The 66608-nt window shown below is 47.9% G+C and overlaps 9 protein-coding genes and 1 pseudogene across 12 annotated transcripts; 3 read left to right on the top strand and 7 right to left on the bottom strand.

Moving 5' to 3' along the window:
- Positions 1–345, bottom strand: part of LOC120648852 — a 997-nt pseudogene extending 652 nt beyond the window's left edge.
- Positions 346–7284: 6939 nt separating this feature from the next.
- LOC120652967 (imidazole glycerol phosphate synthase hisHF, chloroplastic-like) lies at positions 7285–13037 on the bottom strand. The gene is made up of 17 exons (XM_039930938.1): positions 12679–13037; positions 12298–12579; positions 12021–12190; positions 11826–11940; positions 11692–11747; positions 11556–11594; positions 11370–11468; positions 11095–11157; positions 10954–11016; positions 10785–10867; positions 10139–10247; positions 10016–10069; positions 9297–9384; positions 9189–9226; positions 8858–8963; positions 7999–8165; positions 7285–7528 (listed from the first exon to the last, which is right to left on the bottom strand). Exons 1-17 carry the CDS (start codon positions 12842–12844, stop codon positions 7469–7471), a joined length of 1758 nt encoding a protein of 585 aa, XP_039786872.1. The 5' UTR covers positions 12845–13037; the 3' UTR covers positions 7285–7468.
- Positions 13038–15000: 1963 nt separating this feature from the next.
- On the bottom strand, positions 15001–29165 carry LOC120652966 (rho GTPase-activating protein REN1-like). Its single transcript, XM_039930937.1, has 23 exons — positions 28981–29165; positions 28170–28320; positions 27585–27704; positions 27210–27246; positions 26172–26248; positions 25164–25234; positions 24978–25056; positions 24632–24776; positions 20886–20990; positions 20636–20713; positions 20327–20382; positions 20162–20231; positions 19908–19992; positions 19437–19680; positions 19162–19350; positions 18358–18675; positions 18223–18275; positions 17520–17580; positions 17366–17449; positions 16203–16319; positions 15951–16120; positions 15606–15828; positions 15001–15513 (listed from the first exon to the last, which is right to left on the bottom strand). The coding sequence occupies exons 2-23, from the start codon at positions 28188–28190 to the stop codon at positions 15346–15348; spliced, it is 2571 nt and encodes an 856-aa protein (XP_039786871.1). The 5' UTR covers positions 28191–28320; positions 28981–29165; the 3' UTR covers positions 15001–15345.
- Positions 29166–30374: 1209 nt separating this feature from the next.
- Positions 30375–33687, bottom strand: LOC120652964. 2 transcript variants are annotated; one of them, XM_039930934.1, is made up of 6 exons: positions 33501–33687; positions 33162–33390; positions 32953–33026; positions 32382–32461; positions 30983–31134; positions 30375–30747 (listed from the first exon to the last, which is right to left on the bottom strand). In XM_039930934.1, exons 2-6 carry the CDS (start codon positions 33355–33357, stop codon positions 30677–30679), a joined length of 573 nt encoding a protein of 190 aa, XP_039786868.1. In that variant the 5' UTR covers positions 33358–33390; positions 33501–33687; the 3' UTR covers positions 30375–30676. The 2 variants fall into 2 exon arrangements, with proteins under 2 accessions (XP_039786868.1, XP_039786867.1); XM_039930933.1 differs by having other exon boundaries at positions 33472–33622.
- Positions 33688–33755: 68 nt separating this feature from the next.
- On the top strand, positions 33756–34245 carry LOC120652965 (protein ISD11-like). The gene has a single exon (XM_039930935.1). It carries the CDS (start codon positions 33832–33834, stop codon positions 34063–34065), a length of 234 nt encoding a protein of 77 aa, XP_039786869.1. The 5' UTR covers positions 33756–33831; the 3' UTR covers positions 34066–34245.
- A 1883-nt stretch (positions 34246–36128) lies between these two features.
- LOC120652962 lies at positions 36129–37620 on the bottom strand. Its single transcript, XM_039930932.1, has 4 exons — positions 37328–37620; positions 37113–37216; positions 36837–37002; positions 36129–36728 (listed from the first exon to the last, which is right to left on the bottom strand). Exons 1-4 carry the CDS (start codon positions 37502–37504, stop codon positions 36537–36539), a joined length of 639 nt encoding a protein of 212 aa, XP_039786866.1. The 5' UTR covers positions 37505–37620; the 3' UTR covers positions 36129–36536.
- A 2215-nt stretch (positions 37621–39835) lies between these two features.
- On the bottom strand, positions 39836–40735 carry LOC120648196. The gene is made up of 4 exons (XM_039924932.1): positions 40549–40735; positions 40353–40456; positions 40085–40250; positions 39836–39988 (listed from the first exon to the last, which is right to left on the bottom strand). Exons 1-4 carry the CDS (start codon positions 40723–40725, stop codon positions 39836–39838), a joined length of 600 nt encoding a protein of 199 aa, XP_039780866.1. The 5' UTR covers positions 40726–40735.
- Positions 40736–49039: 8304 nt separating this feature from the next.
- Positions 49040–53171, top strand: LOC120652961 (trihelix transcription factor GT-1-like). 3 transcript variants are annotated; one of them, XM_039930929.1, is made up of 7 exons: positions 49101–49760; positions 50407–50445; positions 50558–50689; positions 51140–51343; positions 51910–52137; positions 52603–52827; positions 52907–53156. In XM_039930929.1, the coding sequence occupies exons 1-6, from the start codon at positions 49211–49213 to the stop codon at positions 52803–52805; spliced, it is 1356 nt and encodes a 451-aa protein (XP_039786863.1). In that variant the 5' UTR covers positions 49101–49210; the 3' UTR covers positions 52806–52827; positions 52907–53156. The 3 variants fall into 3 exon arrangements, with proteins under 3 accessions (XP_039786865.1, XP_039786863.1, XP_039786864.1); XM_039930930.1 differs by having other exon boundaries at positions 51146–51343; positions 52603–53171; XM_039930931.1 differs by lacking the exon at positions 51140–51343 and having other exon boundaries at positions 49040–49760; positions 52603–53171.
- A 1053-nt stretch (positions 53172–54224) lies between these two features.
- Positions 54225–57349, bottom strand: LOC120652960. The gene is made up of 5 exons (XM_039930928.1): positions 56523–57349; positions 56297–56400; positions 56008–56176; positions 55659–55892; positions 54225–55574 (listed from the first exon to the last, which is right to left on the bottom strand). The coding sequence occupies exons 1-5, from the start codon at positions 56697–56699 to the stop codon at positions 54609–54611; spliced, it is 1650 nt and encodes a 549-aa protein (XP_039786862.1). The 5' UTR covers positions 56700–57349; the 3' UTR covers positions 54225–54608.
- Positions 57350–62482: 5133 nt separating this feature from the next.
- Positions 62483–65182, top strand: LOC120652959 (uncharacterized protein DDB_G0275933-like). The gene is made up of 3 exons (XM_039930927.1): positions 62483–62706; positions 63780–63927; positions 64800–65182. The coding sequence occupies exons 1-3, from the start codon at positions 62652–62654 to the stop codon at positions 64873–64875; spliced, it is 279 nt and encodes a 92-aa protein (XP_039786861.1). The 5' UTR covers positions 62483–62651; the 3' UTR covers positions 64876–65182.
- The last annotated feature ends 1426 nt before the right edge of the window (positions 65183–66608 follow it).

Raw genomic sequence — 66608 nt, 5'->3', positions numbered from 1 at the left:
CGTGTCCTGCTGCCAGTACCCGCCGGGGATGCTGGTGCCAAGCTGGTAGGTGAGCGTCGTGATCAGCGTGGCCACCACCAGCAGCGTGTTGGCGTCGTTGCCCACCCAGCTGTTGGGCTTGGGCGGCCCGGCGGCCCCGCCAAGCTGCTGCTGGTTCGCGGACTGCCCGTGCGGCGTCGGCAGTGGCGGGTACCCACCGCCGCCGGCTGCGTGTGCGTGGCCCGTCTCCCAGGTCCAGGTTGCCCGGCGCCGCGTTTGGGTGCACGCGAGGCTGTTCCATCGGGGCACGTAGCGAAGTTTCGGCAGATGGATGAGTTGATGGAAGCTGAGCTTGATGGCGTCGGAAACTTTTGGAAGGAGTGGTGGATGAGAGTGCGAGGCAGCCAGAGGGAGTGAGGAGTAGAGAACCGTTCCCGTCCTCCAAGCGCGTTAATGCAGGTCAAGTCAAGTAAAAAAAATGCAGGTCAAGTCAATGCAGGTTGTCCCCGTCCTCCAACCGCGTTATGTGCCACTTGGATCGTCCAGCTATGAGCCTAGTATATGAACTCGATCGCGTAATGTGCCGCGTTATGACTTCTGACGCTCCAGGTAAGTCAATGCGTTAAAATTTGCTCTCCATATACGTGAGGACATGAGAGCGGAGACTAAATACTTCTTACTATTACTAACTAGTAAAGTGGCCCGTGCAAATAGCACGGGTAGCTAGTTTTTATTTTTATTCTTCCATCTCCAGTTCCTTAAAATTTATTCATACATGCATTTATTTTGTTTCAATGGCTACGGTATCTTTTCTCCATCACAGGCTCTATAAATTTATTTTTATAGCTGGCAAGGTACAATCTACTTCTTTATGTTCACCCTCCTCTATGTTCGTCGTCACTCTCAAAATCTTAGTTGTATTAACTTTTTTCTACTCATAGTTTTTAGTAAAATAATGCTATTAAATTGTGCTTCTCCATGGCCATGCCAATGGTTTTTTAGTTGTTAACATGCTTCCTAAATTGCACACTAATGACTTGTTTGGTTGGGCCTCATCTCCTTGTAAAACTTCTTTAGTTTTGATTTTAATGGTGAAACATTTTTTTATGGAGTTGAAACTATTTTTGAAATATTTAGCTCCAAATATGACTGCGTCATATATAATGTCAACATTATTATCACCTGGCTCCAAATATGACTGTGTCAGTGGATTACTGGGATGCTCTTGCGGACCCATCAAGCATCGGAGATTTCGATTGGTCAGAGTATGTAATAAAGAAGCTATTCCAGGCAGTCATCAAGCTAAAAGACTGAGCTTCAGCTTAGCAACAAAGTGTCAAATATTACTGGATGCTCCATTTTCCTGCAGGTAACCATATAATTTCCTTCACATATACCATGTACTAATCAATGCTGATATTGTTTAATTCAATAGCAATAAAATGGTATAACATAATTTCGGAACACCTTTTAGGTGCTTTACCTCGACAGTATTGATATTGGAGTGATCAGTATGGAGCATTCATCATTCCCCACGCATTATACATTTCTCAGCAGAAACAATGAAATCTATGGTGCTTGCTGATAGTTTGTGCAGAACTGGAGACAGTAACGAGTTCGAATTTGGCAAGAGTCAGGTTAGAATTCCATTGGAGGATTCAATCAAACATGCTAGTGAAATGTTGGGAAATAAGTACTACTCCCTCCGTTCCAAAATATAAGTCGTTTTGGCTTTTCTAAATTCATAGTGTTTTCTATGCACCTAGATAAAATATATGTCTAGATACATAGTAAAATATATGAATCTAGAAAAGTCAAAACGACCTATATTTGGAACGGAAGGAGTATATTTGCTAGATTTAATTGTATCCTAAGTACACAATACTTACAGACATAATATAACACAATGATAGTGTTGATATTGTCAGCTTCGCGATGCATCTGGCGTGTGTTACTCATGGGCATATGAATCCTTGAATGCTTGCGGTGGAAAGATTGGCACAACTTTACCAGGTCTATGGGAAACTGCCTGCTCCTTTTCTCGTGCACTCGGAGTTCATATAAAGGTAAATATGAAGCTGAAAAAGTAGTCTAACGATGTAAATTACACAGATCATTGTTAAAATTAAAAATGAAAACAGGCTGCTGGACCGCTGTTTTTCGCGGTAGCTGAATTCGAAGTGACGAGCAGAAGGAGCGAAGCTAACCATGCTACCAGCATGGCATCAGTGCTATCAACTATAATCGAGCCATTCACAAAGGGGTACTGCTACAATGCAGGGTGTGACTGTGACCTCAACATTGGATGGTTAGGTATGATTATGAAAAGTATATTTTTATATTGTCGCCACCCTATATGACTGATATGAATATTTTTGCAATATTGTCATAGTTGGCCTCGTTTCATACATGCAATCCTAAAAACAATGGATCAAATTTATCCGGTCACCATGAGAACAATGAAGACCATCAGATAGAAACAGGTACATTAGAGAATTGCCATTAATATTACAAGTAGCAGAGTAGCATGGTATTCTTTATAGATTTTCCTAAGAAATGTAACAAAAAACTTACAGAATTTGCACACCAATATCTATAAGCATTGATATTGATATTGTTGATTCTAAGGATTACTGGCTACAAGACTGTGACTCGGAATGTACAACTCAATGGGACTGGTAGTGACTCTTCTACAACTATAATTGAACGCGGATCAGAGCATTCTGGTAATGGTACCACACCATTATATCAAGGTAATAAAAGAATGTACATTGTCAAGCGACAGTGCAAACCATTTGAGCAAAATCATCATTGAAAAAATAATAATTATGTTTGCATCGTGATACATAATTCCTTCTGAACACAACTGAATATCGTCCTTCAGGTCTCAGCGGCAAGACTCCCCATACAATTTGACATTACTCCTGCTACCGAACGGACAGCCAAAAGAAACTTGGTTGACCTGGATAAATGCGTCCTGTAAGCTTACTTGAACCAATATGTCTTGCACCTCAACTGTTGGTCTGCAGCTGGACGGAGCAACACAAAATCAGCATCCTCTCCTGGTCCAGCGAAACACGAGACACCTCCTTCGGCTGCTCGAAAAAACGACCTAGAGATTGACAAAGCATTTGAAGTCTAACCATATCATGGGAGAACACCGTACCAAAAAAGACACAATGCAGATTTAGATACTGCAAATAAACTTGCAGTGTAGTAACATTAATCAAAGCAAACCATATGCAAAGAATAATGATTTGACAGCAGTGTTTGTATCCTTATTAGCCAGAAGTAAAATTAGAGCAGTACTAACGAATTGACAGTCTCAAGTAGGAGTCGATACCTGTATGATGATTACACTGAATTCTTTAGTGAACTCCTTTGGCAAATCCCACTATGATCTGCTGCTTTCTCTCCTTTTCTGCAAACACATCCACAACAAAAAGAGAACATTGCTGCTGCCTAGAGCGCATCTGGCCCCGCATAGGAACTTTTGTGCTACTGTGCTTCCGCTTGCTGGAAAATATTAGGCCTCGCATATAGGAACAAACAACATCAAATCAGCACGTATGGTGAACTGGTTGCATTAGCTGCCAATTTTGTGCTACGAAAAAAGCCCGAATCGAAGGCGAGCAGCCAGTCGCGCCCTACCAGGGAGCCTGGGAGGGAGGCCTGCGGTGGCCGCACGCGCTGGTGCCGGCGAGGCCAGTGGTGCCCACTCGCGGCGGGGAGGCCGGCCGGAGACGCCCGCGCTCAGGAATTGGGGAGGCTTCCCTCTGAGATCGAATCGTCGGCGAGCTGGCGAGGGAGGAACCGTCGTGTGAGTTCGCGACGCTGGGCATGAGAAGTGATCCGGACGCGGCGGGGACGGCTGCGTGGAGGCGGCAGCCGCGTGGCGGGGCACGGCGACGACGGCCCGAGTCGTCGCGGCGAGGAGGCCCACGCATTGCTCCGGACGCGACGCGCGATGCGGATGGAGGCGACACGCCGAGTGCGGAGCGCCGCCCTGGTCTCGGCGGCGATGGCGGTACGCCGGCCTTCTCAGCTCTTCGAGGACGGCGGTACCGACCCAAGATGGCGTCGATGACCCGAGACGACAAAGGCGCGATCCCGCGAGGGAGCGCGGGGGCCTGGGCTTCCCCATCGACGAGCTGCTTCCCGTCGATGGGAACCCCACCGTTCTCGCCATCACCGCCGAGCGTGGGGTGGCGCCGTGGCCCCGAGCGCGCGGCGTTCCTGCATCACTGCGCCGCCGATTCAGCGACCGATGTGTTCCCGCACGGTCTGCGAAGGGAGGCTGCGCTCGGGGCAGCGTTGATTTCGCAAGGATCAGACGAAGGGAGTCCCACCACTGCAACTGCAACCGGGTGATGATGATTTCGACCGAGCGGCAACCAAGCATCGGCGGCTCAAAATTTCCCGAGGGACTACGACGGGCTGGGGGGCGCGACGGTGTCGCGACGTACCGTCGCCCTCTAGTTGTATGTATATATATAAATAATATAGGGATAGAGATATAGAGAAGAGATTTCTACCCACAACAACGCCCGTATTAGGAGGCGGCGGCGGCGAGCGATATTGAGTGCTTGTGATGGAAGCTTCCCCTATGGCAGAGATCGATCTTCCCCCTCGGCGGGAGGGCCTGCTGGAGGTCAGCGTCACGTGCCCGAGGATGAGCGGCTACGCCGGCCCAGCGTGGCCGCAGTTCTGCTTCGTGCACGTGAGCTTCCGCGGCAAGGTGGTCTGCTCGCCGATGATGCTCCCGTACGAGTTGGATGAGGAAGACGTCGACGAAGATATCAGCGAGAGGGACATCAGGAGGTATGTCAGGGCTCAGGCCATGGAAGACATCAAGCGGTGGCGGCTGCAGCTTAGGATCCCCGTGGTGTCGGGCTGGCCGCGCGAGTCCCTCGACATCCACGTGGAGCGCGTCGACCAGGACCTGCGCCGGAGGAGGGACGTGGTGGTGACCCGCGGCGGGCCGCACACCTCGGCCTACACCGCCGTGATCGGCAGGGCGCGGGTGCCGCTGCTCGATGCGCTGGTGATCGGGGACGCCGACGACGAGGAGGCGGAGGATCAGAAGAGGAGGCGCCACCGCGAGGTGGAGGAGCGCCCCTCGAGGGTGGAGGGGACGCTGGAGTTCGGCAAGACGGTGCCGCTGCTGGACTGGGAGCTGCCGGCGCCGCAGGACGCGGACGGGAAGCTGCGGTCCGTGGTGCGCGGCTCGGTGGACGTGCGCATGAACTTGAGACGGATAGCCTAGCTAGGGCGCGGCGCAGCCGTATTTGCTGTAGGTTTTGCGATGATGGCGACCTGGATAATAAGATCAGGTTGTTCTCAATGGAGTAATTTTTAGTTAGAGCACCATGTACTTTGTCAGGGGGCCGGGCATGATTCAGCCCCGATCTTAGCATGAGAAACTTCACCGTTCTCCCGTGAAATTTTGTTCCTATGAAGTTCAAGGATTACGTTTGTTAGGTTACATTTGTCAGAAAAACATTTAGTTATTGTTAACATCGTCACTTGGGAAACTATTTTGTGTTCTTGTGATGCGAAGATACTACTTAGTACTTACAGACCTCAATCAAACGAATCCTGATATACTAGACAAACTGTTCCTGTTCTATCTGTGCATGCATTTTGTCATATAATAAAATTAGTTTTTCATAATTATGTTTTGCAACGAAAATCTCTTCCATATAAAATGAGTGTACGGAAGGCTTTTTAGCAATGCAGCCATGCAGGCCACAGGATGACAGGAGATAGGGTGAAATAAACGCAATATATTCATTCCATGGTCATTTAATTCGTGCTATTTCTTTTAATCCACACAAGCTAAGCAACAACTGATTAAGATGTATTTAGACCAACACAGTGCAAAAGGTGGTGATTTATCAAGGTATGCATTCATAATTGCTTGATACATCTTTAAAGGGGACTCTTTAGCTGCATTTTACGAGTTCATATATCACTCTATTATGAACGAATGAAGACCGGATCACATTTCAGTTTTACAAGGGAAAAATGTCAATTCACAACACCTAGATTATCATGCATTATGTGTGCAATGTCAGTAATAGGCACCGATATGGAAAGTTGAGGACCAGCAGAAAATGGATTATGGAACTGCTGCGTCTCTGCAATCAGTGGCTCTGAACTTCCGTCTAAAAGAAGACCATGCACTTACTGACCAAGTCATTGTGATCCAAGCTGATCAGCAAGTGGCGAGGGAGTTAGGACAGATGGCATGATGCGAAGTTCTACGAGAAACAATGGAAGATGAATGAATTTCCAATTCATAGACTCCAAGTTCTTTTGTTTGTCTGTTCTATCAAAAGTCTCAATTCAAGTGTTTCTGTAATAATAGTTTCTGTCCGGCAGTTTTGGGTGCTTTTATGAATTATTCTGTCTTAGTTTAAATTCTGCTCCACAGGTAGTGAAGTGAAGAACCGGATGATAACACATTGTAACTTTGTTGTTTTGTTTTGGAATCAGGGATCTCCCTTTCTGAAGGTATCTGCATTCTCAATGGTAATTTGAAGCCGTCTAGCAGCTTACAAAGGGACACATCTATAAAAGCGCTTGCAAGAATCACCTGAAAGAGGGGAACCCTTATAAGTCACATGGAGCATCTAGAATAAATTACAAAGTTGAGATACTTAAATGATTAGAGAGCAAGCAAATGCTGCTTAATTGGTGGTACTTCTTATGGTGGAAAGATGCATATATACATGCATACAAATATACAAACATACATGATAATTACTCGTGAGGTTATCATTAGATAATTATCTTCTAGATATAATCATGGTATTTGGATCTGATAAGTGAAAGCCACTCATCTATTCTTCTCCTATAAGCGTGAGTGGTTGGAGTTTACAGGGAATAAGGGCAGCTACAACGTGCTTACTAAGGAGGTGCATGGAGAGAACCTCAAAAAAAAAAAAAGAGGTGCAAAGAGACAGAAAAAGGTAGTTAAGGTGAAAAACATCGAATCTGAGGTGCTAGACTAGCACCTTGTGATATGTGTGGCAACTTTGGGCACCTGGGGCATATATTGTTTTATTCTTCTCGGCTGAAGCAGTTAATATTCAAGTTTTTATTTGGATTCTTATCCAATGAGTAATGACCCAGGACGTAACAAACAGATGAATACGAGAATAAGACGCTGAGGCTGACTAGGAGTGACGAGGAGTCGGCACTTCAGAAGAGCCGGACCACGACCTTCCTGCGCAGCGCTCTCTCGCCAGTCGGAGCCTCGGGGGCAGCTTGAACGCACCGGCAAAGTACAGAAACCCAAGCAAAAAAAAACTGCTTAAGCCGTTCAGCATCGCCTTATTAACTTATTACGAAATTGCAGTTTCCCATCAGGGGCCTAGGCACTGCGCCCAACATGTTCCAGAAACAGAACAGAGAGTAGTTGCAACATTCACTACATCAGACAAGATCAGACAGGAATTTTTCAACAATAACAAAGATTTTCCTGCTACACCCTGACCTCGACACCAGCATCCACCAGATGCTCTTTCACGGCTAGTATGGGGACCTGTGATAAGTCAAATCTCTATATCAATTATCAAGCCCAGGAACAGATAATATTGACTTTGTAAGGAATGTGTACGGTAAGTTGATTAATGGGGACTAAGGCACGACTAACAAAAAAAAATTTACTCCAGGACAATGCAACACTGTTCCAAGTAAGGTGGGTAGTCTAGAGATGAAACTCAATAAAAACCATGAAAAAATCAATAAAGTTGTAATAAAAAACAATAACAATATTATTATACAAAGCATAGCTTGATTTCCAAATTAAAGATGGGTAAGAATTCTAACATGTTATGTAATAAAGTTGCTAACTCAGCACGCATGCTGACAAGCAACTGAACTAATGGGTGATCATACAAATTAGAGGAAAAGAATTCCTAAAGCAGCACAGGAAATCATACGTGCAAGTTACAGAAAGACACCTCTCATAGGTTGGCGTTCCAACAGGGAAGGCAAAGTAGGATCCCATACCTCTTTCCGATGGAAAATGCCAGCAGCAAGGGCAGCCGAAGCATTTGTTTTCTCAAAGACTTCGGAAAAATGTTCAACAGCACCAGCACCACTGCTTGCAATGACAGGAATTGTCACAGCATCAGACACCATTTTGACCAAATCTATGTCAAATCCACAGCCCTGGCCTGCAAGGCAAGATGCCATAATGGAATCTTTGCTTTATAAACCCATAAAAGGACAAATTCACATGAAAATTGAAGCAAACTGGCAAACAACAATTTGACCACAAATTTTGAACCTAATAGAACTAAATGGTATGGGTACTATTTTTTTCCACTCTTGATTGATTTACAGTCACATTGCAACACAGATTCCAAGGTCATAGTGCACTTGCTTAACTTAGTCAATAAAATTCACGCCTGCAATTATACAATATAAGTTTATACAGGAGGCATGAGAACAGGGCAACTCCACTTTGATGTTTTACTATAGCTGGTCCAAAGCCTAGATGAAGGAGGGTTGTGGTAGGCTTGGCGAGCTCACGTAAAAACCACACGACTCTTGAGGAGATGAGTGAATAGTAAATTCAGTGAGATATTGATTCTGGATTGGAAAAGCACATGTAACAGAATCATATGCAATGAAAGGGATTGCTAAAATGCACTAAATGAACCGATAATGAAACTGCTAAAAAACAAAAAACATTCAAAATTCTTTAGAACAAATTACAATGACTATCGGTAAAGGGGCTCAATAAAGATATATTGAAGGGCGCCACCTTGTTTTATTCAGATTGCAGAGCACAATAAGCTGAAATCTTTGTAAAAATACCATAGCATATGCGCAAAACTTAACCGCTCAGAATTTGTCAATATACCATCACAATCAATGCAGTTAAGTAGTATTTCTCCAGCACCCAATTCTTCCACAGCTTTTGCTAGTTCATATGCTCCTATAGGTCGGCTATCACGTCCACCACTCACCTGAAACAGAAGCAAATTAACAATTATGCTCCTTTCAATCATAGTTCTTGTAGAACTTGTTTTCTATGAAACGGAGATGTTCAGGTGGAGTTCCTTAGACTGACTTTGCCTCGAAAATAAATCATAGTTACTACTAGTACTAGACCTAAAAGAAAGGTCAAGAAAGAGTACGAAAAGAGCTCAAATTTAAAAGTCTATACAGCTGAGGAAGAAGGAATGACTTACTGTACACTGGTACCATGCGTATTCTTCTCCTGATGGACCTGGAAAGTCACATGAGATGTTAGCATGTTCAAAATATAAATGGCGATTTATAACAAAGATAGAATGTACCTTTACTGGACACCTTCACAGTTTTAAATGGCACATCTTCTGGACTATTGACATATACCCGTCGAGGATCAATACTTACAACTACAGCCTGATAATGAGAAATATACTTTATCACAATGAGCAATTTATAGGTTATATAGTGTTTCTGCTAGAATACTAATAGATATTTACTGTGAGGATGGTTCAGGTGCCATTCACTGGTATATTGGTAGAATTTACTGGATTGGTCAACAATGTATAAGCAACACAATTGATAAAACAGCAGGAACCAGATGTTTGCTGCTGGGACCTTGAATGAGAACAGGTGACCTTTAGTCTTGGATCCACTTTCCAATCTAGTTTGATTGACGTTTACTGACTTTGAATGATAAATGAACTGCAGTTCTTTGAACATTGATAGGCAGCCATTATCGCAATACATGGTGAAATATATAACTCAGTGTTTATATTCCATAGAAATAAGTTGTCCACCAAATAGAAAAATTATGCATGTAACTGACTTTCCAAATTTAGTGACATATGTATGACAGAACAGAAACTTGAATGTGGTACTTTGCAGTGTTACTTCTTCAGGGGGAAAAAAAAGGTAACAACAAGAAGGAAATCTCTACCATATCGTGAAATCTGACTAGTAACCAAAATACCAGATACAAAACTTTTAGTTTATGTTTTTGTAACTGAGCAATAAAACAAAACAAGGTTATGAAAATAAAGAAAACCTGGTTGCCATATACTCTAGAAATCTGCTCCAAGCTGCTTTTCCCTGTCTTTACCTGATACACAGAAATAACTATATAATGGGGAAATAGCTGAACATTGAGAGGGAAAAATAAAATACATACACCGGTTTGTAAAAAGGCTTCAGCAGCATAAACAGCATCACTTCCAATTGAAATTTTGTCTGCACCAGACCTGAAATATTCTGATGCTACCTCCAAGCTTGAATAGTATCTGAGAAGAAAGAAATGTATACAGTTAAAGGGACATATTTTGCCCTTTTCAGTATTGGCTAAAATAACAAATGCTACCCATTGGATGTAAAGAGATTGGAATATTTCTAAAGATATAGCTTTGGATAGGAGCGCTTGGAGACTAGCTATCAATGTGCCTGAACCTTGAACTTATTTCTTTCGGGTTTCATCTCTAGCCTACCCCAACTTGCTTGGGAAAAAAGGCTTGTTGTTGTTGTTGTGTACCCATTGGATGTAAAGAACAAAGGGCAGGAAACATGCAGAGTTGAAAAGAATAGATAAATAAGATGACAAACTGCATCACCACACGAAGATTGGTTGAAAAACTTGGAATTTATGTAACAGGCCTATTCAGATAAGAAAAACAAGTCATTTAGCTATCAATTTGAATATCTGTGACTGCCTTTGCTTTTACATCTTTTTACTCCACATTCTATGGCTTTCTCACCAGGAGATTAGTTTCTGAGCACAAAGTTTCTGGATCCCCATTGCTTAAGAACAGAGCATGAGAAATAACCTTCCGTTTGCATCTGTGAAGTCTCGTATACCTCCACCAACTGTAAGTGGCACAAAAACCTTTTCAGATGCACAACGCAGTACCTACAGAAGATTACATGTCACCACACTAGACAAAAGAGGCGTAAAGACAAAAGATAAAATTAGGAGGTTTCAGATTCTAAACAAACCTCTAGCATTGGCAAATCACCCAATGGAAAGTCACGGAAACCAGTTATATTCAAGAAGCTGACCTAGGGGAAATGTTATTAATGATATAAGATAATAACTTACATCAAATCATAACATTGGAAAAGTATGCAGAAAACTACCTCATCAGCACCATCTATGTAGTATTGACTTGCTAAATCGACTGGCTTGCCAAGGTTTCTTACCTATGAGAATATGATGTAAATATTAAAATATGTTCAAAACAAGCTTTATATCAGCCAAATCATATAAAATTATCTCAGATTTATTCTTTATTTAATATAAATGAACTATGGCCAAAGTATCACCTAGGACTAAAACGAAAGTGCCATTTAGAGCTTGTCCTGATGTTTAAGAAGTTTAACCACGCTTAAGGTCAGTGGATAAAGCATTGTACCTCTTTGCTGCTAGTATGTTCTCTTACATCATACTGATCACCTTTTGTTACCACAAGATCCCCATTATCATTTGACCGAACATCAAGGCATGCTATCACCTAAAATTTTTTAAGAGAATAAGAAGGATGGAAATCTAAACTGTGGTTCACATTGAACTATTCAACAATATGAAATATGAAACTCACTCTCTTTGCAAGTTTTGATGCTTTCCTACGTGCTGGGACCTACATCACAAATATGTGTATGAATTTGATATTTCATAATTAATAATTAAAAAGATCAAATCAAAAGAAATTGACTGCTAGAAACTATAAACATCACCTTTGTTCCTGAAGGATTAGCACTGAGAATTTTTTTTAAAATAGAAAGTCCAGTATCTGCAGAAAAAGATAAGAATGTTTTATACGACCAGTAAGTTAAAACTTTGGAGATCCATATTTAAACTAACTATTTACCTCCGCTCTTTTCTGGGTGAAACTGAACTGCCTGAATGTTTCCCATTGAGATGGATGATATGAAGCTGTCCCCGTAGTTGCATATTGATGAAATCCAGTCTCTGTTAGCATCTGACTAAGCATGTAGAAAGAAAAAACAAGTCACATCTCATGAATCCACCAAAGCCCGAGAATCTAAAAGCTGCTGCTACATACAGGCAGTGCGTGGTAGGAGTGAACGAAGTAAACATGGTGGCCATCAGCTCCCTGCAGCAGCTGTGTGTCCTTGGTGATCTCAAGAGCGTTCCAGCCAATGTGAGGAACTATGAGGCCCTTGGAGGAGTCGAATCGTCTGATCACGCCCGGTATCACACCAAGACCGCTCACTACGACATCAAATGCTAAATTAACTAATGCTCATCCACAGTGCACAGCTTAGCAAACAAGCGGCAGACGAAGTGGGACGGACTGACGGAGAGTGAGAGGAGCTTACCCGGTCCGTTCTCCTCGCTGGAGTCGAAGAGCAGCTGGAGGCCGAGGCAGATGCCTAGGAAGGGGCGGTCCCTTTGGATGTACTCGCGGAGCGCGTCGGCCATGCCAGTGCTATTGAGGACGTCCATGGCGGAGCCGAAGGCGCCGACGCCAGGGAAAACGAGGCGGTCGGCGGCGAGGATGTCCTCCGGGCTCCGCACGTCGCGGATGCCGAAGCCGAGGTGGCGGATGGCGTTGCGCACGCTGCGCACGTTCCCCGCGCCGTAGTCCAGCAGCGTCACCGCTGCGGCGAGGCAATTTTAGCAAAGCGAAACGCAGCCGTGAAGCCATGACTCGAGTTCCGGAAGGGAAAGGGAAGGGGGGCGTGGTCCGCAGCGCTTACTGTTTGCGTCCGAGGACGCACGGACGGAGACGGAGGCTGAGCCGGAGCCGCGGCGCTGGCTGCTCCGCTTCGGGCGGCGGCCCACGGAGCACGGGACGGTGAGGGTGGCGGCGCCGGTGGCCATTGCTCCCAGCGGCTGCGGCAGCGGCGGCGGCGGCGGCTGCATTCGCGCCCTTCTCCGCTAATTAATCGCCGCTAATGCTGCGGAGGAGTAGGCGACGAAGGAGCCGGCGAGAGGCGGCCGCGCCTGGGAGGGGCGTACGGCGGCGCCGGCCGGTCGTGCTCGGAGACGCGTTCACGCTGACGATGTCACGCACTCGCCCGCCCTAGCGTATCTTTCTTTGCGGGCCTCCGCTGCCGCCCAGCGGGCCTAGTAGGCCGGTAGGCCACTTTTAAATAAATAGAATCTGGGCCTCAATTGCCACAAGTCGTTTTTTGCGGTTTTTTCTTTTTTATATTTAAAAAAATTAAAATTTCAAAAATATATGTCCGTTTTGGAAAATTTCAAAAATATACCCTGGTCGCCCTCCCATAGGGCGACAGGCCCAAAGTGTAATTTTTTTTCTCCAAATTTACAACGAAGTCCCTGGAGAAAAAAAAGGGGGCCTGTCGCCCCCCTCGGGCGACCAATGGGCCCGGCCCACGAGCGCGGCAGGGGGGCTTGTCGCCCCCCCCCCCGCGGGCGACAGGGGGGCCTGTCGCCCCCCCCTCGGGCGACCGGGGTATTCCCCCCTATATAACCTCCAACCCTCCCCTTCCCTCCTCATTTGAGTCCGAAAATTCCACCAAAAATCCAGAAAAAAAGAGAGGAGTGAGGAGAAGGAAAGCGGCGACCGTGTCCGTCGACCGTGCGCGGGCCGACGTCGCAGTTCTTCCCAAGTGCAGGTAACGTACATATCTCTTTATAATTAGATCAAGTGTTCCTACATATTTACTAATATCACATACAGGATACGATCTAGCTACTGCGTTCGGCCATACATGTTTAGAGGGACAGCACCAGTTGGCGGACCGTATCTAGGGATGGTACCGGGGCCACAGATACCGGTCTACACAGGTTAGTTTATGTTTCGTATTTCGGTTTCTACATGTCATTACGAAATATACGAGCGTACGCTAACATCCACATTTTTTGCGTAGGATTCCACCCCGATGCGGGCACCGGACCTTCTTCTTCCTCCTTTCGACCAGATAACGAGACCTTCACCTTAGACGACTTCGACAGCTTGTCTACAGAAGAGCCTGCCGCGCAAGGTGACCCCGATGTTATGGGGTATTCACAGCTAGGAGGAGCACCATTTGGGATCTCTTAGCAGCAGACACCGCAGCCCCTTGCGCGTCCTGAGCGACAAGTGAGGTCTCCGGATGTTCTCACCTACTCCGAGGGCCATGTCCGTGCCCAACAGAGGGCTCAGAGGGCCCGACGCCCTATGGGTGGTTAGATATATCTGATGTTTATTTGTAATGAGATAGCTGTGGACCGCTTATTTGTATCCGATGTTTATGATTGTGCTAGTTTACTTGTCATTTGTTTCTTTAGATACTATTGATGTGAACTTGTTATGTTTGGGGGTTCCATAATGCTCGTGAAATAAGAGAAGTTATTGCGATTTTTTCCGTGATTTAATGAAGGAAAAGTTAGGTGCTGTAGGAGTTAGCGGCCGAGATCCTGCCGACAATGAGGACGACTACACGCTCGAATATCGCATTCTATAGATACTATTGATGTGAACTTGTTATGTTCCGGCGATCACGGGTTTCCCAAATATCGTATTCTTTGCCCAGACATATGTGACCAAATAGCAGTGCCCTTCCACCATTTCAAAAAAGATGTGACAACACGGCAACCACTCCAGTTTTTTTCATAAATTTTAAGGCTCAAATGACAAAGAGAATGACGGCTAGGGCTGGTTTTTTTTCTGAATTTTTAGGCTCGAATCACAAAGGGAATGGCGGCATACGGCGGCGGAGGGGGCCCTGTCGCCCCCTCAACGGGCGACAGGCCCCTGTCGCCCCAGGGGGGGCGACAGGCCCCCCCTTTTTTTTCTCCAGGGACTTCGTTGCAAATTTGGAGAAAAAAAATTACACTTTGGGCCTGTCGCCCTATGGGAGGGCGACCGGGATATATTTTTGAAATTTTCCAAAACGGACATATATTTTTAAAATTTTATTTTTTTTTAAATATAAAAAAGAAAAAACCGCGCGTTTTTTGATGGGCCGATCCGAGCGTGTGGTGTGCTCGTGGACAGGCCCGCCCGGTCTACTCTTTTTGGAACTGGAACTAGACACATGCTATCTAGGAGTATATTCTTACAACCCCTCAAAAAAAAATCTATATTCTTACAAAGCTTGATCATAAGTAACTGAGGTGAATAATAGATACCACTCCGAGTACCTCAAGCTAATCGAACTGGCCTACAGCCCGGCAACTGTACTTGGGATGTGGCCCAGAGTATTTGAAGAGAATAGTACATACCAGGTTGACCGTCAGTTACGTTGCTACAGAACTGGTATATATACCAATAACATTATGGTGAAGACACGATTAACCAGCATGATGTCCAGAATATGTTAATCTATAACTAGGTTGTTTGTCCAATCAAAGTTTCTGAAAACATTGCCAGCAATCCTCTTCCGGGAATATATGCAGTAACACAATTTTACTTCTCAGCTGGAATCTCTTTTCGGAGGAGCTGTAGCTGTAGGCCCCTGGGCCTGGGGGCGACCCAGATCTAAGTTTTGCATCTCACTAGCAAGCTGCGCCCTTCTCTCTTTCAAAAAATTGAGTCGGTTAGTCAGCTTGGCTAATGCCGAGGATGCTGCGACCCCAGATTCCTGACAATACAGTGGCAGCATTAAAACTTCAGCTTAATAAATCGTTAATGTAAGCTCACCAAAACACAGAAAGAGGGGGGGTGCTGAATCACCTCTGTTTTATTACTTGAATGCGTATTTGAACCTGGAACCCTGTTCTGCGCAAAGTTCCACCTTGTGGCAAGTGACCCGTCTTGGCCATCCTTGGAAGTCAACATCTTTTGAACCATTTGGTTTGTAGCCCAGAACATGTCAGGTACAGAATTAGACATTAAAGTTGATGGTGCTTTGACTGAGGAGCTAATCTCTGGAGAAAGGGCAGCATTTTGTTCCCCTCTGGAGAAAAGGAGGCCAATTTAGCTGAACATTATATTATGTATGCCTCAACCAAGGATTCTAAAGAGAGGCAAAATATTACAGACAATGCAAAAGTACTATCCTTGGCAATGAAACCTTACTCGACAAGCTTGTCTGCATTTAGGAGTTGCTTGTTGTTGCATGATTCACATAATGAAGTGGAACTCAGTTGGGCCTGGTTGTTCAATTGTCCACGAAGATCGGAAACCTTTTGCTTCAAGTTCATGATGTCAGCTTCAGCGGCGGCAACTTCCTCAAGATCAGCCTTAGTCTTTAATCAATATAGTAAAAAAAAAACTGCTTCAAATGGTGAAAAAGTTATCTACTGCAATAGTCAGATTCAGGAAGGGTACCTTGCCGTCTATCGTTGACGGGAAGGACACATGTCCTCTTCGCATATTCATTAACCCGGACTCCAATGAAGCCCTTAAATTTCTCTCCTTCTGCAGCTGGTCTCGTAAGTTTTCCACCTGTTGAATGTGCAAATTATTCATGTTGAACTGAGAAAAATGCAGAACGCTGCGAGCAAAACAAAACAATTCCAGAAGCACATAAGTACAGCATGGTTTTGAGTTCTGAGACATAACTCAGGGATAGGGAACAGATATGAAACAGGAGAGGCTGGGAAATCAAAAGCAGCTGAAATACTGGAAAAGGAATGGAAGTATCTACACGTTTAAGTTCTTGCTCTTTTCTTTTTCTCGAACACACGGGAGAGCTGCGCATCATTTTTTTTGAAAAGATGCACATCATTTCATTAAGAAGGAACAAAAAGATACAAGGGAGAGGCATAAATACCATCTTCATTACATATAGTTGATGGTGCTTTCAATGGACCATATAGTCTATTTGAAGAAAGGAAGAAGTGGAAATTACATGCAGTGTGCCAGTGTTACTTTAAAAGATGCTTCACTGGGTCTTGCCAAGAACGAACTTTTTTTTATAAAATGTGAGGTAAAAGCAATTGTCTGCATAATTAGTACATCAAATAGAATCAGGACTTGATTCAGTTTGTTGTTATCAGGAAGATGTTCCTACTACATAAAACATAATTCATTAGTATTGGCAGCAAGAAATTGTTTGTTTCAATAAGGTATTCATGCTTTAAAAAGGGAAAAATAATCAGTTTAAGTATTTTTTTACGATAATGTGTATCAGTTGTCTTGGTCATTCAAATAGACAAGACCAAACAGCTCATCTGACTGAGCACCACGATCAAACCTTGAGCAAAGTTGCAGGCATCTGTTGACATTTAAAATGCAAGAAGTAGGGAGCAATTTCTCAGACTTCTTTGGTTCAGATGTTTGGATAGTACTTGAGGCATAATTGCTAGTAGAACAATCTTCACATTCATGCACGGTATCTTATGTTTATCGATAGTTATTCAAGTTTAAACCCTTCCTCGTATAATCTCTTAGGGAAACAAAGCCATTTAACAGTATAAACAAAGGTACCTGGATTATATTCTCTTTCCAGAACAGGAAAACAAAATCAGACCTTAAGTTTGAGCTCTTACTTCTTTTTCAAGTGCTACACGGCGCTCATGTAGTGCTCCTTTTCGCCTTTCTAGACTTGCCTGGAGGACTGTATTTTCTCTTACCTAAAAAAGACATAGCATTATCTCACATAGAAGAATCTTGTGTTACATGATTTTTGTTCGATCCTTGTACCTCCTCTGTAATTTTAGATTGGAGATGACTCTTGTTGTTTTCAAGCTTCACAATATGAGCCCTAGTTCAGAAGCTGAATTAGATAAGAAAAGGCAACTCAAAATATAAATAAATGTAAATTCTAAACATCTGACTTGTATTTTTTATCTTTATAAGTTTCCGGCTGTCCTCTTTTTACGTATATTCTAAATAAGTAACAGGAAACCCTAAATTGTATGCCAAGTTCATAGAACGTGCAAGTTTTAGGGAAGAAAAGGGAAGGTGAACCTATAATGTAGAGAAAGAAAGAAATTTTCTATGTATGAAATATGAATTGAAAAAAAAACATGTTTGTATTTTATGCACTACTCATAAGTGGGAGTGGAGAGAAGTAGGACAAAATTATATGGGAAAGGAATGTAGAAACCTTTTTGTAGCTAAAAAAGTAGCTTGGTCCATAGTAGCCAACCATCACATTCTTTTAACTACGACAACTAAGAGAACTGGGCCACCAAGTAAGAAACGAAAGAGTATCTTCCTATTACTAAACCATAACTACATTGAGCTACCCTTGTTATTCTTTTTGGGTCATCAATGAGTTCTTGATTGTTGAGAAGTAGCAAAACAATTTGCAAAATGGAATTTGCTGCTTTTAAGAGATATCTGTAACTCTTTCAATACATAGCGCATGTCCAGTTGGCACTGCATATGACAGGATACTTACTCATCATCATCATTGTAACAGTCCGCCTCCTCTGTTGAGAGGTCTTTTCTTGCCTGTAAATAAAGCGTTTCAATCAAACTATAGTATACACTAGTTCTGATACTCATAATTATGTGACTAACAATTTAAACTTACTGAAGTACGCCCCCATGAGTTCCGTTTGCTTTCATTAGTTGAGCTGCTTGTTTTCTCCATAAGCTCTGCTCTCGAAGATGATGAATGGGCATTTGGTTTTTGTATAGGATCTGTGGATCTCTTTGATTCACACAATTCTTGTTTTGATTGGGATGGAAGGTTGTTCTCCAGTTGAGAGGCATCATCCCCTTTTGGAAGAGAGGAAGTTTGATTACTATCTTCTGATGGCACACCATGCTCTATTCTCAAGGTCTTCGCAGGAGGTTGAACAACTTTATCGTTGTCATCACACGCAGGGCCAGGGATATTGTTATTAACCTATGGGTGGTGAGAAATTGTAAGGGTAACAAACAAGTTACAAGAACATTTAGTCGGAAAGGAAAATTTATGTGTTCAATGCCTGACATAGTTATTTCAGAGACCATGAATTGTTACACATTAGAATTGTAGACTTATCGATATAATTCCCAAGAGCATCGAGTTACTGCGACCAAGGTTTTTCTCATCTAAGGATGAAATTTGAAGTTTACCTGACATAGTTATTTTGGACTCCATGAATTGTTAACACTAGAATCTTAGTCTTACCAATGTAACTCCAAAGAACACTGAGTTATTGTGACCAAGGTTTTTCCCATCTAAAGATGAAATTAGAAGTTTTAAGAAGATGCCTCGATTAATCCCTTCAGTCAAGAAAAAAGAACACCTTTTTTACTTTTAAGAGTAAAAAGAAAGCTACTTTAACCACTAATTTTTGAAGAGCGTGATTTAGCGAATTGTGTCAAGAACATCGACTGGATGAAGTACCTGGTCATCTGTATTTCGAATTCTACTGCCAGAAGAGGGCCCAGTATTATCATTCAAACCTTCTTCAACATCATCTTCACCAGAACCATAGGAACCATCATCCTCAGGGATGTCATTTTCTGTCGAATATTCCTTGTCAATGTCAGACTCAGTATAAGCATCTGAAGAGTATGAACCGTCTTCGATATCCTAAAAACATAACCATTGGGTTAAAATTGATGACAATCAAATGGAACTTGCTTGTAGAGAAAACATGTCCAGGGTAAAGAAGATACATCAAATATCTGATCATATTCCTCGAGCATAATAATAACAATAGCTTGAGCATGGTTGGCAGCTGCAGCGGCTTGAAGCAGCTGAAATGAACCATCCCCAGCCATACTGAAGTCACTATCAATTTCACATTCACCAAGAAGAAGAGGCCGAAGAAGAAGCGGTGCCATGCAAGCTGCCAAAGCGGATGCAGACATCCTATTCACAGCTTTGTGTGATCCAACAATCTGCATCATTTTGAGAATCCTAAAAGAAAAGCGATGAGTTTCATGGACATTGATCTTGCTATTGTCAATTTGTAGTACATGGTAAAGTTACCTGATAATCAAATTAAATATGAAAAAACCATGTACATATTTTTCATGAATCAAAAAAATCAAGCATTAGGACCATGGCACCATGAACATTATTTTTTTCAGTGTAGAGTTTGGTTGATAAGAAATTTCAAACAAACTATCGGGGGTGAAACAAACCTCTGCAACAATTGGCGATTTGGTTCTGGGAAAACTTCATATATCACTCTATTCATAGCATCAAGTCTTCTTGTCTTGTCAGTTCCTGTATAGTCGCTTGTTTCGATTAGTTTATAATTTTTAGCATAACACAAAGCTTAGTGGGGCATAGGCTGAGCTAGTTTTTTGGTATATACTCCATGAAAGGTAACTAGGCTCAGAAAATCAATACTTGATAGATTGCTGAATAAATAAAGTAAGTTTCACAATCTTACGGTAAGCTCTAACCAGGGCAGTGCAACATGGTGCCGGAACTGGAGAAGATGGCATCTCTCGAAGAATGCACTGCAAGAAATGAGAACCAACAAATGTTATTAAAAAGAATTAAATCACAGTCTATTCCTATTGTGAGATCATAGCAAATGCTTGTCAATAAATACCTTAATACAGTCACCAATAACATGTGCATCCTCTTCTGGGGAGAACTCATTCTTTCCTACAAATTCATATTACAAGATGTGGTTTTAAACCCAGCTAGGAAATAAGCCAGAGCAAATACAGCACTCTCAGGATATCCAAACCTATAGTCCTCCCAAACTTGCTTCATGAAAACATGTACTACTATGAAAACACAAATAACTTACTAGAACTACATTATAATAAGCTCTTGGCAAATTCAAAGAGGACCAAGACAGCCAAACCTAGTTGGCCTAACTTAAAAGGGAAAATGTCAGACTACAGGAAATCACCCTTTTCGTAATCCCGAACTCTGCGTTTGACTTCTTCAACATCAGCAGACTGACGGAGGATTCCTTCAACCTTCACACCTAGAAACAGGGTATATTTTTTCACTTTCATTGAACAGCAAGCTTGGTAAATATATAAACCTGTACTTGGATGCATTTGATGTTTGCCAGGATATTTATTTCACAAATTTATAACTGCACAAATTTGAGGCAAGATTGTATAATGAATAATAAAAATAAGGAAAAAATTTACCATAATCTTCGATGAATTTTAAAGCCTTCTCCAAGAATGCTGTATTGCCATCAGCATCAACAAGTGCAAATTCTGCTGGTCTGCCAATTACAGATGCACCGTCCGCTGAAATGAAAAAAAAAGCGATTTGCTTAATTGTATTTCAACTCCATGATATGATTCCGTCCCTCCTCACCAGAATAGAGTGAGAAAAGAATTTGACGGAAAAAAAAAACTGTTCCATATATTTCAAAGAATCTCAACCTCAGTGATGACTGATGAGAGATTGAGGGAGGTCTCTGGTTTCAATATGTTAGCATATTTATTACATTTTCTGACACCTGATGAAATTTTTTCATTTTTGATGTAGCTGTATTGTTTGTATAAATGGTAGCTTGGTGCTGTAGCCCATATTGGCCAATGAGCCCCAAATTATATACTCATGGAAATGAATTGTGCAATTGTATTTGTAGGTATGTTCCTTTCTCTGTTTAACTCTTGAGATGGCTGGACGCAGTTATATTTGTTGGTGTATATGTGAATGGCCCATATGGCCCAGGTGTTAAGGCCCATCTAGAGGCCCATGTACAGTTACTATATCGTGGAACCTATATATCTTCCGGAAGATTTTTTCTTCCTCATCTTCCACTGTTTGAGATTCGTGCAAATAATTATAGCCTTTAGATCCACTCCAAAGCCTTGGGACGGCGCAGGAGCAGCATGCGGGGCGGCGCGTGCGGCCGGTGACGGCGGCAGGAAGAGAAGGTGAGAGAGGGAGGATGCTAGGGTTTGGAGTGGATCTAACATCAACAAAGCCCGGCGCGTGCGGCCGGTGACGGCGGCAGGAAGAGAGAAGGTGAGAGAGGGAGGATGCTAGGGTTTGGAGTGGATCTAACATCAACATCACATGCTGCTCCTGCGCCCGCCTCGCCCGCCAGACTGCGCGCCGCTTGCTCCGCCGCCGCCTCGCTGCTCCGCGCGCTGCCGCCACCGCCTACCTGCCCCGCACGCAGCCACCTACCTGCTCCGCGCGCCGCTGCCGCCACCCGCACGCCCCGCCGCAGCGCCACCGCTGCCCGTGCTAGCCCCCGTGCCGGCGCCGGCCGCCGGCGCCGGAGAAGAAGGTGGATTCAACATTTTCAAACCATGGGTTCAACATTTCCAAACTATTGGTTCAACATTTTCAAAGTGCCCGTTCAACATTTTCGAAATGTTGTTTCAACATTATAATGGATATTAGCTGGGCCTTGACAGGCTTTATAGGTGAGTTGCTTAACCATCTTCCACAAGATATATAGGAGCCCCGTTACTATATATCCACCCTTATAGGGTTTGGAGGAATACACTAATCATTCCTTCCTACATGGTATCAATTGCCTAGGTTTCTCTCTCCTCTCACCCTCTAGCCGCTGCCGCCGCCGCCGTCGCCGACGCCATGGCCGACCAGCCGCCGACGCCCCCTCCCCTCTCCTCCTTCCCTCCTCTGCTCCCGGCGCTGCCTCCTTTGCTCCCGGCGCGGCGCGGGCGTGGCCCCAGGGCGCCACCGCCGCCTCCTCTGCTGCCGGTGCGGTGCGCGCGTGGCCCCACCCCGCGGCCGCCCTCGCAGCTGCTGCGTGGGGGCCGGGCCTGGACGCCGCCGCCACGGGCGCGCTGGCCCCGGACGCCGCCACCGCGGGCGGCCTGGGCATGCACCCTGCTCCTCCCGCTGCTCCGGGCGCCGCCGACGCCCCTGCTCCAGCCGAGGGCGCTGCCGCGGCCGCCGCCAACCGCGCCGCTGTCGCTGCGGGCAAGCAGCCCCTTCCCACCGACGCCGCCCTTCCTGAAGCCCTTCCCGCGCCGGCCGCGCCCGCGCCCGTGTGGCCTGGGCTCGGGATGCCCCCCGCGGATGCGCCGTGCGCCGCCGCCGCCCTCCGTGGGCAGCAGGCCGACGCTGCTCTCACCGCGGCCCTCCTCGCCGCCAAGTCCGAGGCTTCGGTGGCTTAGGAGCGGGTCCGTGCGGCTGCCCTCGCTTGCGAATGCGAGCGCTCCGCGGCCGATGCTCTCACTCGTCGGGTTGCCGAGGTGGAGCACTACTTCCGTGTCTCCTCCGGCCCGTCGTCCCCTTCACCGAGCACGGCGCCTCTTCTTCCCACCAGGCTCCGCCCTCTGGTTCTGAACCCCGGCTCGACCCGACCGATCCCATGGTCGCCCACTCCACCTTCAGGCCGCCGGCGTCCAGAACATCAGGGCCTTGGTCTCCATCCTCCTCGACCCCACGTCCTCCTCCTACGGGCGCTGGCGGGACCAGGTCCTTCTCGCCCTCCATCGCTATGCCCTCGACGACCACGTCCTCCTCGACACGCCAGTCAAGGCGTGGGACGTGGTGTGGCTGCGCCTCGACAGCGTCGTCATGTCCTGGATCTTTGGGACCATCTCCATAGATCTGCAGGACATCGTCAGGACTCACGGCGGCACTGCTCGATAGGCCTGGCTGGCGCTCGAGGGGCAGTTCCTCGGCAATGCCGAGTTCCGCGCTCTCCAGCTCGACGCCTGCTTCCGCACCTTCGAGCAGGGGGACCTCTCTGTTGGAGAGTTCTGCAGAAGGATGAAGGGCATGGCCGATGCTCTTCACAACCTCGGGTGCCCGGTGCCCGACCGGGTCTTGGTGCTCAATGTCCTGCGGGGTCTCAACAGCACCTACGACCACCTGTGGACATGAATCACCCGTCAGAGGCCCTTCCCCTCCTTCCTGTAGGTCCGGGACGACCTCGTCCTCGAGGAGATCACCAGGGGTCCCGCGACTGGCTCGTCCTCGTCCACCTCCACCGCGCTCGTGGCTGCTCCACCGGCTTCCTCCGTCTCGCCTGCCACCTCCCTCCTTGGTGCTCCTCCCACCGGCCAGACCGGGGGTGGAGGAGGCCGCGGGCGTCATCGGGGGGGGTGGGGGGGTGGTGGTGGTGGTGGTGGTGCTGGCGATGTTCGGGTCCTCTATGTCCCGACCACCTCCCAGTTTGCTGACATCTTCACCAAGGGTCTCCCCTCGACCTTCTCGGAGTTTCGCTCCAGCCTCAACGTAGCAGGTGGCTAGTTGTGGCTGCGGGGGGTGTTTGCCCTGTGTGTGCTTTCTTTGTTGTCCAGTTGCGTCGGTAGTTCAGACTGTGGTGGGGTGTTGGTGTATATGTGAATGGCCCATATGGACCAGGTGTTAAGGCCCATCTAGAGGCCCATGTACAGTTACTATATGCCCATCCTTCTAGGGTTTGGAGGAATACACTAATCATTCCTTCCTACAATATTAATGAAAAATGTAAGCTACATCCAGTATGTTGACCAACAAATGTTTGCCCATGTCCCTGTAGGCATGCATGTTGATTTAGTGTCCTAATAATCTCTAGTTTCTAAGTGTTAGCACAAACAAAATTGAAAATTGAACTGGAGTGTTTATCTGGCAGAAAAGTCATTTTTCAGCACAACAACAAAGTAATCGTGTCTTGCAGAATTTTTAAATCGCACATTCAAGGCGTGTAAAATAAAGCCACGAAGGTAGATGGTCACCAAACTGGAACAGTATCACCATACTTTTACAGCTATCAGAAATGGAAAATGACAGGAGCTAGGAGCTATCAATTGCAGTTAGGAGAATATGAGGAATTGATATATCCACTGAAATTTTGATTAGCCTATAGTTTTCCACAAAATCAGGATTCCTTTTGGTTTAGAAAGTATGACTTAATAGTACACACAAGCGACCCATAAATGCAACTTGGATAAGAGTAAACATAGCTTACATTGTTCAACAGCAGTTTCAGCAGGTTCTGTTATGTCATTGCTGACAATTGGATGTTGTCCAGCTGTATTCACAGCACTGGGTGCCTGAGCCAGAGCACTCTCTAATGCACTTCTCCACTCATTTAGGTCTTCTGTAGTTTCTGCCTGTTTGATGAAAAACTGTACCGTTAAATCCCTAGACAATATCATTAGCCATATTAACTATTGCAACTTCAATCCCACTATTGCACCTGTTGCCCCACCAGTCATTGCAGCAGTAACATCATTGCACACTCCCAAATACCAACCCTCCCATTTGAAGCAACATAACAATAACCAAGAAACTGAATTAAGTACACAACCAACCTTAAGGGTGAAAGTGCGTCCATCGCGACCATCAGGAAAGACCACTGTTATAGTTTTCCTTTCTTCTTTGACTATCATACTGAAACATTGCTCAAGATTATAAGATACTATTATTGAAGGCCCTCAAAAAAAAGATACTATTATTGAAGGAGCTTTAGAGTTAAAAAATTGGCTTTAAATTCACACCTTGCAGTGTTATTCAAGTCAATTCCGCCAAGAGTAACAATTGGTTCACTTCCTCTGGGAGGGGGAGCATTCTGCAAGTAAAGCAGAAAATTGGGGATAATTGCCATGACATTTAATTTTGAATAAGTTACTAAGCAAAACACATAGAAAACTTCACCAACAAGCCAAAAAGAACTATGCTTCAGCAGTTGCGGCTGCAATCATGTTTACCTCTTGAAAACAATTACACAAATAGCCATCAGTAGTGTTAAAATTTTGTTTCCTATCACAGTTTATATCAAATTATAGCCATTTAGTTTCTCTGTACACTATGTAGGTACAGTGATTAATGAATAATGATATAATAAACTAGATCAAATCAGGATGCTAGTTTATAGTTTATCCATAGCTTTACTTGATGATAGCTCAGGTACTCTGATGATAATCTTAATAGTGCTCCAACTTAATCTAGTCAAGTTGATGGGGATAATGAGCTACACAAATTCTTGTTCAAAACCTTTTGAAAAGGTTAAGGGTAGTTGCTATGAGTTGGGTTTATATGCTTACTCTTCCTCAAAACGAATTTGTGGAAATTATACCACGCTCATTAAGGCTAAAAACATCGAGAACAGAAGGGACCAAACAATATCTGATCAACATGGGAGAATCCACTGAGTATATGACAAGGGGAAGCCAGGTTTGTAGCTTCCCTAGCTGGTCCTAGCCCTCTATGATCCAATTGACGATATACTTGAACTATTGATCATGTGAAACAGATAGCAAGGAGTCTAACCTCACTGGATAAAGGTATCTCATCACCTAATATCTTCTTTGTGAATACACTTTATCTTGTAGTATGATTCATTACAACGAAATTTATTCTAGGCCAAACAACAATTTAAAACTTTTTTCATAGCATTGTAACTGAAGCAAAGAGACACAATAAAATACAATGTTCTACAGAACAGTATTAGACTATTAGTTGAAGAAAATGGAACAGTATGGAAGGAATTACAGCAATAATCTTACAGGATCACTCCTGAAGAACACTAATGATGTCCTTGTAAGTATAAACCAGCGCTTTTTCCATACTGTCCAGCCAATCCCTGTATGGTGCAACCACAAATATGTAAAATTCATGATAAAACAGACGCTGTCAAATGTAATCGTCACATAATGGAGCACTAAATGTGGTAAAAATGGAAAATTTTGTTATTTTACTGTGTTTGGATTAGTATAGGTGTAAACAATATGGGTCAATTATTCTATAGACGTTCATCTTCTTTTTGGCAGATAAGCAAGAGGGCTGTAAGTCATTTCATTAAGAAGAAGAGCATATAAAAAGTACAAAAGATCAAAGACAACATACACACAGACACACACCCCAACACCAACACTTGAAACTTGACCAAAGCTTGTTTTTGCCCCTGTACCGATATGGCGATATTCTTAAGCGTACGATTTATAGGAATTATAAATAAATATTATATGTCTATAGCCATGTCTTTAAAAGTGAGTAGATTGTACCGACTTGTACCATGGTCTGCTCTAACTTAGATTGCCACTCAAAATGATTATCTAATTTTATATACGATCCACTCTGCATGTTGATACCTATCAACTAAAAAGCATTGCAATATGACAAAACAAATTACAATGTAGTTTTCCATGGTTTCAAGTTGACGATTAATATTCTGATCCACATGACATTGTGATCATTGCTCTGACTTCACGATACATGTTTCTCTGTCTTTTGTGCTTGAAAGCTCAATCATTGATAAATTGAGAAGTGGGAATGTTATGCCGATCCAATTTAGCTCATTGTATGGATAACATTCCTATGGCATATGTTGAAATTGTGCAGCTCAACTCTATTCCATGGCCCAAAGGGGCAGATGTACATGGGTACAATATGCAAATAACCCCTCCAACTAGAGGGCAAATACAAGTGAAGAGTACACAGCTATACATATATCTAACAGCATAGAAATATTAAAATCTTATCACAAGTTAATCTAGCTATGCTAAAACAAAGTTTATGAGATAATATCATCAGGAAAAATATACCTTTAGACGAGAGCAGTAAATTCCCACTCTTAAGAACCTGCAGTAAAAGAATATGTGGATTCAATTGTGAAAAAAATCATAACACTAGTCTTTTTTCCACAACTTCATTTTGAAATGATAGTGTGACTATGCAGTTGCAGTTTTACAGGTCATATATTGATTACATGATCGCTGAAATGCAATTATGACTTAGGAACAGTTATCTGGAATAAAAGTGATGCATTGTGCTACAGTGTGACACTTGCTCTAGGAGATGCTAGAACATTGTAAAGATCATTAAAAGAATACCCTTGGTGTCTTTTCTTTATGTACTACCAAGCACAGTTTCATGGAAAAAAAAACTTTTTAAAAAAAATGCAAGAAGATACAACAAACCTGACAGTTTGGACAAGTGGTTGGTGAATTTTCACTAGCTTCAGATTTATTAGTGTTCTGAAAGTTAGAATCTCCTGCCCCACATCGGCAGGCCTTGACCTGACTGATATTCTCATTGGGCTGTGAAGATGGTACCGGTCAGAGTATGAAACAGAGTAGGGTTAATACTCAGAAAATGCAACAATCAAACGATGCAAGACCTTTTGGAACTTAATGTTGATCGAAATAAGGAAAAGTGAAAGCTTTTACATAAGTAGTTACATGTGTAAATACTGTTAACAAAAAAGTCTGGTGGGCCTTTCAGACAGAACATTAGTATCATTCCAGCACAACAAAAAAAAAAGATAACATAACAGAAATTTTACCCATTGATCAACCAAAAATTAGCTCTTCATCTTGCTTGTATCGCAAATATTACATTGATCCAGTATCTTCTAAGTGAAACACAAAATCAACTGAACTTCATTAAAGTGGCTGAATAATAGCATGTTTAAGTCCAATAAAAACTTTGCATAGATGAACTAACATGATCAGAAACACAGAGAAGATACACTAAGAATGTAAGTAAAACATATGCCCTCTTACTTGCTGATAAGAAGCTGACATTGTCTACTGTAGGTGGCTCACTTGCGAAGACTTCAGGGATTTCTGTCCCACCGATGAATTGATGTTCTTCAACAAGAAATAGATGCCGCTTACAGTGTGTTACTAGTGATGATTTCATGAGATTTGTTCTCTACAAGAATGATAGAAAATTAATAAACTGACATGGCCATATTACCAGGTTCCAATAGGAAAATTGGTTGGACTGGGGGATTTGAATCCAAATGCTTAGGAATTATTTTCAGTTAGAATTAAGTCTTGGTCTGAACCGTTTCGACTCTAACGTGCGTCTCCACAGCTCTAACTTCCTATTAACCCCTGCTCTACTCTCGTCAACTAGCACCACATCATCAGCAAAGAGCATACACCAAGGGATCTCACCTTGTATATCCCTTGTGACCTCATCCATCACTAAAGCAAATAAATAAGGGCTCAATGCTGACCCCTGGTGTAGGCCTATGTTAATAGGAAAGTCAGTGGTGTTGCCATCACATCATCCGCAGCTACAACCGCAACGTTCTGCATGCACTGCACCCGAGATCAATTAACCTTCATTGAAGCGGCGCAATGAGCTACCCTCTCTCGGACGCAGCACCGCGGAGAAAGCTCTTCCTACGCACAAACGCGTGCCCCCCAAAGACGAATGCATGCCGAACCCAGATGAAATGAATGGGCGACAGCACCATTGCCCCATTTCCTCCTCGATCCCCCAACCGAAGGATTCCGCCGCATACCGTCCCCCGGAAATGCACAGCACGCAGCGATCGAAGAGCGGCCGGGCAATGCGGCTCACCTGCGGCCTCGACGCGACCCCCGAGCTCTCTCACGTCGGCGCGCGCGCCACCTCCTTCTCTCCTGGTCTCGCGCCTCCGTGGCTCCGTCGATCCCCTCCCCCTCCTCCACCGCTGCCGCCCCCGGTCTCCCCGCTCTATTTTCTCTCGCCGCTGGGGGCTTGCTCGTCCCTCCTCGCCCGCACTTTCTCCGGGGAAATTGCTCCCGTGGCACGGGGGGCGAGCGGAAATAACATAGCCTAACGACCCGCGTCACTGCACCCTGGGCCCCGCGGCCTCCGGGCCCCGACGTGTCAGAGCAGCGGTCCGATTCGCCTCGCGCTCTCCCCGTTCGTTCCCACAGCGAGACGCGGGCGTGGGGACGGGGTCAAGCGACCGGGGCCGTTGGATCCGGGATGCGAGACACGTGGAGGAAGATCAGGGGCTAGCCCGGGTCACATTTTTGTGCGGGCGGAGTGGGAAGCACGTCCCGACGAAGGACGGAAGAGCGGAGCTGGCCTGTGGCCTGTCACCTGTGGGGGCATGGGCATGCACTCTCTTTGCGGGGCCCACATTGTTCCGGGCTGGGCGTGGGCCCCGGTCCACGGCCGCCACACTTTTCCCTCTGCTACGAGTATCTGCGTGAGGTCTCTTTGGGTAATGATCAATCTAGGATCCTCACATGATCTCATCACAGATGTGCGTGCAACCCTCCCGATGATGAGCATGATGAGTGCACGACCATACCTCGTCGGAAACGCTTTCCCTGCCTGATCTGAACCACAGGAAGTTCAATCGGACGACCCGGATCGACGCATCGCCACCGCACGCTGCACATCAGACAGAGACTGCAATGCAACGGCGAGAGGACAGTGACTGATCCTAACAGGATATGCTAGCACGGAGTACTCAGTACTAGTACCTGCTGTCCCAGAGTCCATAGAAAAGCCATGTGCGACTCGGACGAGCCCGGGGCCACTCTTCAGTGAAAATGAGAAGAGGCTTCGCGGCCCCGGTCACGGCCGCAACAGGAGTGAGGAACAATGGCACCACTCTCATAAACAGACAAGCAAATGCAGAAAAAGCTATGCATACGTACAATGCGTGACTAAGGCTGTGTTTAGATCCGTAAAATGATGGTAAAAAAAGTCGCATCGGACACTGTAGTATTTTTTGTATGTTTGTGGTAATTATTGTCCTATCATGACCTAATTAGGTTTAAAATATTCGTCTCGTCGTGTATATTAAAACTATACAATTAATTTTTTATTTACCTACATTAATGCTCCATGCATGATGCAAAAGATTTGATGTGATAGGTAAATAGTGAAGTTTGGAGAAAAAATTTTTGGAACTAAACACAGCCGAACAGTAGCGCCAGGGGCAAAAGATGCGCCCAGCTGCAGCACAAGCAACCAAACCAAAGGGTACAGTCAGTCCCCTCGGGATTTGCACACGACGCAGCAGCAGACAACGTCGCGTGACAGCTTGAACCGTCCCAGGTTCTGAATCCGATCCGCGGCCACATCATTCAAAATTCAAATTACAAGCATTGGTATTCAGACATGAACTTGGCAGATTACCAGCGTCAGTGCGGTGTGAAACGTTCGATGGGTTAACTGGTGCCTAGTAGTAGTAGTTTATCCGTGACTCTGGAAAGCACACAGGGAGGGATAACAACGAACACCGTTCGCACACAATGGCCAAGTGTCTCTGCTATCAGTTGTCTCCTTTTGGTTCGTCGTCCTCTTTGAGATTGATGCCGCTGATGCACATTTTGCCTATGTTTACTGCAGTGCAATAGTGGAATGAATGAATGATACTATACATTATGAGTCTGCCCACAATAGCAGCAAAAAATCTTGTGCTACTGGGAAGGCATGCAGAATTACTAATTAGTCATGCACACAAATGCTGCTCATCCCAACGGATTTCTCATATGCATGAGACATCTAGGCGAATTCATGTATTCATGCTCAATGTTTATAGTTATTTATGCAGAAAAATTCTAGTCTGAATGCTTACCAACTGCATCCAGTCCACGTAGGTTTGGCATATATTTGATAATATGATCTTCGGCGTCTTTATCAGCCTTCAGTGTCTCACATTCAAAAGAGAGCAAGACTTTCTGATTTCCATGTTCCTTTTCAACCAAACCAACAATGTCATCTTCCCACCTGCACAGTACATATTTGGATTATGAAAACTGAAATCACTGTAGGAAGTAGGAACTCACGCAACAGGTAGATACAGATAACTTGATAGCAGTGAGGGCTCAATCACAGCACGAGGAGCATCAGCTCTAGCAAAATGCATCTAAAAAGTTGAAGTGCCACCTACCACATTGTACAAGAGAACTGATCGTGGGATTACTAACGTAGCAGAAGCATCAGAGCTAGCACTATAATTTTATCAAGGCATCACCATGCAACCATTTAAAGTTGTAAAAAGAAAAACATTTTTATCTTGTACAAAAGGACATGTTTGAAGTGTCTTTCTACTTAAAAGATCATAAATTGCGAAGTTGGATTCTAGAAAAAAGAAAAGAGAACTCATCTTAAGCAGTTATAAAGTGTGCAAAAGTGTTATAGCAGTAGCAGCACAACTATGCACCAGATAAAACAAAACCTGATCTTTGTTTCAGTCATAGCTCTTTGACAGCTTGAATAGCACGTCAAAATGAAATAATAAAATAAAACATATTGCACCAGTAAAAACAAAACCTGAACTTTGTTTCAGTCATAGCTCTTTGGCAGCTTGAATAGCATGTCAGAATGAAATAATTAAATAAAAGATCACTAACCAGCCAGTTACATTTTACATAGCATACTTTAAGGGTATGCATTGGGGTTATCAAAGTGCATATCTTACCAGACATCTGGAGTGATATCCTGCAACCCAAATTGCATAGCAATGAACTCTATCATTGCTAGTGGTGCATCCCAATTCTGGACCATTAGCATCCAGTTGCTAGTTCATGCCTCGCTGCCATCAAGAATAAGAGATGGCAGCAACTTGGGATGTTACACACCAATGCTAACGGACTGAATGCACCACCAGCAGTGTGCAGAGTTTACTGTAAATTTATTGTGTGATTTGGATACTGGAGGTTAACTAAGAGTCTAACAAACTAACAACAATCCAACATACATTCTTTTCTAGATTAGATTGCTCTGAATGTCTGGTAAAACATGCCTTTTATAACCCCATCATGAAGACACTACAAAAGAACTTGCTGGAAACATCAATTTCTAGAAGCAAACGTTAAATGACAATGTGGCAAGAAACCATATATATTCACCTTTTGTATATATCAACAGAAATTTATGTAAATCCTCGCGTATGAGAAACAAAAACAAAATTCAACATTGTTTGACAAAAGGTGAATTTCAAGCACCGAACTATACATCAGAGCAAGATTTACCCATGCAGATGGTCGATGTTTTGTAATCGAGCAGCGTCATGGCCCCTGCACTCCACCACTAGCACCTTCTCTCTCTTGCTCTGGCATATATGATCATCACAGATTTATGACAAAAGCTAACCTCAGCCACACAAACATCATATCATTCAGGAGAAAGTTAACCTCTGTCACGAAAATGCACAGTTTCATGAGAAAAATAACCTCTATCACAAAAGCTACATAGTTTTCTTTTATGCCCAAAAGCTACATAGTTAGATGGGAAAGGTAACCTCTTTTGACTCTGTCACAGACTTACAGTTTCATGAGAGGGCACATATTTAACCTAGTGCTACTCTATGAGCACAAAATTGTAGTTGAGGTATGGGTTCAAATCCCACATTCTCCTCTTTCAGAAAAGGACAAGCCATTCCTCCTGCTTACTCTCCTTCATTTTATTTTTTAATGATAAAATATAACTAGGCCTTTGGTATGATAGACCAAATATAAAAAAGGGATAATTTTTTAAATAAAAAAAGATAGCTGAATAGTACAAGAAATGCTTGAAGGAGAAAGTACACAGGACATGTCTCACCTTAAAATCAATGATGGTGAGTTTTAAAAGGCGGTAATCCTCTCCTCGGCTGCATTCCCTCTCGCAAGATATTGCTTACATAATAGAGAAAGAAACAAAAACAACAAAATCAGCTACGGGTGTCCCCTGCTGCCGTTCCTGCCTGAAGCGATGCTCCATCCCACTCAGGCACCAACAACAGATGTAAGGGGAATGGGATAGAGGATTACGGGTGCCTTGGAGGCCGTAGCAGATTGAGTCAGGGAGGCGGATGAAATGGCCGGAGATAGCGCCGGACGGCAGCAAGGCGATGGAGGCGACGCCTTCCATCGTCTCGCCGGCATCGCCCTCCTCGACGTTTTGCTGCGCCTCTTCCGGCGCCGGCTGGTGGTTCCCATTCGCCTGCGATTCCGAGACCAAACCCATTGCTCCGCCGGCACCGAACACCGACTGCGCCACCTACAGGTAGCGGTATACCAAGCTCATCGTTAAGCCCAAGGAAACGGATACGGCAGGGGGAAGGAGAGATGATGCCCTCGCCTCGTCCGATGATTCGGAAGCCATCGTACCCTCGGTGGATGAGCCTTTTCTGGCCGCCGCCGCCGCCGCCGCCTGAAGAGAAACGCCGCTGCGCCGCCGCCGCCACCGTCGTCGGCTCCTCTTACCCCGCAGCCCAAACCGGCCCTTTCGTAACAGGGCCCAACCCCAAAACTAACCGATTCGTCACCACAGGTGGAAACGGGCCCAGCCCGTTTACCCTGAGGTCTCGCCTCTCGACAAGGGCTTCGTACTAAATAAACTTCTAGACAAGGGCGAATGCGCAAAACATACCGAGAGCAACGCGCAGTCGCAACAGGCCTCTCCGCCTCTTTGCTCTCGAGAAGCTTTCGGCACGGACGTATGGCGGCGGTGACGGCCCCGACGAGGGCAGAGGCGCTGTCCCTCTTCCGGTCCCTCCTCCGCACGGCGAAGCAGTTCTCCGACTACAACATCCGGGAGTACACGCGCCGCCGCGCCGCGGCGGCGGCGTTCGCGGAGGGGAAGAAGCAGCTCGAGGTCGCGAAGCGGCAGGCGGTGGTGTACTCGCTCTACGCCCCAAAGTCCAAGAGCGTGATGGAGTTGAAGGTGCAGTGATGGACGAGGGAGAGAGGTGTTGCGCCCTTTTCTTCTCTTCCTCGTCGTCTCCCCCCTTTGCGGATTTGTGCCTTTTTGTGTGATGATGATGCAACTGGAACTGCTCTCTTATCACGTTTGCTAGATGACTATCATGATACAGCTGCTTTCTGTGCAATAAATTACTAAATTTTACTGCCATGGTCTCTTATATATGTTTGGCATGCTATTGTCTGCAAAGCAATCTGCTTCAGGGATTGCCAATTGTGTTTGATGTACTCTTGCCCCGGCACTGGCTTTGGCTGTGATTCCTTGCTTGCACTTTGGGCGCGACTACTGTTAGCACGGTGCCAAATTGGCGAGATCGCAGTGAGGCCAATCTCAGTGCTCAGCAGCTATTTGGTGAAATTCCGAACAGACACACCGACTACATAGCTTATTTCTTTCTTCAGACTAGATTACCAATGTAGCGACTGCCTTATTTTAGAGTCCTGGGTTCCTGGCGTTAGGCAATGTGGTGATTGACTGAACAAAGCAACACCCCTGGCATACACATTACCGTGTCATATCAAGTAGAATCCTCCTGGTTGCTGGTGAATCATGGTTCCTTAGTTTCTTGAAAGAGCAATAATTTGGAGTCTTGGACAGGGGATAACCGTTGCTGTAGAGGCCCCATTTTATTCCATATTGGCATCTTGGGTTGCTTGGAGGCCACTTCAGCAAATCTGGTAACAGGCTGCTGTGCCTTATTGTGTCCTGCACAGAAGCATGCCGTGGGTGGCCTGCCCTCCCTGCTATAGCTGGTGCTACGTGTTTTTCTGGTTCTATTTTTAGTCACCGCTTCCCTTTCTTCTTGCTACCTTTGTGTACTAATCTCATCAGATTGTTTGTCTCGTGGATTCATGGTTCTTTTTGGGGAAAATTGGATCTATAGCATTGAAAGATCAAGAGTTTTGAAAAATACCATCAAAAGATCCTACTTTAGAAAAATAGCATTGAAAGGTTGCTCTGTTATAGATTTTTACCATTCTGTGAACTTAGCGTTAACGTAGTGCATCACGAGAGCAGCCTGATACCTCCCTTTCTCTATGACATATGGACCCCACTTGTCATCACTAACCTCCAGCAAGAGATGGCGCTGCTGCTCCGCCACAGCCTCTCTGAATCATGGTTCTACCCGCAGCGCAGTCGGCACCACGCCCACCTCCAGTAACGCCGCGGAACCACTCACCTGTGACGACGCTCAATTGCCCACCGTTGGCGGGGCGCACCAGAGTAGGACGCCCCTCTTTTTCTTGGGCAGGCTAGTGGAGCCCTGGAGCAGCTGTCGCCTCTGCTCATCGTGGCCTCTATCACTGGCGGCTGGCGCCTCTCTAGGAGCGGCCAGGCCATGAGGATGAGTCACTCATGTGCATAATAAGAAAAATGCTAATCTTGTCCACTCACCAAGCTAATTTTATCCATTCCCAAACAAGGACGGCAGGCAAAGCGGCATCTCCATGGGTCGAGGTTGTTGACCGAGATATGCTCTTTAACTTGACGGTGGGGATGAATTGCTGCTCGAGTTTGATGGGACGGGCGGTCTCCTTAGTGCATTTCTCAGCGTCCTCGCTGCATGGGCAGCGAGCTGCTGCTCGCGCTCGGTGATTATACAGGTGACCTCCTTAAGAAGTTTCATCGTCCTCGGGAGCTTCGAGCTGCGGCAGCTTGAGCTTGCACGACCGAGGGGCACATCTGTGTACCTCGATGGTGCATTTGTTCTCGAGTTCCATGAGTTCTCGAACCAGAGCAGCTAGGCTAGGTGGTCGCCAACTGCGTCAATGTCGATCTCAGGCTCGCGGAAGCGGAGAAGACCGAGACTAAGTGTTGTTTAGCGTTGACTTCACGGAAACGGTAGATACCGATAACGGAGCAATCTTTCCATGCTATTTTTCTAAAGCCAGATCTTTCAATGGTATTTTTCTAAACTTTGAATCTTTTAATGGTATAGATCCAATTTTCCCTTCTTTTTGTAGTACCACTTGTGATTTTCTCAGTGCATGAGAAACATCTCGGTGTTCTTTGGAACACTCTCATATCAGCCACCCAGTGCATGTACATCACAATTTACGATATTCACAAAGAATTTTCGAAACACAAAATGCCACATGAATATGAGGTCTTTCACATTGTATCACAAGCACTATAGTCAAAAACATGGATTGGCAAGGTGAACGATGTATTTAGATAGTTGATGAATTGGAGAATAAGAGAGGGCAGTACATTATGTCATTATATAACCGGTAGTGGCTACTGGCTTGCTGTTGAATGAAAGGTCTTGCTAACTCAGTTAATTGGACATTGTTAGTTGCTTTATAGTTTACACATTTAACATGTGCACACCTGTAGTTTGGTAAGTTTGGAAACTAAACATCGCATTGCCTCATCCCAGATTGTTGCGTCTGAGCTGGATGCTCGGAAAGTTCATTTTCTTGCACGCACTGATGAAGGTGTCACCTTCTGTTTCGGCTGCCCAATATAGCTTCTTGGTTGGACTGATGCGGAGCCTTGTCACTGCCATTCTGCTCAACCATTTCTGGGAAGTCAGAAAAGTCCACCTGGATATTGTTCTCTGCCGCAATTTCTTTCACCACCTTTTTCTTCAGTTCCATGTTTCTTTTGTTGCCAGACAACTTCCACACCAACTGCAAGGGCAACACAAACCAACCGTGTGAAACAACTATGGCATCCCTGTTTCCAGTTCCAAATCATTGAGACACAGCCATGAATGAATAGGATCTTGTTCTAGTTACCATGGGGTCGACGACTCCGGTGCCCTCTTTTGCCATCATAGTAAAGTCTCCTCCAAACTTATCTGCCAGGATTGTGCGTGCAAACAGCAGCTCTGGCAGGTCGCCGCACCACCCGGCTGCAAACATGATCCCGGCGGCTGCCTCCTGAATGTCCTCACCACACTCACTATAAACACCAAATTGAACAGTCATGAACCCTAAATGTGATGGTAAATAATAGAGCCAAGCATGAGGACATGATCAAGTCTGATGTTTGGGTGTAGAGAATGTATATACTCTGGCTTGTCTAACTGCTTAGCGTGCTCGATGAGGCGATTGCAGTATTGCTCTATGATGTTGAACGCCTCCAGCATGTTGTCCTCCTCTATGACCTGCTCTGCCTGAACGGAGAGAGATGCAATGCAAGCATCGGTGAGTCTGGATTTGAAGAGTAAGGGGCTTCAATGCATGTGACAATATCAGGTCTAAGTCTCACATAGGCTGGAACTTACACGGTGGAGAGTGCGGTCGAGATGGCCAAGGGCGAGGAGCTGGCCGACATCGCCGCGAGAAATTGACTTGCGAGCAAGACGGGGACGGCGAGCGACAGCAAGGCGTGACAAGGCGAGCCCAAGAAGGTTCTTAACCCTGCCGGTCTGCTTGGAGGTCCTCCTGTGGATGAAGCCCATTGTGGACTGATTCTTGCCGGAGTTTGGAGGCTGTTCCTGGGTGCTGGCTTGGTTATTATGTAATGTGAATGCCAAACTTTGCTGTCCTGTTGGTCCTTTGCTTGGTTGAGAGGACGGGGAAGAAGAAGAAGATGATGACTTGCCCGTGGACTGGGGGAAATCTGTCGAAGGGGCAAAGGTTTTATAGTGCCGTTCTTCTTGTCTGGGAACTCCAATTTTAGTGTATCGGCTGTCAGTTCGGTTTAAACGCACTCCTTTTGCACTTGCAAGTTCACAGCCTCCTGGCACCACATGCCTAAAGAAAGTAATTGAGGTAATCAGGTAAACGTGAAAAAGAAAAGTTAATAGGGGACAGCAAACAACGCGTGCAATATATTTGCCAGAAAGAAACAAATGGAACACAGGTAAAGAAATGGCCTTGCTATCTGTAAGTTGTCTGATGTTTTTGTTACTAGCTCGGTTTTGCTGTCTTCAGTTAGACTCTATCGTCTGTTTCATTGGTGTCAAGATTTGTGCGGTACAGATCGATTTTGATTTTGATACAATGGTTGCAGCCTGGAATAAAATACACGAACAAATTTTATTGTGCTAAATCAATTGGAATCAAGCCGAAGCTGTGTACCATAGTTATGCCCCGTTTCACATTTGCTGGCCTTTCCACAGGATCCATTCAGGAATAGTTCCATTTACACTTAAATTTGTTTATGAAGTTGGAGTGTATTGTTTTGCTATGTAGAGCATGATTGGTTGGCTTTCAATTTTTACCATGCCAAAATCACTGCAAGCCAACATATTGGCATGCAATAATTAGAGTATACTAATGTATGGGTAAAAAATTCAGGTACTCATTTGGTTTAGTGATAAAATATGACAATTGATACTTTTCCTTTTGTAAGGTTTAAGAAGTTTTTAGAAACTTGCCATGATTTTGGTCATGGAAAGCCTGATTGGTTGGCTGCCAAATTCTTGGCATGCAACGTTTTGGCTAGGCAAAAGTTGCCAATTTTTTTGGCCACCACTTGGTTTGATACCAAGAGCTGCCAATATCTCACATTTAGTTTACCAAAATGGTGGCAAGTTTTTTGCCTATATTTTGGCTTGCCAAAACTTTGGCATTCCAAAATTTTGGTAGCAAACCAATCAGGCCCAGAATGCCAATTTTTAGATATGAACCAAGTGGTGGGCAAATTTTATTGGCATGCCTTGATTTTGACATGGCAACAATTGGATAGGAAGCCAACCAATCACGCTTGTAGTCTCTACACAAAGCAAGATTAAGTTGCCTAATAACTCTTGTAACAGAAATTGTTTATCTTGATCGGGGGTTTGCTACTTTTATATTCTTTTCCGGAATCAAATGTGAATCTTTTGATTCATTTGCCTCTAATGGCGGTTAGATTTGAGCTGTCTACTGCTGAGTCATTGATATTTGTCCCTTTTTAATATATTGATACACAGATCTCTTGCCCGTGTTCGAGAAAAAGAGTCATTGATATTTGAGTATTTGTTTCGGCAATGTTAGGTCTTGCCCTCCGGGCATGCCCTTTGATGGTTTTGTCGAATGAGATAGATGTGTCCCGGATCTTCCCCTTCTCTCCTGCGCTAGTCCAGTCAAGCTTGATGATGGCCATTTGTTTTTGACCTTATAATGATGGACATTTGTTGCCTCATGCCATTGCATAACTAGGGAGCAGAGACAAAGACAACTACAGTTAGCAAGAGCTGCATCACACGCAGAGCTGACCCCTCGCTAGGGTCCAGGGATGCGGCTGCTGTGATAGTGCCGTCATTGTTGCCGGTCTGCTGGCCTGAATCCAGCGGCAATAGCATCCACGGCTATAGGCCGATAAACAGTGGACTACTGATTAATAAGTTAAATGTCTCGTTTATTGAAGATTTGCATGACAAACGTATTTGAAACTCAATGACACCTACAAAATTCCTTCCTTTTTACAGAAATGATCACAACCAAATGCTGCACACCTTTCTCTATACACACGGATCGAAAACCGAGCTATGCCTATCCTCAATCACTCCGTGCTCGGCCCATTCATTTATCGCAAAAAATTGTTGCATTTGAGCTTCTGAAGAGCTGGGCGCACTGAAGTTCATCTTCTTGTGGACACTGAAGCTGTCACTTTGTTTGGTTTCTGCTGCCCATCGCTCAAGCCCACCAGAGCTAGAAGATGCCACATGAATTCTCTTGGCTGTACTCCAGTGGCTAAGGCACCCGTCCTGTTTGGGGAAAAATAGCCATAGCCCATAGCTTTACTCTGAACCTTCTCAGGTTTCATCCATGCCTTCTAGTCACATCGTTTCGTGGTGGGGTTTTTAACAGTGTGATCCATTGCGATTGCCGTCTTGCTTCACCGCTTCCTGGAGCTCCAAGAAATCCACCAGGATATTGTTCTCGGTGGCGATCTCTTTGGTCACCTTTTTCTTCAGCTCCATGTTCGTTCTGTCGCCAGACAACTTCCACACCAACTGCAAAAAACAAAGCAAATCAACATGCCAATTTCTGCAATCCATCTTTTCCAATGCCAAATCATTATGAGTAAGAGTGTAAGACCATGTACTTACCATGGGATCGACGATTCCGGTTCCCTCCTTCGCGGCCGCAGCGAAATCACTGCCGAACTTGTCTTCGAGGATGATGCGCGCGAGCAGCAGCTCTGGCAGGTCGCCGCACCACCTGGCTGCGAACATGATCCCTGCTGCCGCCTCCCTAATGTCCTCGCTGCACTCCCTACACACCAAGCCCAATTGTCAGGCAACTGGAAACCATCCATGTCAGAGAGCTAAACGGGGTAGGAGTCAAATGTTTCAGGTTAAGATGTTAAGCACGTACTGTGGCTTGTCTAATTTCGCGGCATGCTCAATGAGGCACTTGCAGTTGAGCTCAATGATGTCGAACGCCTGCAGCATGCTGTCCTCCTCTATCGCCTGCTCTGCCTGCACGGAGGAAGATTGCGTTAGTGCTGCCGCGCTGGAAGAGTATTGCGCAGAAATTGGTGTGTTTAGAGGTAGAGATCGCAGGTCCGTACGCGAAGGAGAGCACGGTGGAGGTGGCCGAGCGCGAGGAGCTGGCCGACATCACCGCGGGAGATCGACTTGCGAGCAAGGAGGGGGCGCCTGGAAATGGCGAGGCGGGATAAGGCGAGCTGGAGGAGCTTCTTCACCTTCGAGGTCTGCTTTGAGGTCTTCCTGTGGAAGAAGCCCATGGTTGGTCGATCACCGCTACCTTCGGGCAGGCTTTTGCTTGATGAACAGGAATGGGAATAGAAGAAGGTAGAATCTTTTCCAAAAAAAAAAAAGAATAGAAGAAGGTAGTGACTTGCTTGTTGTGTTGATCTGAGAATTGGCGGGACAGAGATTTTATATGTCCATGCTACTAGCCTTGGGAAGCCTAATTTTAGTGCCTTTTTGCTGTCAGTTCAGTTTAAACAGACTCATTTTGCGTTTTCAAGAATGTGTGATGTGTCCTTGTTGTACCACGTTCCTGAAGAAGGGCAATAAGCTCAAAGCTAATGGTAGTCAAGCAAACTAAACGTGCGGGAGATGTGCCAGTGAAATGAAATGGAACATGCAGAAATGGAGCAGCTATCCTATTTTTTCAAGTACGTGGTTGTTTACCTGTCTGTGTAGTGTTTCAGCGCTTAGCTCAGTGTTACTATCGCTTGGATCATTCTACTTTTAGATATTTGTCTAGTTTTGATTTCTCGATCCAATTGTCACAAGGGAAATACGGTAATCCCGAGCAAGCATTTGGGTTTAGTATTTGGTAGAGATCTCTCCAATATTTTTCCCAGCTACACCTACGAGTCATTTTTTCTTATAAAAACTGACATATCTAATCTAAACGCAGAAACTTATCGCAAAAAAAAAAAAACTAAACGCAGAAACAATGATAATGACCAACCGACGGAACCGACAATGGTGACATGTAGATGCTGAAAGTTAGAAGCGGATAAAAAAGAACTTAAAATCACAGAAGTAAATAAGGAACTACTAGGTGTATGCCGATGAGAAAAAGATGAAGACCGTTTGCGACCCCCCCCCCCCCCCCCCCCCCCGCTCCCGCCCCCGTCCCCCCCAGCTCCGGCGACCCGACCTCCCCGGCCGTTGCCGCCACCTAGCCCAAGAACGCACTCCCGTCCTCGCCGTCGCCGCCGTCCTAACACTGCCTTCACACTGCCTCCTGGCCGACCTAACCCTGCCATTGCCGGCTTCACTTCTGCTAGCGCTCCCCGCTGGTCCCATGCTGGTAACCCCACTCCTGGCGCTCCTCTCTCGCCAAGTGATGCGTTCCGTGACTACTGCCTCCGGAACTTCCATTCGCCTGTCTTTGTGCCTCTCTCTGTGGCGTCGCCATTGTTCGAGCTCTCTGAGCTCTGGGTGACCCCCTACCCCAGACTCGCCTCCTGCAACCTCGCCTGGATGCGGAACACCCTGAGCTACTGGTTGGGTGGCCCGTCCTGCGTCTCCCAAGTCTCGCCGGCCCTCTTCCATATCGCTATTGCTCGGCCGTCCATCGCCCGGTTCATCCTCACTCTTGGGGTGCTCCGCCATGGCCCGGTGAAGGTCCTCTTCTTCGCCTCTGCGGCGTCGGCCTCTGCGTCCCTCCCGCAACCGGTTGGTCCGGTTCCCGCCTCCCCCTCCCGGGGGGTGGTGTTGCCGTGCCGGTCTCCCCCCGCGGTGCTGTGCCCGATGCGCCGCTCCAGCCGGTTTCCCCTTGGCCATCTGGCCTCGCCACTCCCGAGGGCGCGGGCGCGGTGGGGGTGCTGCCTGGGCGCTCTGTCGCTGCCGCTCGGTTGCCGGGCGGCGGGGCTAGCCGTCGCGTCGTCACCTCGCGCCGTGTGCGTCCTCTGGTGGACAGCTGCGCCCACTGCACGCATGCGCCTGCCTCGGGTGCTGCTCCCCCTCTTGCTGCTGCCTTCCCTTCGGTGTGCACCCGGTGCACGGGAGTTTTACCCACCCCCTGCGGTGTCAGTCCCTTCCCGCCCCTCTGCAGCGCTACGCCTTCCCCTGGAAGCCACGACGCTCCGCCTTCCACCGCCAGTCTGGGGCCAAGAACCCCTCCCCGGCTCTCTTTTGCCGCCGTCACCGCCACTCCCCCGCGACCCCATCCCCCGCCGGTCACCCCTCCACGCTCACCGCTCCCCTTCGCTCACCGCCGCTGCTTCCGCTGCCTTGCTTTGGACCACCACCGTGCTGCGTGCCGCGACCCTATCCGCTGCCGTCGTTGCTGGAAGCTCGGCCACACCACACGCCACTGCATGATGCCGGGCCTGCCGCTTGTTGGCTCTGGCGCTGTGCCCTCCTCCCCGGGCCTTGCCTCGCTGCGCACCTCCGCTACCTCCTCCGGCTCCTCTGGCGCTGATGCCCCTCTGGCTTCGCCCCCGCCTCCCGCTCCTGCTCTTGAGGAGGGGGAGATTCCCCCCCTTGCCGTTGATGATGTGCCTCCTGCTGCGGATGCTGCAGTGGAGGATGCCCCGCTAGCTGAGGAGGACCTGCAACGCCCTGATGCCATCGACGTCTTCATGCCGCCGGTGCGCATGCAGCGCTTCGCGCACCTCGCCTTTGGTCTTGTTGACCCCACCCCGGAGCCGCCGGCAAGCCACATCCGCCACGCTCTGAGCGGCCCTGGGGGTAATCCCCGCGTAACGCTCGCCCCTTCGTCCTATGGTGCTGCTCTCATCATGTTCGAAAGCAATGCTGCTCGTGAGCAGACCATGCTGCTGGCGCCGTTCCTCGGCCGTGAGCACACTGTTCGGCTGGAACGTCACACCGAGACCCCCAACCGCTTCCAGTTCGGCCATGAGGCATTCGCCCACCTCGCCATTCGCAACTTCCCCATGGAGCACTGGAACCACGAGCGCATCGTCTACTCCGCCGGCCCCTACGCCAACCCGCATCTCGTCGATCCGGTTTGCATTCAGGGCACTGACTTCTCTGCCGTGCTCTTGACTGTCAAGGTGGAAGGCACGGCCGACATTCCTTTCGAGGAATATGTCAAGAACCATGCTGGTTTGGGCGCTGTGGCTCAGATCGAGATCCTCCATGTCGAGCACTTTGAGGACTCCGACGATGATGGCCTGCCTCCGGGTCCGGCTGCGCCACCACACCCCCCCCCCCCCCCCGTCGCCGCCGACGCTGCCGTTCCTGGTGAGGCCCCGCCGCCGGCTGGGCTTCCCCTAGATGGGTCGGTTGCCGCGGCCTTGGGGATGTCGGCGGCTGGCTCTGCCTACCTGGGGGACCATGCGCGCCATGCTCGCCGCGCCTTCATGTCCCTGGGCGACGTGCTGCCGATCCCTATTGGCCGTGACCTGGGTCAGCTCTACTACCCCGAGGTACTTGCCGAACCTTTGCTTTCCAAGCCGGTTTCTGTCTCCTTCCACATGCTCCGTGGTTCCTTCTTTGAGATCCGCACGGTTGGTGAACGCGGCGAGCGGGGCCGGTACCGGATCCCCACCCAGCCTTTCCGGACCAACATTCCGGGGGACCAGGGAATGTTCGTCGTCAACCTCTGCACCGCCTCCGTGGGTTTCCTTCACCAGCTTGCAGAGGTGGGGTCCACCCGCTCTCTGTCCTGCTCCGTCGACATCATCGCCACTGGCTTTGAAGCGGCCCCGGCTCCGAACATCTCCATCCGGGATGCCAATAACCTGTGCAACGGCCGCCCCCTCCCCCGGGCCGCCTCTGCTGCTTCTCCGACTGCTCCACCAACCCCCGCTGTCCCTGCCGCCCTCGATGTTGACCCTGCTGTCCTGGTGCCACCGCCGGCTGCTGTTCCTGCCCCACCCCCCACTTCGCCAAACTTCGACGTCCTCGACCTCGACATCCTGCCGGTGGCTCCGGAGCCCTTGCGCAGCCTTGGGGACGCGGAGTGTCTCATCACTTCCGTGACCATCCCCTTGCTGCCGCTGCCTCTTGGTTCCCCGAAGCTCCCCGATGTCGACGTTGCTCCCCTGGAGCTCTCTGATGTTGCTGCCCTGCCTCCGCCTAAGAAGACCAGGCTCCCCGCTACATCTACGATGATCCCGGCCCCTGCTGCCACTGAGGATGCGGTTGGCAAGCGTCGCAGCTCCCGTCTCCGTGCCAAGGAGGCCCCCCTCCGTGAGACGGTGGCTGATGCTGCTGTTCGTCTCAAGAAGCGTAAGCTGGGTGCCGCCACCTCTGCGGGCAACAACAACGTCAACTCCGATGCTGCTCCGGCCTCGGCTACTCCGGCCTGGTGCCTCCAAGATTTGCAGCTGCTGGGGCAGGCCTGTGGTGTCCCTGATGGCCACCTCCTCAACTTGGATGGCTGCCCCGTCCCTGCCGTCGATCCGCTGGACTGATGCGCTTGCAACTTCATGTTCATGCTCCTCGCACTTTTTGCTGCTGCTGGAGAGCCTGTGTTGCTCTCACTTTTGTAATGACCCTGTGCTTGGGTCCTGGTCTGTACTTAACGCGCCTTAAAACTCTCGGGAGATACTCAGTGCTGAGCGCTCCCCGGCTGCCGGAGCATGATCCCTTCATGTCATATTGTTGGCTTGCTTCCTGCCAAGGCCTGTCTAGTTGCCTTTCTTTGAGTTTGGTGGTGCTTGGTTTTACTTATGGCTAGATCTCTCACCATTCTCTCCTGGAATGTAAGAGGGCTTGGTGACAGGGGCAAATGCAACAATATTCGGCTCGCCATTCCTCAAACTACCCCTACCATCATCTGCTTTCAAGAAACCAAGCTTCAAGCCATTGATTGCTTCAAAGACCGCTCCCTTCTCCCTGCTAATCATGCCTCTTCCTTCACCTTCCTGGCCTCAAATGGTGCCTCTGCTGGTATTCTTACCTCTTGGGACCAGAATTGCTTCAACCTCACCTCCTCCAGCCACACAGCTCACTCCTTGACAACCATCCTCCAATCCACTTGCTCTAATCTCACTGTCACTGTGACCAACTGCTATGGTCCTTGCCTACATGGTGATAAGCAGGCATTCTTGGATGAGTTGTTTAGTCTCCAGTCCTCTGTATCTGGCCCATGGGTACTTCTTGGAGACTTCAATCTCATCAGATCTCCTGACGACCGCTCCAATGGTAATTTTGACTCTCTGGAGGCGGACTGGTTCAATGGTTCTCTGGACGCTATGGCTCTGCAGGAGCTCCCCTTGCTCGACAGACGCTTCACTTGGTCCAACCATCAGGAGGTTCCCATTCTGGTACGTCTTGACAGGTTCTTTGTTAACACTGAATGGAGTTTCTGCCTCCCCAACTCGACTCTTGCCTATTCCTCGGCTGCTGTTTCGGATCACTGTCAGCTTGTCCTCACTGTAGTTACAACAATTCCGAAGCCGGCGATCTTTCGGTTCAACAATCACTGGCCGCGTGTGGAAGGTTTTACAGATACTGTTTCCTTTGCCTGGCTTAGTGTTCCTGATCTGCTTGCTCCTCAATGCAATCATGCTGCTCTGCTCGTCAGAAAGCTCAAACGATGTCGACATGATCTCAAGCTCTGGCACCGGCAAAAACGCTCACCTTTCGACCTCCTGCAAAACTGCAACTTAGTCATTGCCATGATCGACCACATTGAGGAAGCCCGGCCCCTATTCCTGGCTGAATTCAACCTGAGAACCTTGGTTCGCGCTGCGGCCTTGGAGCATGGAAAGCAGCTTGCCATCTTCTGGCGCCAGCGAAGCAAATTCCGTTCCTGTAAACTTGGAGATGAGAACACCAAATTTCATCACATGGCCGCTACTGTGCAATGGCGACGCAACCAGATTCAAGCACTTCAAGCTGCTGATGGTTCTTTGGTATCTGATCATGCCTCCAAAGCTGCCATTCTTCATGCCTTCTACTCGGGTCTGCTGGGACAAGCTGATCAATGCTCTGATATGCCAGAATTAGCCCCCCTCCTCAGCTGCACTACTCTTACAATCGGTCAGGCTGCAGCTCTGGTTGAGCCCTTCTCTCTTGAGGAACTCAAGACCATCCTATTCTCCATGAAGACCGATACTGCACCCGGCCCTGATGGCTTTACGCCTCTCTTCTTCAGAGCAAACTGGGAACTAGTAAAGCATGATCTTCTTGCCTTCTTGAATGCCTTCCATGCGGGTACAGCTGACCTTGAACGTGTCAACAAGGCTTATCTTGCACTCTTGCCTAAGAAAGCTGCCTCCCTCCTGGCCAAAGACTACAGACCTATCTCCTTGCAGAATTGTGTCACCAAGATCTGTACCAAGGGTATGACGCTCCGCTTGCAACCGTTTATTCCTCATCTTGTGCACTCTGATCAGACCGGGTTCATCAAAGGTCGTTGTATTGCTGAGAACTTTATTTATGCTACTGAAGTTGTCCAATGCTGCCACAAGCGAGGTGCCTCTGCAATCATCCTCAAGCTTGACTTCAGGAAGGGATTCTGTTGATTGGCATGCCTTGGATGCTATTCTTCTAGCGAAAGGATTCCCTGCTCGTTGGCGTACTTGGATCACCAATCTCAACACCTCCAGCCAGACTGCTGTTGTGCTAAACGGTGTTCCTGGTAAATGGATTCAGTGCCGGAAGGGTCTGCGTCAAGGGGATCCTCTGTCACCCTATTTGTTCATCCTTGTGGCAGACCTTCTGCACCAAATGGTTCTGAGTGCCTCCATGCAAGGCCTTTTGCAGCACCCCATCGTTGATTCCCTGCCATGCCCTGTCCTCCAATATGCTGACGACACCTTACTCGTGGTCAAAGCTGATCCAGATCAACTGGCACATCTCAAGGCTCTGTTGGATCAATTCTCCTCTTTCACTGGGTTGCATATCAACTATGATAAAAGTACCTTTGTTCCTATTGGGGTTGAGCCATCTCTGGCTGCTGAGATGGCCCAGCTTTTTGGATGCCAAGTCTCGTCCTTCCCACAGACGTATCTTGGATTGCCTCTCAACTCTACTAAGCTCCGTCTCGCTGATCACCGTCCTTTGGTTGCTGCTGTTCAGTCCTACATCCCTGGCTGGTGTGGCAAGCTGCTCTCTCCTAGTGGCCGGACTGTTCTTGCCAATGCTGTCTTGGGCGCTCGTGCGGTCTATGCCATGTGTTCCACTCTACTTCACAAAGGCACTATTGAGGCTATTGATGCCAGGAGACGTGCTTTTATCTGGACGGGCGACATCACCTGCTCGGGGGGGCAATGCAAGGCTGCTTGGGAGCTTGTCTGTTGGGATCGTGCTCGTGGTGGGCTGGGCATTAAGCGTCTAGATCTCCAGAATAAGGGCCTCCTGTCCAAGTTTGTTGACAAGCTCCTGCAGGCCCCGACCACCAACTGGCAGAAGTGGTTTCACCTTATGTATGGTGATGGTGCTGGTCGGGACCTTGGCGACACACATCACCTGGACACTGCCATTTGGACTACTCTGCGTCAACTGATACCTAATTTCCGACGCTGCACCAAAGTCCACCTTGGCAGTGGTCAGTTTACTAGCTTCTGGTTTGATCACTGGATTGGACCACAGCCACTCGCCGACTTGTTCCCTGCTCTGCTCTCCTTCTGCCCAAGACCAAACATCACGGTTGCTCATGCCTATCTTAAGGACCAGTGGATAATTCATCTGCATCCGCGTCTGACCTCGGTGGCCTCCTCGCAGCTGAGTGCAATCCTGCTGGCCCTGGCGAATGTCGCTCTCCTGCCACACGTCCCAGATCGTCGTGGCATTGGCGTTGATCTTCAGCCTTTCTCCTCCCGGGGCTTTTACTTATGGCATATGGAGCAGCGACCGAACGATGGATTCGCTGACTGCATTTGGTCCAACGCTGCCATCCCGAGATGCAAACACTTCCTCTGGCTGGTGCATCACAACCGGCTGCCCTCTGCTGCCTTGCTCCACCACCGCTGTATTGTGGAATCTGCTCTGTGTCAGTATTGTGGCGCTTATGAGGATCAGGATCATCTGCTGCTGCGATGTCCCCTTGCCCGTGGGCTTCTCAACTATATTGGCTGGAACATTGCTCCGCACTTGACTTCTTTCAGAGAACTCTGGGACCTGCCATATTTCTCTGATGAAGCCTCCCCGCGAACTCGCTCCACCATCATCACTGCCGTGCTCTGGAATGTCTGGAAAGCGCGCAATTCTGTTGTCTTCAGTTCTCTGTTCCTCACAGCTGCTGATACTCGTTTGGCCATCCTCCAAGACCTGCGCCTCTGGTCCATTAGGATGCGATCGCCATCAGACAAAGCTTACCTCCACGAGTGGTGTTCTACTTTTGATGTAAATTAGTTTGCACATAGTTTTTCCCTCCCATACTCTTTTGCTGTAAATTCTGTATGTACAACCTCACATATTAATAAAACTTGTTCAGGCTGGTGTTTTGCTGGCCGTAGCTCCCCTCAAAAAAAAAATAAGGAACTACTATTTGTTTTCTGATGGCAAATAAGAACCCTCTTAAAATGATATCCTCATGATACTTTATTTTGATTTTTGACCCAATTACAAACTCCAGATGGCGTAATAAGAATTCGAGATGCAAAATCTAAACTGGGCCTGCACTTAAGAGCAACCTCCGGGCCGTGCTGCCCTACCCCGCCTGTTGGTTGGGGGCCCGACCTCCTCAAGCCTGGCCCCCGTCGGCGGTCGGCCGTCGCGGCTTCCCAGCTCCCAGTCCTCTCCAGCACCGTTCACCTTCTCACGAGTCACAGCACACTGCCACTCCGGCGAAACCCCAAGCGCCACCCGCCTCCCCGCGCCGCTGCGGCCATGCTCCTCTCCGGCCCGCCGGCGGCGCCCACCCCGCCGCTGCTCCTCCCAGAGAGCAGCGGCGAGGACGGCGGCCACGACTCCTCCTCCCGCGCCGCCGCGGCGGCGGCGGCGGGGTCGGCGCCGAAGAGGCGCGCGGAGACGTGGGTCCGGGACGAGACCCTCTGCTTGATCGCGCTGCGCCGCGAGATGGACGCCCACTTCAACACTTCCAAGTCCAACAAGCACCTGTGGGAGGCCATCTCCGCCCGGATGCGGGACCAAGGGTTCGACCGCTCCCCTACCATGTGCACAGACAAGTGGCGCAACCTTCTCAAGGAGTTCAAGAAGGCGCGCAGCCACGCGAGGCACAACGCCGGCGGCGGCGGCGGCGGCGCCGGAGGGAGCGGCAACGCCAAGATGGCGTACTACAAGGAGATCGACGACCTGCTCAAGCGCCGCGGGAAGGAGAGCGGCAGCGGCGGCTGCGTTGCCAGTGGCAGTGGCGCCGGGAAGAGCCCCACATCCAACTCCAAGATCGAGTCCTACCTACAGTTCACGACAGATAACGGTGCGTGTCTGCGCTATGCTTTGCTTGTTGCTTGATGAAATAATGACTACATGTGTCTTGGACTCCACATCTGAGGCTTCGTCAACTCAGAACTTTGGGTTTTGGGATACAAGTCAATAATTTTGGTATATAGCAGTGTGAATTCATGCTGTTGCAAAGGTTTGTTAATATGTGACGCCAGTCACTAGTGTTAATGTTGATTCTGTAACTTAAGTCGCCAGTAATTTTAGCTGTCCAAAGGGCCTTAATGTACAATTTCTTAAAATTAAGATTATTATTGCATAGTTCATTGGCCGATCATTAGTAGTTTGGTATAGATGAACTATCAAGCTGTTTGAGAAAATATGACGTATACTTAATGGTAAGTTGGTAACACTAATACTGCTATAGTGCTATGCAATGCGCAATTGATTTTGTTTCTGAGTTCGCTTATGTTTGTATGTGCAGCAGGTTTAGGATGTGCTTACATGTGTTAGCTTTGGGGATTATATGGTGTGTGGTTCAAATGTCCGAGCCTCTGGTTTTGTTAATAACAGTTCCTTACCATGCTTACTGGGCGACTATTTGGACTTTGTGCTTTATTTGATTTTTTGGTTGCAGTATGTTTTGTTAGCTTATCGTCTAATATCCTCTGCATTCAATCTAGGCTTTGAAGATGCTAACATTCCCTTTGGTCCTGTTGAAGGTACTGAGCTATCCTGCACGTACAACAATTGCTATCCATCTCTTAATTTATCTCATGTAGTGACCATGTAAATTTGGTGTTGACTTTATCTATACCCTTTTATGTTTTCTAGCAAATGGTAGATCGATACTGAGCATCGATGATCGTTTGGAGGATGTCAGGCATCCGCTTCCCTTGACAGCTGCTGATGCAGTTGCAACCAACGGTGTGAACCCTTGGAATTGGAGAGACACCTCAACTAATGGTACTAATCTGCACACTTGCAAGTTAAATTGAATATTGTTGAATGACTGGCCTGAAACTTCTCACTGCCGAGAAATTTGCATAATTTATGATTTTTGCTTTCTCACTTTTGGTGTGTAAGTTGAATCTGATTTAACTTCCTATTGTTCTAATAAACCTTATGGAAACAGAAGTTTTTTAAAATCCTGAACTTGATCAAATCTTAGTTCTTCAGATCGTAGTTTTGCCTACAATCTAGAGGGCAGCCACAATGTGATAAAATGGTGAGTTTTAGCACTAAATGCATGAGCAATAGCCATTGTGGGGAAAAAATAACTTTATGTTCAACCACAAGTTTATGGTGCGACCAAAAGAAATAAAAATTACTCTTCTCGCTTATCTCCTCTCTGCCTCGCTCTTCCACGCACACATAACGGTTGGTGCTGACGCCACCGCCGGGACCTCACCAAAGAAGCAGCTTCACAAGTTGACGAAGGTGCGCTTGGTGAAGGCTTGCTACCACCGGCTGATTTAGCTGCAGGGAGTTCGTCACTGGCTATCATCACAAATCTGGGGCCGGGGTCAGCAAGAAGCAGACACTTCCTGGAGCTGTCAACGAAGAGGAGAGTGCCCGATTTTGCAAGATCCGGACAGCACACTGCCAGATCTAGTGGCGGTAAGTATGAATTTCATGGGATTGGGGGAGGAGACGAGCAGTGCGAATTGGGGACGGGTGGCATCGGCGCGTGATGCAAGCAAGATGTAGGGCCATGATGAGAGAGAACTCAGGGAGAATTTGGGGTGGTTGGATTATTTTTTTAATTAGAAAGTGATGCCCACATTAATGCTATATTTTACCATAAACATTGTAGACAGAGTAGTAACAAAGAACAGCTTTTATTGGGCCACCATCTTATTGCTATTTGACTATAAACATTGGCCTTGCCTAGTTCTTGGCAGGCCTGGTGGTGGGAACTTCAAACTTTCTCTGCACACTATTCTACAGTTACATAGGATAAAATAAATCAACCGCCTGGAGAGATAAACATCTTTCTAATTCGTATGTTAAGATTCTCTAGCGTTCAAGTTGCTTAAAATTGGATAGGTGTTACTTAAATTCTACTAAAACTGAATTCCAGCAACAATTTGCAAAACATTCAATATATAAGTAAAATTGTTTAGTTCAGTGTGATTGTAATGTTTAATTTGTTGCTTTTTTTAATTCTGCGTATACCCATACAGGTGGAGATAATCAGGGCACTTTTGGCGGGAGAGTCATTTTAGTCAAGTGGGGTGATTACACTAAAAGAATAGGAATTGATGGTACTCCTGAAGCAATTAAGGAAGCCATCAAATCAGCATTTGGACTAAGAACAAGACGAGCTTTCTGGCTTGAAGATGAAGATGAGGTTGTTCGTACCTTGGATAGGGATATGCCAATTGGGGCATACACACTACATCTTGATGACGGTAATTGTAAATTCTCTTCTCAGCCATAGAATAAGATTGATTACTTTCTCAATAACAAGAAATAACATTCTAGATCAGTATATAGGTGTAGTGATGTTCTTATGTCTTGTCAAGGGAAATGTGGCAAATTTGATTTGAACCGTGAGTCAAGGTTCAAATAGTCTATCACTACATATAGTTATTTATCTTTGCTTGGTTTTGGAGCTCTTTCTCCCTAAAAGTTATGTCACTTTTGTTGCTTTCCCTTGTGTTATAAAAAAAGGCTGTGTTATTCATGAATGAGATTGTACATAAGGTTAGAAAAGAAAATGTCGTTCACAGGGTTTCTCCAACTTGTAGTGTTTGGAAAGACATGGGAAGATCTATACAGCTCTATCACTTCAGAGGATTTTCACTTAGTGAAGTTTGAGTAGAGTACCACTGTCCTGATAGCAATCTATTTATTGTTTGATCTTCTTTTTTCAGGGGTGACAATTAAACTCTGCAATGCAAACCGCATGCAGACCCCAGAAGACAAGACATTCTACACTGAAGAAGACTTCCGAGATTTCCTCGCACGGCGTGGTTGGACATTCCTCAGGGAATATGGTGGCTATAGGAACGTTGAAAGCCTGGATGATCTTCGTCGTGGCGCGATTTATCAGGGGATGCGGTCCCTCGGTGATTGATTTTGCAGCATTTGCCTGGGCAAGGCATGCAGTGCGTGCGTGCGCGTGCGCGCGCGCGCGTGTGTGAAGTGGAAGCATAACATAGTAATACCATTTAGTGTAATTTGAGTCAAGCCATCCTTTATTCTCTGAGTAAGTGTAAATATTGCTGGCGAACACTGGTAACTAGAATGTAAATGTAGTATTTGATTGTATGCTATTGGAATGTGCAGTAAGTGATCCCTCCAGACAACTAGTAGATTATATATTTCCCTACAGGAAACCTGAATTTGGCCAAGATTTCCCAGGTGGGAAACCGTCTGAATTGCTGGACATAGGACGGCAGTGAATGGGCAAAGCAGCTTGGTATGATGTGTAAGGCTGTTCGGTGATCCTTGTTTATTCACATTTACTGTCAGAAAATGTGTAGTTTATGTGCTAGCTGTCCCATTGTCCACCTCATTTTTTGCTGCCAGTTGAGTGGATTTTTCAGTCGCCGCTGAATGCTGATGGACCTCACAAAGCCACTCGTAGCCAGCTTTGGTAAGGCGCCGAGGCGGCGGCTGCTCCGATTGGGTGTATAGCAAGTTGCGTTTGCCAGGCAACGGAAGCGCCGCGACGATGACACGACGTGGAGAGCCGCTTGGTTGCAGACTTGCGGATTGCGGTGGACGCGCATCTTTGATTCAGAGTTGATTCCTTCACGGGCGCTGCAACGGTTGGAAGTTGCAGTTGCAGCGGCCGCCTTCGGTTTGTCCGCTCGATCTGGTGCCTGGCGGCTGGCGCCGTCTGGGGCGCGAGCTAGGTGGCATAAAAAGACAGGCAGCCGTTCGACAACCAGGCAACATTTGACAGGTGCCAAGTATAGTAGATACTAGGGAGTAGAGAGAGGCCCAGCGCCCAGCGCCCCCAGCGGTGATCATATGAAAGGTGAAACCCAAGTACCAACCCAACGCGGCAGGATGCACGACGGGCAGAGTGGGGTGGTCCAGGCCTTCAGTTCACCGGAGAGCACATCCCATTCCCATCAAACCCGACGACAGTTGGCTGCAGAACGTGAGGTGGTTGCGGCGGCCTGCACGGATCCGACGGGATCGGGCGCGAAGCAATGGCGCGGCGGCCCGCGGTGGACCGCGTGAACCGCTTCGCGCGCGCGCGCGAAAGTGGCCTGCGCTACCAACGGTGGTGCCGGGGCACGCGAGTAACTGAAAGGGGGCAGGCGCGCGCGTGAGCGTCTGAGCGAGCGCGACGTCACGGTCCTCGCCCGGCGCCGGCCTCTGCGTTGAGCTGCCTGAATGCGCGGCCGGCGGCGCGACGCATCGCCAGACGCTGGCGACAACGGGCTCGGACAGACGTGCTCGTCGCCTAGACCTGCTCCTCGCCGCAGGCGCGCCGAGGTGCGGGTGCTCATTCTCAGTCAGGGTCAGCCATTCTCAATGCTGGAGCAGAAAAGGCTGAAGCTTAGGAACATCTACGATACAAAATTCCTTACTTTTTACAGAAAAAAAAGCGCAGTTAACCACAACTCAATACTCGACCCTTCCTCTGTACAAAAAGGCCACCTAATCACCTGCTATGCGTATCCATATTCAGCTTCATGAACAATGCTTCACTTCTACCAAAAATTTACTTCTGTTTCCATTTCCAGAGGCAGGAAATCTCCACGGATCCCGCACCAACCCGCTGAAACCGCCGCTCTGCCGGCGAAGCAACGGGCCCGATTTCCTGCGCCGGGAATTCTGCTCCCATCCCAACTCTGAACTGACGAGCGCCGGGTGGCCGGCCACCAGCTTCAATGGCCCCCGCCGCAGCCGCAGAGCGCGCTCACCTCCGCGTGCGCACCGAGATGGCCCTCCTGTCCGGGTTCAGCGGCCCGTGCCCCTGCCCCGGCGCCGCGGCGCCGTACACCCGCTCCTGGAGCACCCGCGCGTCCGTGCCGATCCGGCGCACCTCCTCGTGCCGCGCGATGTGCTCGTTGCTGCGCTCCAGCGCCGACACGACCCTCGCGTAAGGCTGGTGCACGTACGCCGAGCTCTCGTACGCGCCGCCGCCGGCGGCGGCGTCGCTGTTCCTGCCCGTGCCTGTGCTGGCCGCCGGGTTCCTCCTGTACGGCGGGGTCACGTACTGCCCGCGCTGGCCGCCCAGGGCGTCGTGGGGAGCGTGCACGTGACCGTTCCCGCCGGCGAACTCCGTGGCGTGCCTCCTGTGCGGCGGGCGCGCGTGTGGCGCGCCGTCCTGGAACGGCCGTGTGCCGGCAGCTATCCCGTGCCACGGGCCGGCGCCGGAGCCGACGCCCGTGCCCACCGTGGAGGCCGCCCTCCTGTAGGATGGCCGGCTCAGCTGCGGCGGTGGCCAGACGACGTCCTCCGCCACTTCTTCATCCACTTCCTCGTCGCTCTGGCCGAACACGACCTCCTTCCCCTTATGCGCCGCGTCCGACCCGACCGAGGTCACCGTGCTCCTGTCGCTCCACGAGGGCGACGGGGACGGAGACTTCTGCGGCCTCCACGACGGCGGCGCCGTCCCTTGCTCCGTCGCCGCCGCGGCCTGCACCGGGGCCACCTTGTCGTAGCCGCCACCCCTCGATCCCTTCCCCTGGGACTCCGACCGTGACAGCTCGACGGCAGCCCGGGCGGCCATCGCGGCGAACGACGCGGACGCGAAGGCCGCCTCCGCCGCCATCCTGGCGTCGAGGTACTTCTTGGATTCCGTCGACACCTTCTCATCCACGCTCAGCTGAGCAAGGCTCGGGTTCACCTTGCCATCAACAGACTTCTGCGTCCGCTGCACCTGTCACACATCGATTCTTATAAAATCAAATACCGTAAAGATACTGAATTTCTGATGATCCTGTAGTGTGATCACGGCACATACCTCACGACGATCCGTCTTGGCAGCGTTCTCCTGGACAAATTCTCTTGCTGGGGCATTCCTCAATTGTTCTCTTTCTCTATGGCCGTTGGTCTGTGAAGATGTGCGACCAACTTGGTGAGTTTGTACTGGGTATTCAGGGAACTCCAGCAAGATGTTGTTCTCGGCGGCGATCTCCTTGACCAACCTCCTCTTCTGCTCCAAGCTCGCCCTCTCGCCGGACAACTTCCGCACCAACTGCAACAAACGAACAGGGCAACAACCAATCTTCAATTCCAACTCCCGTCACATGCAGTTGGGGAGACAACCTGTAAACTAGTAAGCGAGTTTAGTTGGAAGGAACTGAAGCTACCGTGGGGTCGACGACGCCGAGGGCGCCCTCCTTGGCCGCCGCGGCGAAGTCCCGGCCGAACTTGTCCGCCAGGATGGCGCGGGCGTCCAGCAGCTCCGGCAGCTCGCCGCACCGCGCGGAGGCGAACATCAGCCCCGCCGCCGCCTCCTTGATCTCCTCGCTGCATTCCCTGGGTTCCACCGAACGAGCCAAAAATTCACAATCTTTCCGTGTGAGACGGGGAAGCCGAGGAAACGGGGGAATCGAAGCAACGGACACGAACACGAACACGAAAAGACTTTGTACACACTTGGGTTTTTCCAGCTGCGCGGCCTGCTCGATGAGGATTTTGCAGTAGAGCTCGATGACGTCCAGCGCCTCCAGCATGTTGTCCTCCTCGATCACCTGCTCCGCCTGCATGCGCGACGAGAACGCACGCCACTCCGCGTCACTACCACCGCAAACCGACGAAAGGAAGGAGAAGGACGCACGCGACGCGACGCGACACGCGAGCCGGGAGGCGGCGCTGCGCTTACGCGGAGGAGGGCGCGGTCGAGGTGGCCGATGGAGAGGAGCTGCCCGACGTCGCTGCGGGCGATGGAGCGGCGGCCGAGGCGCGGGCGGCGGGCGACGGCGAGGCGCGCGGCGGCGAGCTTGACCAGGGACTTGAGCTTGGCGGTCTGCTTGGAGGTGCTCTTGCCGAAGAGGCCCATGGCTGCTGCGAGCGGTGGTGCTCGGTTGGTGTGCTGTGGCGGCGAAGTGGTGGTGCCCTGTTTCTTCTTCCCCCTCAACTCTTTATACTGGTCGCGGGATCGGTGCTCTGTGGCGAAGAAACCTGACTTGCTTGTAGACTACGGAGTTTGCTCTGGATGGGCAAACATTGTGCTTGCGCTGCTGTGCAGCCAATGATGCTTCGTTTTTTCTCCTTTGGGAATTGGGTAGGCTCCAAGTTTTGTTCAGGTTGATTTCTGGTCCAGCTCAGCCTGATCAGAATTACCATGCTTTGGAAACATGTACCGAAATGAAAAACTTCAGAATGAAGACCGAAAATCCATCGAAGGGAACGAAAATGTATACTCCATTGCATGGAATTTGTCTGATCAAGGAGATATAGTTGCAAGTGGCATCGATTTTTTTTCTAAAAAAACATCCTTACGGGTTACTACTCCTCAAAAGGTTTTTCCAAACAAAGAAAAAAAAATCTAACTGGTTCTTTAATTTCGGTGATATCTATAGTAACTACATTGATCTCAAGATCTAATCCAGTCTTTTATAGTTTCTCATAGATGCTTTGCATGCTTGTGAAACATATATAATGTGTTTCACACCACAAAAAAAAATTGCAAACTGCATGGCCAACTCATAGCTAGTGGTGTAGCCATCTCAATGCTTACAATTCACGCATTGCAGGGCCCAAAATTAAATCTCCGAAAACTGTAAACCACTCGATCCACTTAAGAATGAGATACTTATATCGAACACTAGATCGTCTTTGTGCTGATCCTCTGTATCTGAGGATCGTCCTGATAGACAGACACCTTGATGTACAGGCGTTGATGCTTTGCTTACTCCCCTAATTTCAGCTTATTATTAAGTGCAGTTGGGGGGCAGCAGCCGTGACGGCCAATCTGACAGTTGTAAAGCGGGATCCCGAGCATGTCACCGCGCGCAAGACACGCCGCCGAGCGCGGCGGCGCATCGGAGCAACCCGTGGCCAGCCGGCTAACTCCAGGGACCAAACTAATGACGCTTGATCGGCAAGCCTTCCGTGGCCACGAGCACGAACATACTAAAAAGCTTCTGGAGTTTAGGCTGATCGTCGTCTGGAATCGGCGGTGTCGATGTGCGATGCGTACGGTGGGAGAGCAAAGCGTGCGTGCGTGTGTGTGTGTGTGTGTGTGTGTGTGTGTGTGTGTGTGTGTGTGTGTGTGTGTGTGTGTGTGCAGACGACACGGCAGCTGAGTTGTTCAAGCGTTGATTGCTGCGCGGCTAAATCTTTTTTTTTTGGCAAATCGCGAGATGTTTAATTCACTGGGGAGGTACAGGTACTATAAATAAATCTATACAATACAATGTACTCGCATTGACGAGCATCTTGTCGTCGTCGTCTTCTTTTCTCCTCCGGAATAGAACATTCGATTTATTCCCTTTCGCGCGCGCACGGATCGATTCGGTGCTTGCGTCCATCCGACGCAGCTCTCGCCGAGCCTATCCGTTTTATTATACTGCGCCTTTCGATCATGCCTCTCGGAAAAAAAAAAGAATCCCGTCGCGCACTCGAGCCCCTTTACGCCTTTACAGAGCAAAAACCTTGGTGACCGGTGACGAGGCAAGGCAGTTGTTGTACTTGTATGCAGGGTCGGAGCAGGTCTGGATTCCAACGAGCTTTTCGGTGGTTACCTTACCGGAATTCCTCGTGGGTGGCGTCGTCGTCGCCCCGCCCATCGGCATGGCCACGCAAAGCATCGCCGCATGCCATGGCCTTGCCCTTGAGTGCTAGCGATAGCGAGTCATTTAGTAGTAGCCCCGCTTTGTTCACACACCGATGGGTGCCCCCTTTTTACGGGGTTAGTTAGGACTTACGACTTAGGAGAAGTCACCTTTGTTTACCAGTTGATGCCGCTGTCAGCGTGGCTGTGGTGCGGTCGTGGAGCGCTCGGGAGGACAGCGAGACCGAGGGCGTCGCGAGAGCCTCTCTACTTGGAACATGTCGCCGCGCGTTGGGTTCATCGGGAGGCAGCCGTCAGCTGTCCGGCGAGTTCATCGAAAGGGAAAAGTGAACAATCTAAACAGTTTTTTTTCAAAAAAAAAGAGATGTAAACAGTGAGCAGACTAGTATGGAGGCAGGGAGCTCAATACCATTTCCACTGTTAGTCCGTCCCAGATTTGTGGTTTGGTCGTTTGGAGCAGGGGCGGAGGACCATGGTGGCAAGGTATGGCAGCTGCCACACCTTGAATATAGTACAACAATAGTATCTTAAATGTTTTTTAACATCCTTTGCCATTTTGTACTTGATTATGAAGGCATTTCTTTGTGTATCTTATACCTTACTATCTATGTTGTCAATTTCGCCATACCTAAAGATTTTCCCGTCCTCCGCCACTGGTTTGGAGGGCAGTACAGACGAGTCCACGGACCAGGAGCTCATCTAGAAATCCTGACACGTCCCTGTCCTCCCCGTCACCGGAAAACGGCTTTGAAATCAGCCGAGCAAGCATGAACGTCAAACAAACCGGCCGCTAACCAGGCCGTTCCTCCCCCATACGGAAGGCAACACCGCATGAGACGAAAAGTGGGGATGTGTGATCATGCGCAGCGCAAGGTCGCTCTTGGCCTCGTCGCACGACAAGCAGCAGCGTGATCTCTCAAATTATTAGCAGGTGAAAAGGCCCGTGCCTGGTGCATGCCTGGATGGATCCAAGGCGAAGCCCGGAGTCCCGGACCGACACCTGTCACTGGAGGCGCTCAGCTCAGCAGAAAAGACTACGGGAAAAACCTCCATCGTTCGGTTTCTTTGTTCTGTGTGACGGTTCTTGTGTAAAAGCGACGTGCGGAGCCTTCCGTTTGGCCGGGACGGCGGGACCCGTCCTCGTCCATGCTGCCTGCGGCTGAAGGCGATCGGCGCGGTCGCGGAGGGGGCTAAACCTTATCCCGATTCTGACGGGAATTGCCAATTGGATTGGCCTGCTCTTCTGGAAGCAAACTGGGATCCTTTCGTGGGCAAGCGGCGGGACACAGTTACACCGTGATGCTCTCTCCGATGCAAGCGCTGATGCCGGTCGCGCCAATTTTCACCTCGATGACTGCACGCCTCGCGACCCTTTTTGCCTTTTCTTTTTCCTCCGACGTGTACGCTAGTGCAATCAACCAATCGATCCACCCGGACAGTTTTCAGAGGCGAACTCGGACGAATGTTGCCGCGGGAGTCAAATGACCATGCGGCAAGAAACGTTTCTTTTTTTTTTCGCTGAATCCCTGATGAATAGGTGTAGTACGTGCTCTACTGCTCCCTTCCAACCATGCCGTTGCCAATGTGCTGTCCTGCATCTTTGTTTACGGGACCCGTTGGTGCCGGAAGCGTCGAGCAGGCCGGGCGTGCGACTTGTCCTCATCCACGAGCTGCGAGAATGCATCCATCCAGCAGTCTCGTGTGAACGAGTGAGTGATGCTACAAGCAATCCGGGAATCCGAGATCACCGTTGGCCCCGTGACAACGACGAGTGCAGACTGCACCGGGGGCATGGCCGGAGTAGTTTACGAATCCCGAAGCGCCTTTCGTTGGTGTAGGGATGGAGTTTCGATTTCTCATGAGTGGCGCCGCTCATCATCGCCATGGCGCGGACAAGCAAAAGCATGGAAGCATCGACGACGACGGCGACCCATCATGGCCCGTGAGCGCCTGCGGTCATTCAGCAGGAGCGGTCCGCTTCTCTTTACCAATCGATGCCGCCGCTTGCAGCCAGCGTCGCGATTCGTGACCGGCCGGGTTAAGTTGAGATCTTGTGAAGCGTGGTGGTTTGGGATTGGGAGTCTGGGAGGGAGACCGCTCTTTGTTCGTTGGTCACGGAGAATTCGGCGGAGGTGGAGGACAGGAGCGCGCGCCGTACAGTATTCTTCGAGAACCGAGAGCCCTTCTCGGTCCGGAACACGTCGCCGCCGCTTGGGCTCGCCGCGGAGCCGGGCCGTCACCTATCAGAGGTTTTTAGAATTTATGAAACGGAGAAAAAGACGAAGATTCTCCGAGGGAAAAGACCGGCAAGTAGCACGCGGGAAATAGCTGATATTTTAGAAGTACGACGGGGAAGTCGTGTACAGTTTCCGTGGCACCAATTTGCCCCTCTGAAACCGTCACTGCAGATCCAGAGACGACCGAGCCGAGCTGGAGGAAACTGGCGCTGCCGGTGGTGCCACTAGAAAAACATGCACCACCGGCTTGCTGCGCTGCCGGTCCCGGTCTCTAAAGTCAGGACAAGACAAGAGAGAAGCCACTGTAACGTCAAACAAACGAACCGGCCGCTGCCAAGTGCCAACCAGACCGCTCCAATCGGAGGCGACAGCATGCACGAAACGGAAAGACCAAAGCGCGATCATGCGACCCGCGAGGTCGCGCTCGCGGCGCAGCAAACAGCAGCGTGATCTCTCTCAATCATTAGCAGGCTACTACTAGTACTAAAAAAAGGATCATTATTAGAAAAGCCCCATGGGTTGTGGTGGATGCAGGGTGAAGCTGCAAGGGACCGACCGATACCTCTGTCGCCGCTACTCGCTAGAGCTGTTGGCTGGCTTTCTTTATTCCGGATTTCCGGGGAAGGCTCTGCTTGTGTAAAGCGACGCGCCGAGCGCATCTGCTCGTCATCTGCCGCGCCGGCTGCTGCTGCCTCACGCGACGCGGACCCCTGCTCGTCGTCGTCCCCGTCCTCATCCGCGGTTGCCTGTGGCTGCAGCTGAAGGCGACCAGGAAGTTTATCCCTATCCACCTCAAACAGGAATCCTTCGCAGGATAGGGGGAGCAATTCGGACAGTACCAAGCAGCTAACATTACCCACCTGCTGGCGGTACGGGCACTACTTCCACCTGCCTTTCCGTGTGCAGCTGCGCAATGCAAATTCGCCATGGTTTCTGTCCGTCTGTCTGATCTCTGATGCATGCGCTGATGCGCGACACGCCGGCACTTCTTCGGCCAAGCACGGGTCCTCCGGACGAGTTCATGTTCACCTCGACGTCCAGCTCGTCGGCTCGTGCACGCCTCCCTGGCTGGCGGCACCTTTTCCCCCAGCGTGTACCGTCGGGCAATCCATCCACCTGACGGACCGGGGACCTATATTTCGGAATCGAACAAATTCCAGATAAAGTTGCGGCACGAGTCAAATGGTCCGTGCAGCAAGAGACGCCTTTTTTTTTCCGCCCAAGTTTCCCGATGAGTGTACCGCAGGCGCCGCGTACGTGTGCTCTCCCGGCGACGCCACCGCCGCCCTCACTGGCGGAGCTGCCTTGGACCCCGACGAAATTTGCAAAATACAGTGCGGTGGGTGCCAAAAGCGCCGGGCAGCTCGGCGGCGGCACGCGCCCGTCGGTTAGCCGTACCTGCCAGGACTGGTTCGCGGCCCGGTCGTTGCTGGTGAGCGGATTGGTGGAATTGTCCTCATCCACGGGGCGTGGCTTGTGAGAATCCATCCAGCAATCTCGTGTGATTGTGTGGAGCCACAAGCGATCCCGAAATCTGAGATCACCATAGGCCCCGTGACAACGATGAGTGCAGAGTTTCGGACCTCCCTGATGATCACCACAAGGCAACAAGTTCGTCGTGATGCTCTGCACAACTTTTTTTTTTCATTTTGGGAAGAGACGCCATACATTTCCAGTTTTCTCAGCTCGGCCTTGTCCAACATTCTGGGCCGGGCTCGGATCTTAATTCTGGCCATGCAGATCCAGCCACCCGGCCTGGGCCTACCGATTGGTCTCCTGGGCTGCCGACCGGCGGCTCAATAGCCCAATAGCCCGTTTCCCAAACACCACGTGCGGCAACTTCACCCACCGGTGGAAGAAGGGGAGAGAGCGAGCGTTGCCGTCAATGTCCGCGCTCCCTCCCAAGTGCGCTAGGGTTTAACCCCAAACTGCTCGATCTATCCGTCCCAGTCCGATTCGGCACCGTCGGGGCGGCGACATGGGATACCTCCAGGAGGCCAGGGAGAATCACGTCAAGAAGAAGGTCGAGGAAGGTGAGTCCAGCATATCATCCAATCCGTGCTTCTTAAGCTCCCGATTTGTTGATTTGGGCGCCTCTTAAGGCCAGAGCTCGTATTTATTGGTTTGGCGGATGAGGATTTACCTAGAATTATCGAGTCCGCTGGCTCGGCTTGTTCAAATTCGAACCAAACCCTTGAAATGATGCGACGAGCGTCTTATGCTGGCCGCTTGGCTTGAATAGTTAGTTGCTCGTATCTGTACGTGCCTAGGTGGTTTGCAGGGTTTTGGATCCTCAATTGGTGCTATTACCTCCCGTTGTTAAGCAGTATATTTACTAGCTAGTACAGCAGATTCGAACTGCATTTGAGTTGCCATCTGTGTTACAGACTGTGAAAACCTTTTTCTGCTAGAGTTTATGATACGTTTTCATCCACACTGAAAAAAGATCATAACCGTGATTTCTGTAAAAGTATATAGCTACATTCGACATCCAATGGACTGAGAACCGTTTTTTAAGAAATGACCTATTGGCTTAAGTGATTTTCTTTCTGTTGTGCTGTTAGCGAATCTTATGGTGTAAAGATGAAGATTAACCGATTGGCTTGCTGTTCACCATGACCAGAATGTGCCTCACACAGACACTGTCCAATCAATTATTGTTGTTTAGGGAATCTCCAGTAGAAAGACGTTTTTGTAGTGTGTGCCATCTTGTGTATAAAGTATAGGAAACTTAACATACAACCTCTCTAATGCAAACACACTATAGCTACCAAGTATTCAGTAATTCTTATTTTCTTTATCTTTCCACCCACCAGTACTATCTTCTGACTTGGAATTTGCGTTAAAACCAGTATAAGCTAGCTTCTATTAAGCACTCAACCTCCCATATCTCTCCTCTATCTGTTATGTAAGCAAACTAATGATATAGCAAGTCCTGTAGCCTACTGACATGTCCTACTTGGGGATGCTCTTTAGTGTTAACTGTTTTATTTTTTTTACTTTCTAGATTGTGGCCTCGAATGTTCTGTGTTATTTTCTTGGAAATTGTCCTGTAAAGATCATTGTGTTCATTTCTAACAGTTAAATATATCCATTTGGGTTTCAGCTTTGCGCAGCAAAATGAAACAAAAGGCCCTTAAGGAATGTGATTTTTATTGTTCAAAATATGCTGAGTGTGCTCGAGGAAGAACATTTTCTGTGGTATGGCAATGCCGTAAACAAGCAAAAGAGTTGAATGAATGCCTTCATCAGTTGTAAGTACTCATTTCATATGTATTTAGAATAATCATCCAAGTGGCTTCCCTGTTCTTGTTTGATTCTGTTGTGTTAGGTAAAATTGAAGTCGCATATAATTACAAGTTCAAAAGTTGTTATAAAAAAAAGTTTAAAAGTTGCTCCTGTTTTTTCATTCTAGACATTTATGTTGTTATCTGCAAGATGTTCTATTTAGTCTTTCATATGATGCAGTTCTGGAGGTTGATTTGACTTAAAGCTGGTACCATGCTAGTTGGTTATTATTTGTTACTAAAATGTTATCTTAACAGTAGGAACCAGGCGCGATTGGATTTGATATGATTATTCATTTTCTATCATCTACAAACTAGAAATTTGTTAGAACCAATTTCAGTGTAAGTTCTGTTAAGAATTTTGGCACTTGCCAGGGCTCATGCTGACTGGTGCTTAAACATCTTTTAATTTAACACCACCAGGCAAGATCAATGGTAGCTGGTAGGTGATATCCCTGTCTATACAAATGGCGTATTTGCAGTTTGAGGATCATAATAATATCTTCTGACCAGTAATGGGAAGAATCTAAAATGAGTTGTGCTGCTAATCATTTTGAGTTTGTGATCAGAATTTGAATTCCTTTTTGCCACAACCATTTGACCATGACTAATTACAGACCACACGAAAGATTTTGATTAAATGATTTCTTGGTTGAATGTGCTTTGCTTTTTTTGTCGAATTGGGGGTATATCACTATATCCTGGAATATGCTCACCTTTTTTTTAAAAAAAATTCTTGTAGAAACTTTATAGTTCATATCTCGATTAAACTACCATTGGCATGACAAACACGCCACATTTCACACGAATATTCACTGTGTGTTTTGTATGCCTGACAGCACGAATGATTCAGTCCTGGAAGAAATGAAGAAAGCTTACATGGTTGAGCAAGAGAGCAAGGAAATGAAACAATAAGCATTACACAATGGACAATGGGCATCGTGTTGTTCTTGTTTGTACGTATACTGTTGCTTTCGGGAGATCTCTGCTTTCGGTGCATGCTAAATGAATGCATAACTGAAATTAGCACAAGGCATCATTGTTTAAGTTTCTGTGTGAGTACACAATATCAGATGTTACCATCTGTTTCAATTTTCATCTCAAATAGATTTCATCGGGTGAAGATAGAGTTGCTGTTTGTTTCCCTTCTACGGTTCTACCGTTAGCTCTGATTTTACCATTAGTGTGGAAGATATTGGCTTCAGAATGAAATCATGTTTGCGTATATTTCAGTTTACAAGAGTAGTACAATATCAAGCAATGCATGGGATTTCAGTCCAAATTAACCTATTGATACAGAAAGCATTAAAAATGGAAACACCACTGACCAGAACTACTAACCAATAGGAAATCAGGAACAAAATCACATCCTCCTCCTTAGCAGTCAGATCTTGGACCAATGCTCGTTTCAAATGATGATGCATGCAACATGATTCTGCACAAACATCAGACTGCTATAATCCAGATTTGTCATTGCCATCTCTGGGACTGCCACGGTACCATCAAGTTACTGCAGGACTTCATGTTTGGTCGTGCCGCCCGTGCGTTAGGCATCGGCTGTGAGCATAGGAGCCCCAGCTTCAGAACCAAGCCCACCGCCTCTGCAACGTTCTCACCACAAAGCCGTGGATCCGCTGTCTGAAGAATTGCTTCTCTGTTCCAGACTTCCGGTGCTCGAGCACCCAATCTAGAAGCACAACCAGGTAATGCTCCAGGGGTCTACTTCCACACGCCACCTCCAACAGAAACATCCCAAATGCAAAAACATCTGTTCCTGGTGATGATTTTCTTATGCAGAAAAGTCTCGTTTGTGGTGGCCACGAGGTAGTCAAGTGTGAAGAGGAGGAAGACTGCAGGGGGTAGATGGCTTGATCGGCTGCACCTTGGGTTCAAGAAACTGTAGGACTGAAATAGCTGATTCGGAGTTCAGAAGGACTCACTCGTGAGAGTAGCAACGGGTTCTTATGCTAACCCTGATGTTGGAAAGCCAGGGTGTAAAATTGGTCATTGATGTTGGTGTCTCCTTTTGTTGTCCTTATCGATCAGACTCAATTCTGCCAGACACCACCATTTTCTTCATCCATAATACATCACATTTTTTTTGAAAGGATAATACATCACATTCAGAAGCAGTTGGTAGACGGGGGCAAGTAACTACTGACTACTCGGTACCGTCGTACGAGTACAGAGCGTTGCACTGATCTTCGATCTTCGGGCCTGAAAGTAGTCAACCCATTAACTAAGGGCCACAGAAGTTTCTTCTTAAGCCCCAAAACAAAGTAGGCGGCCCAAGTACCCCTCACAGGCGCACAGCCCTTTTAAAATTTCATTTTAGACTTATTTGTCTTTCTCCTCCCTCGCCCAACTTTCTTTTCCTTTTTCTCTTTGGCTTTCTGCAAGATTCACTGCAATTCCAGATATCCTTTTAATCCCGAAATTTCTAAACATAGTCGATTTTCTTTTGTTTGGAGTTGAGCTGAGTGGAGATATAGCTGGTCTCCTTAGGTTAGGTCCATCCTAAACGGGCTAATGCTCCCACCACTGAGCTCTCGCTCACTTGCGGAAGCAGCAAGCAACAATCCTCGTGGGCCTTTTTGACCAGCCTGGCCTGATGATGCACAGCACCGCCATTATTTACCGCGCATAAG

Source organism: Panicum virgatum, chromosome 9K (assembly GCF_016808335.1).
Source record: "Panicum virgatum strain AP13 chromosome 9K, P.virgatum_v5, whole genome shotgun sequence".
NCBI classification, from domain to species: Eukaryota; Viridiplantae; Streptophyta; class Magnoliopsida; order Poales; family Poaceae; genus Panicum; species Panicum virgatum.
The sequence above is the reverse complement of the archived record's forward strand: the minus strand, read 5'-3'. Positions and strand labels throughout refer to the sequence as shown.

Bases quoted from the DNA above. Each gene is read 5' to 3' on its own strand.
- LOC120652966 (XM_039930937.1), bottom strand. From the start codon at position 28,190: ATGTCAGCTTCTTATCAGCAA. The intron at 18,276-18,357 runs GTAAGTTTAAAT...CTTTATTTACAG, and splicing joins ACTCATGGGGGCGTACTTCA to GCAAGAAAAGACCTCTCAAC. The intron at 17,450-17,519 runs GTACAAGGATCG...TGTCTTTTTTAG, and splicing joins AATCTAAAATTACAGAGGAG to GTAAGAGAAAATACAGTCCT.
- LOC120652959 (XM_039930927.1), top strand. From the start codon at position 62,652: ATGGGATACCTCCAGGAGGCCAGGGAGAATCACGTCAAGAAGAAGGTC. The intron at 62,707-63,779 runs GTGAGTCCAGCA...TTTGGGTTTCAG, and splicing joins CAAGAAGAAGGTCGAGGAAG to CTTTGCGCAGCAAAATGAAA. The intron at 63,928-64,799 runs GTAAGTACTCAT...TATGCCTGACAG, and splicing joins AATGAATGCCTTCATCAGTT to CACGAATGATTCAGTCCTGG.
- LOC120648196 (XM_039924932.1), bottom strand. From the start codon at position 40,725: ATGGGCTTCTTCCACAGGAAGACCTCAAAGCAGACCTCGAAGGTGAAG. The intron at 40,457-40,548 runs GTACGGACCTGC...TCCTCCGTGCAG, and splicing joins TCCACCGTGCTCTCCTTCGC to GCAGAGCAGGCGATAGAGGA. The intron at 40,251-40,352 runs GTACGTGCTTAA...CTTGGTGTGTAG, and splicing joins GCGAAATTAGACAAGCCACA to GGAGTGCAGCGAGGACATTA.
- LOC120652965 (XM_039930935.1), top strand. From the start codon at position 33,832: ATGGCGGCGGTGACGGCCCCGACGAGGGCAGAGGCGCTGTCCCTCTTC.
- LOC120652961 (XM_039930929.1), top strand. From the start codon at position 49,211: ATGCTCCTCTCCGGCCCGCCGGCGGCGCCCACCCCGCCGCTGCTCCTC. The intron at 50,446-50,557 runs GTACTGAGCTAT...TATGTTTTCTAG, and splicing joins TCCCTTTGGTCCTGTTGAAG to CAAATGGTAGATCGATACTG. The intron at 50,690-51,139 runs GTACTAATCTGC...ACCTCACCAAAG, and splicing joins GAGAGACACCTCAACTAATG to AAGCAGCTTCACAAGTTGAC.
- LOC120652964 (XM_039930933.1), bottom strand. From the start codon at position 33,495: ATGGCTTCCGAATCATCGGACGAG. The intron at 33,391-33,471 runs GCGAGGGCATCA...CGCTACCTGTAG, and splicing joins CTTCCGAATCATCGGACGAG to GTGGCGCAGTCGGTGTTCGG. The intron at 30,748-30,982 runs GTAAGCATTCAG...ATTGCACTGCAG, and splicing joins ACGTGGACTGGATGCAGTTG to TAAACATAGGCAAAATGTGC.
- LOC120652962 (XM_039930932.1), bottom strand. From the start codon at position 37,504: ATGGGCTTCATCCACAGGAGGACCTCCAAGCAGACCGGCAGGGTTAAG. The intron at 37,217-37,327 runs GTAAGTTCCAGC...CTCTCCGTTCAG, and splicing joins TCGACCGCACTCTCCACCGT to GCAGAGCAGGTCATAGAGGA. The intron at 37,003-37,112 runs GTATATACATTC...TGGTGTTTATAG, and splicing joins AAGCAGTTAGACAAGCCAGA to TGAGTGTGGTGAGGACATTC.
- LOC120652967 (XM_039930938.1), bottom strand. From the start codon at position 12,844: ATGCAGCCGCCGCCGCCGCCGCTGCCGCAGCCGCTGGGAGCAATGGCC. The intron at 11,469-11,555 runs GTGAGTTTCATA...AAAAAATTTTAG, and splicing joins CATCAAAACTTGCAAAGAGA to GTGATAGCATGCCTTGATGT. The intron at 7,529-7,998 runs GTATGGGATCCT...GACTTATCACAG, and splicing joins GCATTTTCCATCGGAAAGAG to GTCCCCATACTAGCCGTGAA.
- LOC120652960 (XM_039930928.1), bottom strand. From the start codon at position 56,699: ATGGGCCTCTTCGGCAAGAGCACCTCCAAGCAGACCGCCAAGCTCAAG. The intron at 56,401-56,522 runs GTAAGCGCAGCG...TCGCGCATGCAG, and splicing joins TCGACCGCGCCCTCCTCCGC to GCGGAGCAGGTGATCGAGGA. The intron at 55,575-55,658 runs GTATGTGCCGTG...GATGTGTGACAG, and splicing joins CCAAGACGGATCGTCGTGAG to GTGCAGCGGACGCAGAAGTC.